Below are 72,089 nucleotides of genomic sequence, written 5' to 3'. Positions count from 1 at the left end.
CAGCCCCTCTAGACGGCCCAGAAGGATGTTATGGTTGATGGTGTCAAAGGCCACTGAGAGATCCAGCAGAACTAGGAAATTTGCTTTCTTCTTCCTCTTACTTTGTTTCCTTTGGACCTTCACGCATATGAACCAAGTGGTGAAAAGAGTTTACTGCAATGGAATCTTTGGACTGCTTCGGGAAGCACCAAGTGGTCAATTACAATATTGCAATTTGAAATTGGTTTAATAACTAGGTGCCACCTGGTGGACAAATAAAGAACGGCAGGAAATTTGAAAAAGGGAGAGAAATAGATTATAAAGTGAAAATGTCAGGAAAGAAAGGGTCAGTAGCCACACCAACAGATAGGAGAAATTCGAAACAGGAGGAACCTAAAATGGACATTGCAGAGATCTTAGCAGAAATTAGGAAGGACATAAAAGATATAAAAGATACTGAAAAATTTTTAGATAATAAATTTGATAAAATGGAGGAAAAAATTGATAGACCAGTGGCAGAATTAAAGGGTTAGTTAGGAGAGGTTAAGATAAAGACACAAGCCCTGGAAGAGACAGTGAAGAGGACACAAAGAAGTCAGAAAAAATAAAAAGAGGGAGAAAAAATAAAGTCAGAGGTTGCTGAATTAGCAAAAATGCATGAAGAAACTATGGATGCTCTTGCCTTTATGGAAATGAAGCAGAAGGAATTGAATCTCCACCTCAGATGCGTAATAGAACAGGAAGAAGAGAATATAAAGGAAATATTAACAAAGGAAATAGCAAACTGGTTGGGAATGGATGAAGATGAAGGTGGAAATATAACTGATAAGGATTAAATATAAGATGGAAAGAGGTAAAAAACTACCAGCTGATTGCCTTATCTTTTTGAATTCAAGAGAAATGAAAAATCTGATTTTAAGAACAAATAGAGAAAGGAAGCTGTGCACAAATGAAAAATTCATCATAATTTACAAGGAAACACCCAAAAGATTTTTGAAACGTTGAGAAGAATATAAAGACATTACCCTAATCCTGAGAAAAAATGAAATTTCGTAGAAGTGGGAGTTCCTTTTTTTATAAGGACAAGAAATTTAAGATTAAATCTACTCAGAAGATGGGAAAATTCATGAGAAGATATGGAAAAGAACTGGGGAAGAAGGAAGAAGACACACCACTGGAAGAAAAAGAAGAAGAGAAAGAAATTTAAAGAATAAAGACTTTGTATTTAACTGCTGACAATAATGGGTTTGAAAAGAATATCATGGAATGTGAATGGTTCAAATAATAAAATTAAACGGAATAAAATTGAACATATATTATTAAAACAGAATTCGGATATAATTTGTATACAAAAAACACATGTTGAGAAAAAAACATGAAAGAATTCTTAAAAATAAAAGATTGGGGAAAGAAGATATTGTTGGTTTGCAAGCCCCCTCTCACTGCTCTCGGAGCTTGCTTACCGGTAACCTCCTCTGGTTGACATCCAGACAGACCAGGGAGATTTTGATAGGCGACATTTTCCCAAGCGTGAGTAAATGCACACCCCCTCCTCCTGCTTCTTCCCTAGCAGGGAAAGAGACAGACAGAAACGTCTATTTTACATTCTTTTATTTCTGTCTACAGCACTAGAGAAAAACACGTCCTTTCAATTCAGTTCTTCTAGGAAGTCTGACAAACTTCCTGTACATGCGCAAATGGAAGGTTTCAAATTACACTCCTCACAGAGCCTTTTCCAGCCTGTGAACTTCCTGGGAAATTCTTTCCCACAGATAGCCGCATCTTGTGATGTCAACAAGCTGGCTGTTTGCAGATGTGATGTTCTCATATACTGACATCCTCCCCCATATGAATCATCGTTAGCTGCGGACAAAGCTTGATCCAGAGAAGAAAACAAACAGTTGTTATACATGTAACAATCCCCTGTTTTTTCAGTTCCACCCTTGGAACTACCCGCCACTGGTTTCACCAATGTAACTCTCTGGTTGTCTGTTTTCCAAGGAATGAGTGCATCTGCATTACCTTGGTTAGGAAATGTAGTGTTGCACTTAGCAACTCCCTGCTGTGTCTTTGTCTCTGACTTAGACATACCCTTAACTTGGCTTTTGTTGTCAACAATAGTAATACATGCAACAGCTGAACTAGCAAACTCTTGAGAATACCTCTTGGGTGGTACGCCCTTTGTGATTCTCTCAGACCTGAGTATGAGGTGCTGATCCTCCTTGCTGACTGGTTCAGTCTCGGGACCTTTTGGAGAACCAGTTCCAATAGTAAACAGTGGTTCATCCTTAACCTGTGAAGATCTAGCCATCGTGTGCGAACCTCTCTCAATGACTGTGTCAACAGAACTCTCTGAGCTTTCTGTGTCACTTTCAGTACCACTATAATCAGAATAATCAAATTCATCATCTGAATCATCAGCAGTGGGAAATGTGTGAAAAATTACTCTCTCCTGTCCAGGAGCACTTTCTAGAAATTTTGTGAGAATCACCTGACCAGATTCAGACAAAATTACTCTGTAGAGACCCTTTTCATAACCCACAAAAATGCCTCTGGCATTCTTCATTCCATCTGGAGTTTCCGTCGTCACATGAGATCCAAAAACCCTAAAATGCGTGACAGAAGGTTTTCTGTGGAACAGCTTCTCAAAAGGAGAACATTCCATACCTTTTGAAACCTTTCTCACCCAAGTGTAACAAAAACAAGATAAAGATTCAGCCCAAAACTCATGTGGCAAGTGTGAACTCAGCAATTGTGCCTTCATGCCATTTTGCAACTCCTTGTTCACTTTTACACAGACTGTTTTGTTTTTGTTTTTGTTTTTATAAATTTTTATTAAATTTTCTTTTACAAATTATTCAGCACATCCTAATCTCATGTTTCACATTTTTTGTACTTCCACCAGCTCCTCCACCAATCATCCATATTATCTATTCATTACACATTTTCCATTTCTCATACTGCCGATTTGTACTCACTTATCAGGTTGTTTTTTCTTTTACAGTACGTCTTTAACATTCACAAAGCTTCTTTAAAGCCCACTAACGTTGTCTGTACATCACATATATTTTTCAGATAGTCCGTAAACTTTCCCCAGTCCTCGATGAATTTGTGATCCTTTTGATATCTAATTTTCCCAGTCATTTTGTCCAGTTCTGCGTAATCCATAAGTTTCATTCTCCACTCTTCAAGTGTCGGTAGTTCTTGTTGTTTCCATTTTTGGGCCATTAATATTCTTGCCGCTGTTACTGCATATTGAAAAAGTTTATAGTCCCTTCTGTTGATCTCTCTTCCTGTTATCCCTAACAAAAAGGCTTCTGGTTTCTTTGCAAATGTGTATTTAAACATCTTTTTCAACTCATTATATATCATTTCCCAGAAACCCTTAACCTTCTTACATTCCCACCACATGTGAAAGAAAGATCCTTCTTTTTCTTTACATTTCCAGCACTTGTTACATGTTTTATACATTTTTGCTAACTTGACCGGTGTAATGTACCATCTATATACCATCTTCATAATATTTTCCTTTATCGCCGAACATGCAGTAAATTTCATATTTTCATTCCACACTTTTTCCCAATCAGCTAGTTGTATATTATAACCAAAATCTCTTGCCCAATGTATCATAACCGACTTAATCTCCTCATCCTTCGTTTGCCATTCCAATAAAATTTTATACATTTTTGACATTATCTTCACATCATTATTTATTATCTCTATTTGGAATTTTGATTCTTTTTCTATATATCCCCTCTCTTTAAGGTCCTTTTTAAACATTTCGTTTACCTGGAGATAATACAACCAGTCAAACACATAATCTTTAACTTGTTCAAATGGCTTCATTTTCCATTTCTCCCCCACTTTAGTTATCAAGTCTCCATAGGTAATCCAATTTCCTCTCATATTAATTTTCTTTACAGTCATTACCTCAAGCGGAGACAACCAGTGTGGGACTTTGGGTTCCAATATATTCTTGTACCTATCCCAAATTTCCAATATAGAACTCCTAAAAATATGATTCACAAACCCTTTATGACTTTTCTTCTTCTCCAACCATAAATATGCATGCCATCCGAATCTGTTATCATGACCTTCCAAATCTAGTAATTTAGTATTTTTTAATTTTATCCAATCCCTTAACCAACAGAGACAAGACGCTTCATAGTATAGTTTCAAATCTGGCAGGGCAAAACCTCCTCTTTCTTTCGCATCAGTTAACAACTTAAATTTTATTCTTGGCTTTTTGCCCTGCCAGGTATATCTTGAAATCATTCTTTGCCACTCCATGAAGATCTTTGTCCCCTTAATTATAGGAATCATCTGGAACAAAAATAACATCTTTGGAAGCACGCTCATTTTAATTGTTGAAATTCTACCCCAGAAGGAAAGTTTCATCCTGCTCCAAACTTCCAAATCTCGCTTGATTCCATTCCACACCGGTATATAATTATTTTGGAATAAGTCAATATTTTTTGTGGTTAACCATATTCCCAAATATTTTACCTTCTTGGCCACTTCAATTTCTGTTTCTCTTTGCATTTCTTCTACCAAAGTCTGATCCATATTCTTCACCAGTACTTTGGTTTTTTTCTTATTTAATTTAAACCCGGCTACCTTACCAAATTGATCAATCTCCTTTAAAACCTCATTTAAACTATTAATAGGATCTTCCAACGTTATTACCAGGTCATCGGCAAAGGCTTTAACTTTGTATTCATTTTGACCTACTGTTACCCCTTTTATTAATTCATTTCTTCTTAATGAACTCATAAGGAGCTCCAGAACCATTATAAATAACAATGGCGAAAGAGGACATCCCTGTCTTGTTCCTTTCCGTATCTTCAACTCTTCTGTCAATACATTGTTTACAATCAATTTTGCTCTTTGCTCTGCATAAATTGCCCTTATACCGTTATAGAAATCGTTCCCCACTTCCATCATTTCTAAATTTTTTAACATAAATTCCCATGATATATTATCAAATGCCTTCTCCGCATCTACAAATATTAATAAAGCTTGTTTCTCATTCCTGGCAGCCAGATACTCCAAAATGTTTATTATATTCCACACATTGTCTTTCATCTGCCTGCCTGGAAGGAAACCTGCCTGATCTTCATGAATAAGTTCTTGCAATATCTTTTTAAATCTTTTTGCTAATATTCCTGTGAAGATCTTATAGTCTATATTCAGCAATGAGATTGGCCTATAGTTCTTCACTTGTGTTAAATCTGAGTCTCACTTTTACACAGACTGTTTTGTTCCATGCAGCCTCCGAAACAGCAACCTTGCTTCTCAAGGAAATCCTGAAAATCCTGTGAAAGAAAAATTGACTTCTCATCTGTGAAAAGAAAATCAATTTTAGCATCATGAATACTCTTAACCTTATCACAAAACTCCTTAAACCTTTCTAAGGTTTCTCTGGGACTCTGCAAAACGTAAATCCATACATAATGAGAAAAATGATCAACAAATACAAGGTAGTACTTTGCATTGCCTCTAGATGGTGATAGAGGAGCAATTACATCAGCATACACTCGCTGAAAAACATTCAGTGTGTATCTGAAGAAGTGTGCATGCACACGAAAGCTCATACCAAGAACTAACTTAGTTGGTCTTTAAGGTGCTACTGGAAGGGGAAAAAAATTTTTGTTTTGAAAAACATTGTTAATCTTTGTTGCCTTTCCTCTCGTGTCTTCTTTCGAGATACCTGCAAGAGAAAGCATTTTAGATTCACATGTTGTACACATTTTATAATCATTTTCATCAAAAGTTAACAGATACAGTCCGTCTTTCTCTCTTGCAGAAAGATACAGCTCTCCATCTTTGTAGATTTTGCAGCTTTCCTCATCATAGGACAACACCAGTTTCTTCTTAGTGATTTGAGAAACACTCAGCAAATTGTACTTTAAATCAGGAACAAAATAAACATTGTTTATAGTCAAGTTCAGGCTTTCTAGATACACAGTTCCGATCCCGGTTGCTTCCATTTCCTGACCATTGGCCAGTTTCACAGTGAAGTGTTGCTTCTCAAACGTAGAAAACAATTCTCGGCGTGATGCCATGTGTTGCGTGCATCCTGTGTCTACGAAAAATGCGTTCTCCACGGATGATGTGGCTTTTAGTGACATCAAAGCCATATCTGGTTTTGCCTGGGACTGGGTTCGACTTTTGTTTGAAGCCTCAGGCTTTACAGAGCTCCCTCTAGCTCCTTTCTTCTGACGTGGTGTCTCCTGACGAACAGCGTTCTGAGCAACAGCTTTCTCCTCTGTAGCAATAGTAGTGGGGGTGCTTGATTTCAGAGCTTCACTCCCCCCATCGGCAACAGCCATTGCAGCAATAACAGGAGCATCAACAGCAACAGCAGCAACAGTCTTTTCACTTCCCTTTCGTGGCTCAAAGCTCCTCCCAGCTTTCGATGAGCTTTCAAGAATCTGGCTAGCTTCATCTTGGCTCTCCCCCTTTGGCGCAACCAACTCTCAGTCCTTGCTTCCCACCCCAGCTTCACAAGCTTTCCAGAGTGACTCCCAAGCGACCCTTGGTTCTTCTGCACCCTTTAGGACTGGCACAGGATAAGCATCCACATTTTCCACCAAAATTCTGATCACACGCTGCTTCAAATCACTTTGAATTGCAGCCTTCTCCCCCTGTGCTTGTACAACAACAGGCAGTGGGGGTTGGACTAAGTCCCATAATTGCTCTCCCACTAGCAGGAATCCCATTACAAAAGACCATTCTAGCCAATTTTGGCTATTCAGTTTTTGAGAGAACAGAGCCATCTTTAATCCCAAGCTGCAGCTTTCAGCTACAAGCTGGAAAATCCAAAAGTCTATATCCTGTTTACTAGCTGCTTTGCACCTGGCATTCAGCCCAGCTGCTTGGAATTTTCCTTCCGAGAATCTGTAAACAGTAAGCCTTCGCTGCAATCCAACAGCTCTTTGCAGCGTAGCTGCTTGGAAAGTCTCTATCCAACAGTTTGTTTACAACAAGCCTCGCTGAAAAACCCAGCCTTGCTTTCGCTTTTGAAGCTTCCTTTTCTCTCTTTGCTCTTCAAGCTAACCAGCTCATAAATTTAGCTCAAGAAGTACTCACGTCTTGTCGCTTAGCAACGGAACTTGGCAGAAGACAGCAGAACTTTATCAGTTTCTCTGGAATGCGAAGTATATGGCTTCTCTCCGCTCTGTTTTATCCAAAACAGGAGCTTTTTCTCAGTGAACCGAAGAAGATTTCAATTCGCGTTCAGCATCCAGCCATAAATCAGCAATCGCAGAGGTCCGTGGATCGTTGCTTATCAGCAAAAAACGTCTCCCACCTGGTGATTCAGCCGTCTTTAGCAGTGCTTCACAGTCTCAGCCATCTGCCGTGCTATCACTTGTTGTAGCAACCATCGGGCTCTGCTACCACTTGTTGGTTTGCAAGCCCCCTCTCACTGCTCTCGGAGCTTGCTTACCAGTAACCTCCTCTGGCTGACATCCAGACAGACCAGGGAGATTTTGATAGGCGACATTTCCCCAAGTGTGGGTAAATGCACACCCCCTCCTCCTGCTTCTTCCCTAGCAGGGAAAGAGACAGACAGAAACGTCTATTTTACATTCTTTTATTTCTGTCTACAGCACTAGAAAAAAACACGTCCTTTCAATTCAGTTCTTCTAGGAAGTCTGACAAACTTCCTGTACATGCGCAAATGGAAGGTTTCAAATTACACTCCTCACAGAGCCTTTTCCAGCCTGTGAACTTCCTGGGAAATTCTTTCCCACAGATAGCCACATCTTGTGATGTCAACAAGCTGGCTGTTTGCAGCTGCGATGTTCTCATATACTGACAGATATCTCAGCAGATGATAGTAAGAAAAGAGGGGTGGCTCTCTATATAAAAGAAAAATATGAATTACGTCAGATTTTCAAAGATGACAAAGGAAGGATAATAGCAGTTGAAATGGTAGCAGAAGGTGAAAAATTGATTATAGTGGGAATTTATGCACCAAATGACAAAAAAGTGGACTTTTATAAGGAATTAGAGGAGAAACTATTTGAATTTATGGACCAGAGAATAATATTAATGGGAGATTTGAATGGGGTAGTTTCCCTAGAAATGGACAGAACAGAAAGAAAAAACATAACAAATCAAGGGAAGCTACCCAAAACGTTTTTTACACTGGTGGAAAATAATGATTTGATAGACATTTGGAGACTAAAGCATCCACTAGAGAAACAATTTAGTTACTTCTCAGAGCCAAATCAAAGTGCTGGATGGATTGATTATATCTGGATTTCTAGAGAGTTGGCAACGAGAGTAACAATAACAGAAATTCTTCCTAAAACTATTTCGGATCATAATGTGTTAATAATGGAAATGAAAGGAAAAGAAGAGACCATATTTAGGTGGAGGATGAATGATGGTTTATTGGATAATCAAGTAATATTGAAAAAGGCACAAAAGACATTGAAGGATTACTTTGAGCTCAATTTGAATAAAGGAGTGGACATAAATACAGTATGGGAGGCCTCAAAGATGATTTTGGATACAACAGAACTCAATTCAAAAAAGATTAAGAGAGAGGAAAAAGGAAGAGATATTAAAACAAATAATATGTAATGACAAGAAATTGGCAAGTAATCCTACGGATACTCAAGCAAAAAAAAATATAAAAATGCTACAGACACAATTTTTGATACTGATTAATCAAAATCAAAGGAGTTTTGAGTTCGCAAACAAATCAGGAAAATTGCTAGCCTGGCAATTAAGGAAGAGACAAAAACAGAATACGATAACAAAACTTATGGTAGAAGGGAAAATAGTAGAAAACCCAAGTGAAATAAGGAAGACCTTTCAAAGATTTTATAAACAATGATACACAAAAAAAAGAGAAGGAAGACGAGGGGAAAATAGAAGAATTTCTGAAACTAAACAGGTTGCAGGAAATTCCCAATGATAAGAAAAGCGAACTCAACACCAATATAAGAGTGGATGAGGTAAAAATGCAATAAAGCAAGCAATAATTGGAAAGGCACCAGGGACAGATGGCTTGACAGCCAAATATTATAAGAAATGCTCGGAACAACTGTCAGCCCCTTTCATGGAAGTGATGAATAATATCTTAGGTGGAAATAAAATTCCGGAGTCTTGGAGAGAGGCCCATATCATGTTAATACCAAAACAAGACACAGACTTAACACAAGTTAAAAATTATAGACCAATCTCACTCCTAAATAATGACTATAAACTATTTGCTAGCATTTTAGCCAAAAGGCTCAAAGAAGTATTGGGAGAGGAGATTGGAAAGAACCAAACTGGTTTCCTACCTGGTAGACAGTTGAAGGATAATGTTAGAAATATAATTGATATAATTGAATAATTGGATTCCAGGAGGGACAAACAAGCGGTGTTAATGTCTTTGGATGCCGAAAAGGCATTCGATAATGTGTCTTGGTATTTTATGAAAAGAAATCTGGAAATTATGGATATGGGAATGAAGTTTTTAAATGGAATTAAGGCTATATATTTGGAACAACATGCTAAATTAATAATTAACAACAACCTTACAGAAAAAAATGAGATAACAAAAGGGACTAGGCAGGGGTGTCCACTATCGCCATTATTATTTATAACAATATTGGAGGTCCTGCTGAAGAAAATAGAAGCAACAAAAGAAATAAAAGGTACTGGGATTGGCTCTAAAGAGTACAAGCTTAAGGCTTTTGTGGATGATGTGGTATTGACATTAGAACAACCAACGACCAGTGCAGTGGAAGCACTGGACAAGCTAGAAGAATACGGGCATTTAGCAGGTTTTAAACTCAGATAAAATTACTAATTAAAAATATTGACTGTAAAGAAATAGGTGAACTTCAACAAAAAACAGGATTGATGATAGTTTAAAAAGTGAAATATTTGGGTGTATGGCTTACAACAAAGAATATAAACCTCTTTAAAGATAATTATGAAAAGGTGTGGAACGAGATAAAGTGAGATTTAAAGATCTGGACGAGGAGCCGCCCACTCTCGGACAGTGGACACCTTCCCGGGGTCCATCTGCACCCCATTGGGGGAGAGCTGGTATCTGAGGAATTCCACCGTCTGCTAGTGAAATTCACACTTGCTGAGCTTGGCGTATAGGTGGTGCTGCCGTAAGCGCTGCAGCACGGACCGGACACATCCCTCGTGGCGAGCCGGGTCACGAGAGTAGATCAGAATGTCATCAAGGTACACCACCACATACTTGTCTAGTAAGTCCTGGAACACGTGGTTGATGTACCGCTGGAACACGGCGGGCGTGTTATACAACCCGAATGGCATCACCAAATATTCGAACTGCCCATATTGGGTTGCGAATGCCATCTTCCACTCGTCCCCAGTGCGAATCTGGATCAGGTTATAGGCCCCCCCGAGGTCCAGCTTAGTAAACATTCTTGCCCCCTGCACCCGTTCCAGCAACTCCGTAATGAGGGGCAAGGAATACCGGTCTGGGATGATAATCTTATTCAGGGCCCTGTAATCGTGACAGAGAAGAAGCTCCCCTCACTTCTTCTTGACAAAAAATACTGGTGCAGCAGTGGGTGAAGTAGAAGGCCAAATGAACCCATGCTCCAGGTTCTTATCGAGGAAGACCTGCAAGGCTTCGCGCTCTGGTTCCGTCAAGGAGTACAGACGACTTACTGGCAAAGGTACCCTGGGCTGCAGGTCTATACCACAATCAAAAGGCTTATGGGGTGGAAGCCGGTCTACCCCTTTCTCTTCAAAAACGTCCCGGTAATCCTGGTAGATGGCAAGGAGAGCTGTGGTAGCCCCCTCCATGGGGGTGGCTGCCAGCACTTTATGCCGAACATGAGGACACAGGTCCGGGAAGCGCACTGTCCGGCTAACCCAGTCGATCTGCACGTTGTGCAGTTCCAACCAGTCCATTCCCAGCACCCAAGTTTGTTGGGTCGTATATCTTTTGACCCACTAAGTCTGCTGCAACAGCCCTGCAATAAATTTGATTTATTGCCACTCTGACAAACTTCCAATGGCGCACACACGCTTCTACTCCACGCACTGCCACTCTCCTCAGTTGCCGGATAATAGGAGAGTTCACACGCAGCGTAAAATGGCTTGTCTGTGTCGACGTGGTGTCCTCAATAACTCAGCTCGACACCACAGCTTCTAATCTAAAACTCTTTATTGAGAAACATCCAAAACAGGAAAGAAAACCTACAGAATCTAGCTGCATGTTCGCAGCTTGCTGCCTCTTAACAAAAATGAAACGACCTTGCTAACGTTTTCAGACAGACTGCTCTCCAGAGAGAGCTCAGCCCCCACAGAGCACAGATCAAAGGAATAAAGCACGGATCATGTGGGCAGTGCATCCAGTTGGTAAGAACGCTCCTGGAGTGTTAACTCCTGACAGTCCAAAACCACAACAGTGGCAATGTCCAAAGTTCGTGTCTCGCGGTGCTGCTGGATGCACAGGACCAAGGGCTGGGCCTCCTGGGTCAGAGAGAGAGAGAGAGAGATCAAAAATCACGCTGATTAGGGCATTGGGGAATCTTCTCAGAAACGCTCTACAGCTCAGCTGCTGTAACGTGAGAGAGAGAGAGAGAGAGAGAGAGAGAGAGAGAGAGAGAGAGAGAGACAGAGAGAGAGAGAGAGAGAGAGAGAGAGAGAGAGAGATCTCAAAATATCACACTGATTAGGGCATTGGGGAATCTTCCCAGCAACGCTCTGCAGCTCAGCTGCTTTAACGTGAGAAAGAAGAAAAAGAAGAGTTTAGATTTGATATCCCGCTTTATCACTACCTGAAGGAGTCTCAAAGCAGCTAACATTCTCCTTTCCCTTCCTCCCCCACAACAAACACTCTGTGAGGTGAGTGGGGCTGAGAGACTTCAAAGAAGTGTGACTAGCCCAAGGTCACCCAGCAGCTGCATGTGGAGGAGCGGAGACACGAACCCGGTTCACCAGATTACAAGTCTACCACTCTTAACCACTACACCACACTTGCTCTCTCTCTGATTAGGGCATTGGGGTAGCGTCCCGACAGCAATCTGGAGTGTAGCTGCTTTAACGTGTGTGTGTGTGAGAGAGCTCAAAATATTGTGTTGATTAGGAAATTATGTACGCATCCTGGCAGCGCTCTGCATCTCAGCTGCTTTAGCGTGAGAGAGAGAGATCAAAAGATCACGCTGCTTAGGGCATTGGGGAAGCGTCCCGACAACGCTCTGCAGCTCAGCTGCTTTAACGTGTGTGTGTGAGAGAGAGAGAGAGAGAGATTTCAAAATATTGCGCTGATAAGGGATTGAAGAAGCTTCCCGGGAACATTCTGCAGCTTAGCTGCTTTAACGTGTGTGTGTGTGTGTGAGAGAGAGAGAGAGAGAGAGAGAGAGAGAGAGAGAGAGAGGAAGGAGGGAGATCTCAAAAGATTGTGTTGAATAGGGCATTGGGGAAGCTTCCCAGCAGTGCAATGCAGCACAGCTGCTTTGACGTCTGAGAGAGAGATCTGATTAGGGAAATGGAGAAGCTTCCTGGCATCGCTCTGCAGCTCAGCCAGGCACTTGTGTCTTCCACTGCCTCCCGCAGTTTAGTCAAACTCATGCTGGTAGCTTCGAGAACACCATCCAACCATCTCGTCCTCTGTCGTCCCCTTCTCCTTGTGCCCTCCATCTTTCCCAACATCAGGGTCTTTTCCAGGGAGTCTTCTCTTCTCATGAGTTGGCCAAAGTATTGGAGCCTCAGCTTCAGGATCTGTCCTTCCAGTGAGCACTCAGGGCTGATTTCCTTAAGAATGGATAGGTTTGATCTTCTTGCAGTCCATGGGACTCTCAAGAGTCTCCTCCAGCACCATAATTAAGAAGTATCAATTCTTCGGCGATCAGCCTTCTTGATGGTCCAGCTTTCACTTCCATACATCACTACTGGGAAAACCATAGCTTTTACTATACGGACCTTTGTTGGCAAGGTGATGTCTCTACTTTTTAAGATGCTGTCTAGGTTTGTCATTGCTTTTCTCCCAAGAAGCAGGCGTCTTTTAATTTCGTGGCTGCTGTCACCATCTGCAGTGATCATGGAGCCCAAGAAAGTAAAATCTCTCACTGCCTCCATTTCTTCCCCTTCTATTTGCCAGGAAGTGATGGGCCCAGTGGCCATGATCTTCGTTTTTTTGATGTTTAGCTTCAGACCATATTTTGCGCTCTCCTCTTTCACCTTCATTAAAAGCTTCTTTGATTCCTCCTCACTTTCTGCCCTCAAGGTTGTGTCATCTGCATATCTGAGGTTGTTGATATTTCTTCCGGCAATCTTAATTCTGGCTAGGGGTTCATCCAGCCCAGCCTTTCACATGATGAATTCTGCATATAAGTTAAATAAGCAGGGAGACAATATACAGCCTTGCCGTACTCCTTTCCCAATTTTGAACCAATCAGTTGTTCCATATCCAGTTCTAACTGTAGCTTCTTGTCCCACATAGAGATTTCTCAGGAGACAGATGAGGTGATCAGGCACTCCCATTTCTTTAAGAACTTGCCATAGTTTGCTGTGGTCGACACAGTCAAAGGCTTTTGCATAGTCAATGAAGCAGAAGTAGATGTCTTTCTGGAACTCTCTAGCTTTCTCCATAATCCAGCGCATGTTTGCAATTTGGTCTCTGGTTCTTCTGCCTTGCCTAAATCCAGCTTGCACTTCTGGGACTTCTCGGTCCATATACTGCTTAAACCTGCCTTGTAGAATGTTAAGCATAACCTTGCTAGCGTGTGAAATGAGTGCAATTGTGCGATAGTTGGAGCATTCTTTGGCACTGCCCTTCTTTGGGATTGGGATGTAGACTGATCTTTTCCAATCCTTTGGCCACTGCTGAGTTTTCCAAACTTGCTGGCATATTGAGTGTAGCACCTTAACAGTATTATCTTTTAAAATTTTAAATAGTTCAGCTGGAATATCATCACTTCCACTGGCCTTGTTATTTGCAGTGCTTTCTAAGGCCCATTTGACTTCACTCTCCAGGATGTCTGGCTCAAGGTCAGCAACCACACTACTGGGGATCGTACTGGGGTGTACGATCCATCCATATCTTTCTGGTATAATTCCTCTGTGTATTCTTGCCACCTCTTCTTGATGTCTTCTGCTTCTGTTAGGTCCTTACCACTTTTGTCCTTTATTGTGGTAATCTTTTTATGAAATGCTCCTTTCATATCTCCAATTTTCTTGAACAGATCTCTGGTTCTTCCCATTCTGTTGTTTTCCTCTATTTCTTTGCATTGCTCATTTAAGAAGGCCTTCTTGTCTCTTCTTGCTATTTTTTGGAAATCTGCATTCAATTTCCTGTATCTTTCACTATCTCCCTCTCATTTTGCTTGCCTTCTCTCCCCCGCTATTTGTAAGGCCTCTTTGGACAGCCACTTTGCTTTCTTGCATTTCCTTTTCATTGGGATGGTTTTCGTTGCTGCCTCCTGTATAATGTTGCGAGCCTCCATCCATAGTTCTTCAGGCACTCTGTCCACCAAATCTAAATCCTTAAACCTGTCCCTCACTTCCACTGTATATTCATAAGGGATTTGATTTAGATTGTATCTTACCGGCCCAGTGGTTTTTCCTACTTTCTTCACTTTAAGCTTGAATTTTGCTATAAGAAGCTGATGATCTGAGCCACAGTCAGCTCCAGGTCTTGTTTCTGCTGACAGTATAGAGCTTCTCCATCTTTGGCTGCAGAGAATATAATCAATCTGATTTCGATGCTGCTCATCTGGTGAGGTCCATGTGTAGAGTCGTCTCTTGTGTTGTTGGAAAAGCATGTTTGTGATGACCAACTTGTTCTCTTGACAGAACTCTATTAGCCTTTGCCCTGCTTCATTTTGAACTCCAAGGTCAAACTTGCCCGTTGTTCCTTTTATCTCTTGATTCCCTACTTTAGCATTCCAATCCCCTATTATGAGAAGAACATCCTTCTTTGGTGTCATTTCTAGAAGGTGTTGTAAGTCTTCATAGAACTGGTCAATTTCAGTTTCTTCAGCACCAGTAGTTGGTGCATAAACTTGGATTACTGTGATGTTAAAAGGTCTGCCTTGGATTCGTATCGAGATCATTCTATCATTTTTGAGATTGCATCCCAATACAGCTTTCGCCACTCTTTTGTTGACTATGAGGGCCACTCCATTTCTTTTACGGGATTTTTGCCCACAGTAGTGTTAGAGGGGTTTTTTCCTCTGGTGGCAGATGACAGAAACTACGACACCATGAGACCGGTGTAAAACCAAATCAAATAAAGGTTTTATTACAAAAACAACAAAGCTTGTGGGTGTTTTCTCCCTGTAGGCAAAGTTCAAATTGCAACTTTTGCTCCTTTTGTAGTCATGACCAGCTGTACCCAATCAGCCCAGAGTTCACAGAAACAGTTCTTAAAGGTACAAACATCTTTACTGTTTCTTTACAGAATGACTCCCAACACCTCCTCTCATTCAAACAGAAACAGAAACAAAACAGTACTTTAAACATATACAAAACATATTTATACATCATGCACAACAATTCCTAATTTTGTCACTAGTTGTGCAGGTTTCTCAAAAGTTAGTGCTTTCGTAAATATATCAGCCACATTTTGCATGCTCTCACAGTATTTTAGCATTATCAGGTTTTGTTTAATATTTTCACTTACATTTTCATACTTAATTTCTAAATGTTTGGATTTATTTTTAAACTGCTCAGACGCAGCCAAAGTTATTACAGCTTTATTGCCTTCCCATATTTGAACTGGATAATCACATTGTATATCTAAATCACTGAGGATTTGAACGTAAAATTTTATTTCATTACACAATTCTGATAAAGCACAGTATTCAGCCTCTGTTGAAGATGTGGCCACAATTCCTTGCTTTTTGGACTTCCAACCTATCAAGGAATCCCCAAATTGAAACACCATACCAGAAATGGATTTTCTATCAGGCAGGTTGGCCCAATCGCTGTCAATGTAACACTGTAATTTTGTAGACCCTGAGGATGGTAATCATAAACAATAATCAAGTGTATGCTTTAAATACAGGAAAATACATTTTAAACCTTTCCAGGCATTTTTTGTGGGAAAGCTTACTAGTCTGCTCAGTATTCCAACTGCATAACTCAGATCTGGTCTGCTCCACAATGAAATGTATAATAAACTTCCAACTGTTGAATGGTACATTTCAGGATTTACTGGTTCTGTGCATTCTCCTTCATTCTTGAAAAAACCTATTTCCATTGGGGTTTTTACTCCCTTGCTATTTTGCATATTGTTTCTTTCAAGTAATTCCATTATTTTATCTTTTTGACTCAACAAAAAACTTCCATCGTTTGTCCTTTGAATTTCTAGACCGAGATAATTTTTCACTGGACCTAAATCCCTTACTTTAAATTCCTTTCCTAGTTGTTCTGCAAATTTTTCCACTTGCTTGTCATTTTTTGTAGAATAAAGCAAATCATCAACATAAGACAAACATAATTCTTGTTTATTACCCTTCCCTTTAGTGTACAAGCAGTTATCAGCTAAGCTTCTTTTAAAGCCAAGATTTTTTAAACCATTATCAAGACACTCGTTTCAATTTCTAGCTGATTGTTTGAGCCCATAGATTGCTTCGTGTAACCTATATACAGAATTCTGTTTTCCTGCCTCAAAACCTAGTGCTTGATTCATAAAAATTTCTTCATGCAGATTTGCCTTAACATATCAAAATGATTTACCTTAAACCCACGTTGTGCTGGAATAGCTAGCAATAAACGTACACTTTCGCTCCTTGCAGTAGGAGAAAAGGTTTCATCAAAACTTTCACCTTTTCTTTGCGTAAAGCCTCGTGCTACCAACCTAGCTTTGTACTTAACACTACCATCTGCCAAGTGTTTTATTTTATGCACCCATCTACAGTCCACTGCCTTTTTTCCTTCTGGCAATGGCTCAATAGTAAACACATTATGTTCTGCCAAAGATTTCATTTCTGCTCTCATTTCATTTTTCCACATTACTATTTCCTGGTGTGGTAACTTTAAAACCTCCTCATAATCACAAAGTTCTTTCTTCACATCAACAGTTTTAGCTTCTTGTATAGTAAACCTTTCTGGAGGTACCCCCTTATTGCTTCTTTGTGATCTTCTAACTTGAACACTTACCCCTTTCAACTATCTTCCCCTTCTAATTCATCTTGCTCAGGAGAAATTGGTTCAGCTTTAGGAGATTGTGTACTGGGACTCTCATCCCCTGATTCCTCATCACTATCACTTTCAGAACTTTCTGTAATTTGTGGCTTTGCTTCCCCAGATTTCACAAATTTATCAGTATCATCTGAAGATAAAACAACTTCTGAATTTCCATGTAAACGAGCCCAACCATCTTGCTCACAAAACTCTGCATGTCTTGATATCACAACTCGGCCACACACTAGTGCAAAACGATACCCTTTTGACCAACTTTGATAGCCAACAAACCTAAGTTTCTTTGCCTTGGGATCTCCTTTCCTTCTCTGTCCTTTTGGGATGTGAACCCAAGCCCAACAACCAAAAGTTTTAACATGGTCCAAAAAAAGTTTTTTTTCCATAAAGCAAAAAATGAGGGGTATTGTTTATGGTAGAATGAAACAATCTGTTCTGTATGTAATTAGCACAGAGAATTGCTTCCCCCCAAAACTTCCTGGATAAGCCACAATCACATAACATAGAATCTAGCATTGTTTGTAAAGACCTTATCTTGCGTTCTGCAACTGAATTTTCTTCAGGTGAAAAAGGACACGATTTACGGTGACTAATACCACGTTTTTTCAACCATATCTGGAGGGCTTCAGACATGAACTTGCCTCCACGGTCACTCTGCAACTGGGCAACTTTGTAGGGAAACTGCCTTTCTATGTAGTTGACCCAATTTTTAATCAGTTGACCAGTTTCACTTTTGTGTTTTAACAAGTATAGCCAAGTATACCGGCTATAATCATCCACAAGAACCAGGAAAAACTTTGCTCCTCCTTCAGATTCCGCAATTGGCCCACAAAGGTCTGAGTGTACTAAAGCAAATGGCTTCTTGCTAATTCTGTTACTTTCAGGATAAGATCCCCGCTTACTTTTATTGTTTTCCTTACATATTCTTTTCCAACAAATTGTAATAACACCATACATTCCCTTTGACTCTGCCGAGTCGCGACCCCCCTCCCTCCCCACAACTGGTATATTTAACCCCTTTCCATCGCGCACATCGTTCTCATATTAGTACTATTATACATTGGAGGTATTATGTCAATCCTGCTAGTGTCTTAACCTCTTTACAGTTCTTCTTTAAATATTCAATAAATTTACTCCAGTTATTTTGGTATCTTTGATCTCCCTGGTCCCAGATCCTCCCTGACAGTTTGGCAAGTTCTGCATATTCTGTCAACTTCACCTGCCACTCCTGGATAGTTGGTATATCTTGTACTTTCCATCTTTGGGCCAGAAGGGTTCTCGCGGCAGCTGTAGCATACATGAACAAATTTTGATCTCCCATTTTAATTTCTGTTCCTATTAAGCCTAATAGACACGCTTCCGGTCTTTTGGGGAAAGTATATCTAAATATTTTTTTGAGTTCATTATAAATTGATTCCCAATTTTTTTTTACCTTATCACAGGTCCACCACATATGAAAATAGTCCCCATCTGCCTTTTTACATTTCCAACATTTTCTTTCTTTTTTCCTATACATTTTGGCTAATTTTACTGGCGTCAAATGCCATCTATGCATCATTTTTAGCAAGTTTTCCTTTAAAACCATGCATCCTGTAAATCTCGAACCCTCCTTCCATAATATTTTCCACGCATCCAATTCAATGTTATGCCCAATATTGATTGCCCATTTTATCATTGATTCCTTTACTTCTTCGTCTTTTGTATACCATTCTAACAATAAACTATACATTCTTGATAAAATTTTATCTTTACAGTCTATTAACTCGATTTGGAATTTCGATTTTTTATCTTTGAACCCATTTCTCTTTTTATCTTCCTTTAATAAGTCACTAATCTGGTGGTATTGCAGCCACCCTGTTAACATCTTTTCAATTTGGTCATATAGTTTAAGTTTTATCCCTTGGTCTGTTTTCCTAGTAATATCCTCATATGTTACTCTTTCCCCTTCCATGTTTGCTTTTTTTGTTGTCAGCACCTCAATTGGTAATATCCACCACGGTGTCTTTCTTTCCAGGAGGTTTTTATTCCGATCCCATACTTCATATAAAGATTTCCTAATCACATGGTTTAAAAAACCTTTATGTACCTTTACTTTGTTACACCATAGGTACGAATGCCAAGCATATCTATTGTCGTGGCCCTCTAGATCTAATAGGTCAGTGTTTTCTAAAGTCAGCCAATCTTTTAACCATACCAAGCATGAAGCTTCATAATATAAAGTCAAGTCCGGTAAATCAAAACCTCCTCTCTCTTTCTTATCTACTAGTATCTTCATTTTTATCCTTGGCCTTTTCCCCTGCCAGACAAATTTCGCTAATTTTTTTTTGCCAGTCCTTAAATTGTCTTATCCCTTTTACCACTGGTATTGCTTGAAATAGAAATAACAATCTAGGTAGTATATTCATTTTTATCACAGAGATTCTGCCTAATAATGACAATTTTAGTCTGCTCCATATAACCATATCTTTCTTAATTTCTTTCCATACCACCTCATAGTTGTCCTTGTACAGGTTTATATTTTTTGTTGTCATCCAAATTCCTAAATATTTTATTTTTTTAGCTATCGCAATCCCTGAATCTGCTTGTAATTCTTCCATCTCTTCTTTCTTCAATTTTTTTGCTAGCATTTTTGTCTTGTTTTTGTTGAGTTTAAACCCTGATACCTTCCCAAACTCTTCCATTCTTTTTATTGCCTCTTTCACACTTTGTCTTGGTTCTTCCAACGTTAAGACTAGATCATCTGCGAAGGCTCTTAATTTAAATTCTTTTCGTCCCACCTTAATGCCTCTGACTTCTGATGATTCTCTTAGCTTCTTGTTCAAGACCTCTAGGACTGTAATAAATAACAAGGGAGACAAAGGACATCCCTGCCTAGTACCTTTAGTTATCTCAAAGTTATCTGATATGTTGTTATTAATTATTAACTTTGCTTTTTGTTCCGAATAAATCGTGTCAATACCTCTCAAAATTTTTTCACCAATTCCTAATACTTTTAAGTTTTCTTTCATGAAATACCAAGAAACATTATCAAACGCTTTTCCCGTGTCTATAAACATTAGTACTGCCTGTTTCTCATTTCTGACTTCAAGGTATTCAATTATATTTATCAGGTTTTTTACGTTGTCCCTTAGTTGCCTCCCCGGCAGAAAGCCTGTTTGGTCTTTGTGTATCACCTTATTTAACACCATTTTTAGTCTATTCGCTAGTATATCCGCAAATAGCTTATAGTCGTTATTCAATAACGAAATTGGTCTGAAATTTTTTACATCTAGTATATCCACTTCTTTCTTCGGGATTAGTGTAATATAGGCTTCTTTCCAGGTGTTTGGCATCCTTCCTTCTCTTAAGACTTTATTCATTACTTCACTTAAAACAGGTGTCAGGTATTGCGATAGTGTTTTATAATACTTTGCTGAGATACCGTCCGGTCCTGGGGCCTTCCCTATTTTCATTCTTTTTCTTGCCTTCATGACCTCTTGTTCTGTTATCTCCTGTTTAAGCATTCTTTTTTCTTCTTCTGAGATTTGATGCAATTTATGATCTTGGATATACTTTTCTATTCCCTTACTATCTTCTTTATCTTTCCTATAAAGGTCTCTATAGAATCTCTGAAATACTTTTCTAATTTCTTTCGGGTCCTCAATCATTTTATCCCCATCTTTTATTTTACAAATTGTATTCTGTTTTTGTCTTGCTTTTATTTGCCACGCCAAGAATCTCCCAACTTTGTTGGCCGACTCAAATTTTTTTTGTCTCATGGCTTTTATTTTCCATTCGATCTCCTGTCCCACCACCATGGAGAACTGAGACTGCAACATTTTTATATTTCGTTTTATTATGTCATCTTTAGGTTTTGTTATTAACTGTTTTTCGTTCTCCATGAGCTGAGACAGGATCTCTTCTTTCTTCTTCTCTCTCCCTCTTTTCTGGAAGCTGTTTTTTTTTGAATCAGGAAACCCCTCATCACCGCTTTACTCGCATCCCAGACTGTTTCAATTGATGTTTCTTTGTTTAGATTCCATTTAAAATAGTCTGTTATTGTCTCTTTTGCAGTTTCCACTACTCTCTGATCATTAAATAAACTCTCATTCATTCTCCATCTATGTGTAGAAGGGTCCTTTCCTTTTAATTCCATATATGATCCCCGCTTACTTTTAGACTCCTTGCAGGTATTGCAGTCCAGAAAAACTGAACATTTTTTCATTTTAATTCCCTTACTTAATTCTGGCATTTTTGCAATACTGCGAAAATTGACATGCCCCAAACGACGATGCCACACATGCTGGCACTCATCATGCAAGGCTCTATTACAGACTTTAACACATGCCCCAGACTCACTTATTAGCTGGTCTTTTAAAACAAATAAACCATTTTTTAGTGATGCTGTAACCACTTTTCCAGCTTTCTCTATTTTACAGCCTGAACCAGAGAAGGTTACCTTAAACCCCTGCTTAACAAGACTTGTAACTGAAAGAAAATTATTTTCTAAACTTGGTATACATAAAACATTGGTAAATTTGGTGCTTAAACAGTTAATATTCACACTACCCTTTCCATCAGCTAGTACTACATTTACAGATTTACAAGGTTGCTTTTCTACAAGGGCTTGTGCAGACTTAACAAAAATGTTTGTCGCTGCTGAGTCTAAAATCCAGTCCTGTCCAACGTAGAATCATAGAATCATAGAATCATAGAGTTGGAAGAGACCACAAGGGCCATCGAGTCCAACCCCCTGCCAAGCAGGAAACACCATCAGAGCACTCCTGACATATGGTTGTCAAGCCTCTGCTTAAAGACCTCCAAAGAAGGAGACTCCACCACACTCCTTGGCAGCAAATTCCACTGTCGAACAGCTCTTACTGTCAGGAAGTTCTTTCTAATGTTTAGGTGGAATCTTCTTTCTTGTAGTTTGGATCCATTGCTCCGTGTCCGCTTCTCTGGAGCAGCAGAAAACAACCTTTCTCCCTCCTCTATGTGACATCCTTTTATATATTTGAACATGGCTATCATATCACCCCTTAACCTCCTCTTCTCCAGGCTAAACATGCCCAGCTCCCTTAGCCGTTCCTCATAAGGCATCGTTTCCAGGCCTTTGACCATTTTGGTTGCCCTCCTCTGGACACGTTCCAGTTTGTCAGTGTCCTTCTTGAACTGTGGTGCCCAGAACTGGACACAGTCATGACTGGTGCCTCGAACTGCTGCAGAAACATACTGGACTCGACTCTTCCTGTCTCCTCGCTTCCCAGCAAATGCAGGCCGCCCTTTTCTTGTGTTTTCTACCACAGACACAGTGCACTGTCGTACTAAATGCTTTGTTGACCCACAACGATAGCATCTTCTGACTGTGAAAGCTGCTTCCTCTGTGTGGTCAACAACCTCTTTAGGTTGCCGCCCCTCATCAGTAACATATCTTTTATTGGACCACCTCCCATTTCTGGAGTTACGGTGAGGGGTTGTTGCCTTCCTCTCGTGGCGTCTTTCCTCCTCATCAAGCAAACGCCCAGTTGAGAAATGCATTGTTAATTGGCTTTCTGGAATTGCCTCCAACGTCATCACTAAATTATCCCATGACTCAAGAAGTGAAGACAGCACAATATAAACCTTTCTCTGCTCAGAAAAATGTCCCCCAAGTTCATTTAACTGTGAAAATAAATCACACATTCTTTGAAGGTGTTTTGAAACACATTCACCATCACTTAGTCTGGCTCGGTACAGAGCTCTCATTAGAGTAATTTTGCTGCCAGCAGTATCTCTAATGTGTATCACTCTCAGTGCTTTCCAAATCTCACTTGCTGTTTCAAGGTCTCGCACATGAGATAACAGACTTCTCTAAACTCAAAATTAGATTGGCATATGATTTGTCCTCCAGTCTTTGGTCTGCTTCATCTAACTCTTCATCCTCATCTTTTACAGGAGGGTTAACAATAACAGCCCAACATTGTTCTTTCTTTAAAAATGCCTGCATCTGTAAACTCCATGACATATAACTGGATTTTCCCAGTTTCTCTACTGGAAAATATGAAGCTCCCCCTTGAGCTCCAGCTCCAAGTCCAGCCATGGCTCCACCCAGCTTTCAGCTTTCCACTCAGTCTTCACTCACACGTGGCTTGAATAATTGTTCGGCTCCTGGTCTCCAACAGACACTCCCTGCTGACACCTTCACACAGCCAGCTGCTTGAGAAACACTGAGTTGCTTCCAGTCTCTGGGTTCTTTGCCATGCTCTGTCTCTGCCCACTCAAGACTGGGCCCATAACCTGTTAGAGGGGGTTATTCCTCTGGTGGCAGATGACAGAAACTACAACACCACGAGACCGGTGTAAAACCAAATCAAATAAAGGTTTTATTAAAAAAACAACAAACAATAAAGCTTGTGGGTGTTTTCTCCCTGCAGGTAAAGTTCAAACTGCAACTTTTGCTCCTTCTGTAGTCATGACCAGCTGTACCCAATCTGCCCAGAGCTCACAGAAACAGTTCTTAAAGGTACAAACATCTTTACTGTTTATTAGCTGAGTGACTCCCAACAAGTAGTAGATATGAGGGTCATCCGAACTGAATTCGCCCATTCCCGTCCATTTTAGTTCACTGATGCCCAGGGTGTCAATATTTATTCTTGCCATCTCATTTTTGACCACATCCAACTTACTAAGGTTCATGGTTCTTACATTCCAGGTTCCTGTGCAATATTTTTCTTTACGGCATTGGACTTTCCTTTCGCTTCTTGTCATATCTGCAACTGAGCGACCTTTCGGCTTTCGCCCAGCTGCTTCATCAGCTCTGAATCGACTTGTACTTGTCCTCCGCTCTTCCGCAGTAGCATGTTGGACACCTTCCGACCTGAGGGGCTCATCTGCCAATGTCATAACTTTTATATGCCTGTTGTCTTTGTCCATGGAGTTTTCTTGGCAGGGAGACTGGAGTGGCTTGCCGGTTCCTGCTCCAGGTAGATCACGTTTGGTCAAAACTCTGCACTATGACCTGTCCATCTTGGGCTTTGCAGCTCAGCTGGTTTAACGTGTGTGAGAAAGAGAAATCTCAAAAGATCGCATTGATTAGGGCATTGGGAAAGCGTCCCGTAAGCGCTCTGCAGCTCAGCTGCTTTGACGTGAGAGGGGGGGAGGGAGGGGGGAGATCTCAAAATATCACGCTGATGAGGGCATTGGGGAAGTGGTCTGCAGCTTAGCGCCTTTGAAGTTAGAAAGAGAGAGATATTTCAAAAGATCACGCTGATGAGGGCCTTGGGGAAGTGTCACGGCAGCGCTCTGCAGCTCAGCTGCTTTAAAGTGAGAGAAAGATCTCTCTGAAAAGATCGTGCTGATTAGGGCATTGGGGAAGCTTCCCAGCAGCGCTCTGCAGCTCAGTTGCTTTGACGTGTGATGCCCCATGCCCCAGTTTCCCCTGGTGCTCGGGATGGACTGGCTGGAGACTCAATGTTCAGATCGACTGGGTCAATCGGATTGTGTGCTTCCCAGACCCATGTCCCCATGCTCGGTCCGAGATGCTAGCTGCGGCCCCCACTGGGGAGGCTGCGTCAATGCTCCCTGCTGTTTACCAGGACTACCAAGACGTGTTCGAGGAACGGGGGGCAGACCAGCTGCTGCCTCACCAGTCTTTCAACTGCGGCATAGACCTCCAGCCCAGGGCGCCCCTGCCTCTGAGTCGCCTATACTCCCTTATGGAGCCAGAGCGCGAAGCTTTGCAGGACTTCCTTTGCAAGAACCTGGACCATGGTTTCATTCACCCCTCTACCTCGCCCACCGCTGCTTGAGGATGTTTCACCCCTCCCATTGCAAGAATCTGCTGACAATGTTTCAGAAAGGAGGGGGCGGATTTTGCTCATTGCTTCTTCCTCTCCAGCCTGACTTCAAAGGGAGTCTGAGTGTTATCTGTATATAGATAAGGTGACTGCTCAAGCAGCTGTAACACTCATACAGTCCAGCGTCTCTGATTAGTCTTTAGTTAATTCAGTAGCTGTAGAGAATAAAAGAAGTTATACTTCAGAGCTGTCGTTCGTGTGGTTCATGCTCTGCTGTGCTCCGCTGACTTTTGGAACTGAGTTTGGTGCTCACAGCTCTAAGTTGTGAGTTCACAGCACTTAGACCTGCTCCCTGCAGTGGAAGGTCTCTGGGAGTGCTTTTCCACCTCGCCTGGCCCATTCGGGGCTGAAGAGGTTGAGCCCAGTCGTTGGCACTGGCTCAAAGGCGAAGCTGACATCGGTTCTGGGCCCAGTGGCTTCTGACGCTGATGCCGGACGGCAGAACAGAAGCGGCATGTTGGATTTATTTGCGGTGCCTAGAAGCAGAGTTTCTGGAGCTGTTTCTGGAGCTGTTTTCCACGCTGCTGCTGCTTGATTTATGGAGGTATGATGCTGGCTGCCAAGAAAAGAAGATAGCGTCCCTGTTTGCCTGTTAATTGCGCTCTGAGTGGGAGAGAGAGTGGCTGAAGGAATCCAAGGCTTTATCTGTGTTGCACGTAGGGAAGTGTCTTGCTTTAATTAATAGCAGACATGGCCTGTGCACATTCCGGCCAGATGGCTCTGTCCTTTCCTCTCCTCACGCCCGAGACCTATCCAACGTGGCAGGTAAAAATGAAAGCGCTTCTACAATGGGAAAAGCTATTCCACACCATAGAAGATGACCCTCCCCAGGAGGATGCAGATGAATGGCCTGAGTGGCATGTTGCAGATATGAGAGCCCGGGGGACAATTGCTTTGAGTGTTTCAGACCACTTGTTGATAAACTTAGAGGGTCAAGAGACTGCACGAGCTGTTTGGCATAAGCTGAGAGATATGCATTTGAGACAAAATGCCGGTTCCAGGGTGATTTTCTTGGTGGGACCTCTAGCGCTCTCTAGAGGCAACTCACATTTTTTCATGGTGCTGATAGATTCCCATTCAAGATATGTTTGGGTCTATATGCTGCAGAAGAAATCTGAAGCTTTCCCTAAGTTTCGACAATTTTGTGCATGGCTCAGGAATGTACACAATGAGAACATTGTTTGTTTACTGACAGGGGTGGAGAATTTTGTTCAGAAGAATTTGAGAGTTTTCTTACTGAACAGGACATAGAGCACATGACTGCCACGCCCAGATCTTCATGGCAAAATGGTTTGTGTGAACGAGTGAACCAAACCTTGCAACAAGGTATAAGAACTCTGTTGCACAATTCGGGCCTACCCAATCCCTTTTGGGCTGAGGCTCTTTCCTGTTTTTCTTATGTGTACAATCGTAGATATCAGTCCGCTATTGATTGCACCCCATATGAAATGCTTTACAAAAGGAAGCCATACGTAAAACATTTCAAAATATTTGGTTAGGAGGTATGGGTGCACACTTTGCAGGACAACAAATTGAGCAAATGTGGTGAACATGGTATTTTTCTGGGATATGAAAAGGGTTCCTATCGTGTGTTAATCACTGACACAAAAGCAATTAGGTTGACCATAAGCATGGATTGTAATCCAAAATGGGACAGAGTTGGCACTTAGACCTGCTCCCTGCAGTGGAAGGTCTCTGGGAGTGCTTTTCCAGCTCGCCTGGTCCAGTCGGGGCTGAAGAAGTTGAGCCCAGTCGTTGGCACTGGCTCAAAGGCGAAGCTGACACCACTCCAGTGCTCTTTGTTAAGAAGAAGTGTGGGGAGCTTCGTCGTTGCCATGATTACCGGGCCCTGAACAAGATTACCATCCCTTGCCCCTTATCTCGGAGTTGCTGGAGTGGGTGCAAGGAGCGCAGATGTTCACCAAGCTAGACCTCTGGGGGGCCTACAATTTGATTCGGATCTGAGCCGGGGATGAGTGGAAAACAGCATTCGGGACCCGGTATGGGCAGTTTGAGTACCTGATAATGCCTTTCAGGTTGTGCAACACGCCCGCTGTGTTCCAACGGTACATCAACCATGTGTTCCAGGACTTGCTAGACAAGTACGTGGTGGTGTACCTAGATGACATTCTGATTTTCTCCCGCGACCCGGCTCGCGACACGGGTCATGTCCGGACCGTGCTGCAGAACTTGTGGGAGCACCGCCTGTATGCTAAGCTCAGCAAGTGTGAGTTCCATAAGGGGTCAGTAGACTTCCTCAGTCACCGACTCTTTCCAGATGGGGTGCAGATGGATCCTGGGAACGTGGCTGCGATTCGGGAGTGGGTGGCACCCCGGAACCGCAAGGACCTACAGCGGTTCCTGGGGTTCGCCAACTATTACCGGTCCTTCATTGCAGACTATGCTCATCGCACCACCCTGTTGACCCGACTGCTGCACCCCAAGACGCCATTTTCCTGGGACAAGGAGGCAGAGGTGGCGTTTCAGGGGTTGACATCCTGTTTCCAGAGGGTGCCAATTTTACAGCATCCTGACCCCTCTCAACCCTTCGTGGTGGAGACCAACGCCTCCAGCACAGCTCTCGGTGCCGTCTTGTCCCAGCAGCACGGACCTGTTGCACCACTGTTACCCTGCGCCTACTATTCCCGCCAGCTCCTACCAGCGGAGCGTAACTATACCGTGTGGGGGCAGGAACTATTGGCCATCAAGGTGGCCTTTGAGGTCTGGCGCCATCATCTTGAGGGGGCACAACATCCAGTGGAAGTGAGAACCGACCACCGGAACCTGGAGTACCTCCAGACCACCCGCAAGTTGAACCAAAGGCAGATCCGGTGGGCGCTGTTCTTCTCCCGGTTCCAGTTCCGGATCCGCTACATCCCTAGCTCCCAAAACCGGAAGGAGGATGCCCTGTCCCGGAAACCTGAAGACGTGGCAGACACGGTACAGCAAGCAGTACCAACAACGATCTTACCACCGGCCGCGTTCCTGGCCACTCAGGAGGCTGAGCCACTGCGGGCTCGGGTGCGGGAACAGCAACGGGTTGACACCTGGGCTCGAGAACGACTCCAGGAACTGGCTGAAGGGTCATGCCCTCAATATCCGGGGCTGGTCTTGCACCAGGGCCTACTGCTGCACCATGGTCGCCTGTACATCCCTCCAGAACCACTGCGGGCTGAGGCTCTCCGGATGTCCCATGATGCCCCAGCAGCGGGGCACTTCGGGCAGTATCGGACGACCCATCTGGTAAGCTGGGAGTTTTGGTGGCCCCGCATGAAGGCTGACGTGGCACGCTATGTTGCTGGTTACGACGTCTCCCGGCGGGCCAAGGAACCTACCGGGCGACCCCCCAGCCTACTCCAGCCATTGCCGGTCCCACCACGTCCTTGACACATGTATATTACAAATGTGTGTTTCCCCTCACAAAAAAACCCATGTTTGGATAGCTTCTCTTCTGTCTGGTCTAAATAGATCTTTACTTGCCACAAGAGACCACGTCAATAGTTGCATAGATACTGGCTAAGCCATTAATCAATTAATGCATAGGAGAGTATTGACCACACTGACTGGCAGCAGGGTTTTCAACAGGGTGTCTCCCAGCCTTACCCGGAGATGCTGGGGATTGAGCTTGAGGCCTTCTGTGGGCAGCACAGAGGCTGTTCCCATGAGCTACAGTTCTTTATGTTGCATAGGTATGCTGGCGAGAGAGGAGGGACAGCCCCAGGTTGAGCAGAGAGAGTGTACTCCATGCCTTCTCACTCAGTTTAATGACTATAATGTGCCTTGAATTCCTTGTTGCTCAAGGTTACCGGACTGCAGCTTAAATATGAGGCTGCTGTAAATGCATCAGGAAACAGGTGGCTTGTCTTTGAAAGATTGCTTAATATGGAAAGGCAAAGGCAGCCTACTAACAAAGTTTGCTGGTTTAAAAGTTCCTTATGAGTCCAACACCACGATAGATGAAGCCAAACTCAGCGACTTGTCTCTCAGAGGTATCTGCCCTGTAATGTTTCAGATCAGGAGGATAACACTACACATACCAGACCTGTTTTATTAGCCTACCACATATTGCAGAACTTGCGCAAATGCAGAACCTATTGAGTCTTCCAAACACTGGTTTGCTGTTCTGCCCAGAAGTGAGAGTGAGAAATCAAAGCTTCAGTTTCTGCATTGGGTGAAGTTTTACTTTTAAGGCTTTGGCGGATGCCTGAGCTGCAAGCAATATTGCAGGGTTGGGAAACCTGTGACTCTCCAGGTATTGTTAGACTACAACTTCTACAATTTTGATCACTGGGCAATGTTGGCTAGGGCTGATAAGAGCTGGAGTCCTCAGATGCCCTATACTATATCTGCTTCACCTGCTTTATGTGGATGTGTAGCAGATGCTGGTTCTTGGCTGTATTTTTTTTTCAAAATTACTGTCCTAATGTATTTGAGCTGGTCTGATTTCTTGTCCAGTCCACACGTAGAAGGACGTAGAAGGTTGGCAACCCCTGATAATACTTTAAAGAGAAGTTATTTTTTAAGTCACTTAAAATGCATTGTCCTTACATTCAGAAAGTGGTAGAACACTGCTATTGTTAAGATCAGGCATGTAAATAAAGTAGCAGCTGCAGTCTCATGAGAGACTTGCATACTGAGTTAAAACAATTACGTTTTACAGAACTTCTGTGCATTCTGATTCTGAAGTACACCAGTGTAGAGCTCATTCAAGAGCTGAACTCATTGCTTATATCCTTGTTTTATCAGTGGGGCACTTTACATGATAGAGCCAAGCTTCTCCATACCCCAAGTGGTCTGCTGTCCATGCCAGCTTGTCCTTGTGTTCTCATGTGTCTTCCCTTAATCTGTGTTCTTTAAAATGACCCAAAGGAAGAAAACACAGGGAGAAACCCTCCTCTCTCTTGCACACTCTTATCTGTCCACATACTAGTCCTCTTGCTCATACACATACAGGTGAAACTTGGAAAATTAGAATATCGTGGAAAAGTTCATTTATTTCAGTAATTCAACTTAAAAGGTGAAACTAATATATGAGATAGACTCATGACATGCAAAGCGAGATATGTCAAGCCTTTATTTGTTATAATTGTGATGATCATGGCGTATAGCTGATGAAAACCCCAAATTAACAATCTCAGAAAATTAGAATATTAAATGAAATCAGCAAAACAAGGACTGCAAATAGAGCAATATTGGACCTCTGAGAAGTAGAAGCATGCATATGTACTCAGTACTTGGTTTGGGCCCCTTTTGCATCAATTACTGCCTCAATGTGGCGTGGCATGGATGCTATCAGCCTGTGGCACTGCTGAAGTGTTATGGAAGACCTCTGGGACATTGCTGCTGCTGCTGCTCTCGTGAGTGCTGGGAAGACTGCTCCCTCTCCTGCCAACTCCATCGGGCCTAGGGGGCGGGGCCTGCACTCACTGCCACAGTTTAGAGGCCTGAGCAGCTCCCTGAAGCAAGTGACAAAAATGGTTTTAAATGTTTTAAGTGCTTTTAATTTGTTGCTCCTTAAATGGTGGGTTTTTTAAAAATAATTTTATTTTATTTTATTATTTTATTTCTGCTTGGGGTGGGATAAGTTGTAGTGATCAGGTGGGATTGCTATGAGGAATTATAACAAATATAGAGTAAGCCATCTGTGTCAGCAATGAAAGCATTGCGTTGACTGGGTTTAAACTATTTTGATATGATTTTTGATCAATCCACACCTCTGCATCCCTGTTCCATTTCTCTTGCTTGACAAGTCACGTACACAGCCCAGCTGCCAGTTGCTTCGCCAGGCAGGCATCCTGGGTCATCAAAGACAGTGGGCAGTTTTTTTTTTTGTTTTTTTTGCAAATAAGTTTTTATTGGAATTTTCACAAATAAACAAATAGCTGTATACAAAGTTCATTTGAATAATTTATACATATTATGTCCACCAGATTATACAAACGCAAACACCTTATTTTAGGCTCTGCCGAGCCTTGGACTTCCCTCCACCCCTTTGATAAGTGTCAAATAACTTCTGTAGTCACGTATTTTATTTTCGCTCTTAAATAATAACCTCTTACTGTTAGAGTTGTTCTACCCCCGCTAGTGCTATCTACAAATTGATTCCAATATACATCCAGTATTTATTCCAGTCATCATGAAATTTCTGTTCATCTTGGTCCCTTATCTTTGCTGTTATTCTGGCAAGCTCAGCATAGTTTACCATTTTAACCTGCCACTCACTTATATTAGGTATAATTTTCGTTTTCCAGTTTTGTGCTAGCATAATTCTTGTGGCTGTGGTGGCATATAGGAATAGAGTCTTATCTTCTTTTTTGATTTCTTTACCCATCATTCCTAACAGAAAGGCTTCAGGCTTTTTGGGAAACGTATATTTAAAAATTTTTTTAAGTTCATTGTAAATTGATTCCCAAAAGCCTTTCACCTTGCTGCATGACCACCACATATGATAGAAATCGCCTTCTACTTCTCCACATTTCCAGCATCTTTTGTTTTTTAACCTATACATCTTGGCCAATTTCACTGGCGTGAGATACCATCTATATATCATTTTCCAGAGGTTTTCTCTCAATGCCGTACATGCCGTAAACTTCATATTGTTTTTCCATAATTCAATCCACCTTTCAAAATCTATATTGTAGCCAATATCTATCGCCCATTTGGTCATGACCTCCTTTACCTCCTCATCCTTCGTGTGCCACTCCAATAAGATATCATACATCCTAGACAGAGTTTTATTCTTGCCTTCAATAATTTCCACATTAAACTTAGATTTTTTGTCTTCAAATCCTATTTTCCTTTTATCTTCTTTTAACAGATTATTTACCTGATGATATTGCAGCCAACCAGTAAATAAGTTTTTTATCTCATCATACGGTCTAAGTTTAATACCATACTCTGTTTTCCTTGTAAGCTCTTCATACGTGGCATTCTTATCTTCCATATTAATTTTTTTAATAGTTAACACCTCTACTGGTGAAATCCACCAAGGTGTCTTCCTTTCCAGAAGGTTTTTGTTTCTTTCCCATACTTGGTAAATTGGTCCTCTAAAAATATGATTTTGAAAGCCTCTATGTACTTTCACCTTTTCATACCACAGGTACGAGTGCCACCCGTACCTGTTATCGAAGCCTTCCAAATCCAACATGTCCCTGTTTTCTAGTCTTATCCAGTCTTTTAGCCACAGTAAGCATGCCGCTTCATAATATAAACTTAGATCTGGTAGGGAGAATCCCCCTCTTTCTTTTCTATCCACTAGTATTTTCATTCTTATTCGCGGTCTTTTTCCCTGCCAGATATATCTCGCCAGGGCTCTTTGCCACTCTCTACATTGCTTTACTCCTTTAAGTACCAGAATGGTTTGAAATAGGAATAGCATTCTGGGCAGGACGTTCATTTTAATTACCGCTATCCTCCCCAGAAAAGACAATTTCATTCTCTCCCAAATTTCTAAATCTTTCTTAATCTTCTTCCAGGTGGCCTCGTAGTTGTCCTTATACAAATTGAAATTCTAAGCCGTAATCCACACTCCAAGGTACTTCACCTTCTTCGCTGACATAATTCCCGACCTTTGTTCTATATCTGCAGTATCTTCTTTAGTTAAGTTTTTTACCAGCATTTTGGACTTGTTCCTATTAACCTTGAGGCCTGACACAGCACCAAACTCTTCGAATTTTTGTAAAGCTTCCTTTACACTATGTTTGGGGTCTTCTAATGTTAATACTATGTCATCCGCGAAGGCCTTGATTTTATATTCTTTCAACCCTACCTTAATTCCTTTCACTTCCGTTGCCTCCCTCAATTTCTTATTAAACACTTCCAAAACTGTTATAAATAATAAAGGAGACAGGGGGCAGCCTTGTCTAGTTCCTTTACATATGTCAAAAGTTTCTGATGTAGTATTATTTATTATAAGTTTTGCCTTTTGTTCATAATAAATAGCTTCTATACCTCTTCTGAATCTTTCTCCTATCCCCATCATTTTCATGTTTTTCATCAAGAAACGCCAAGAGACGTTATCAAATGCATCGATAAATGCCAATGCCGCCTGTTTATCTATTCTAGTATCCAAATATTCAATTATATCTATCACATTCCTTACGTTGTCCCTCAGTTGTCTCCCTGGTAGGAAGCCTGTTTGGTCTTTATGAATTCTATTATTTAATACCCTTTTTAGTCTTTCTGCCATTACGTCCGCGAACAATTTATAGTCGTTATTTAATAACGAGATCGGTCTGTAGTTCTTGACCTCCAAAGAATCTACGTCTTTTTTAGGAATTAATGTAATAAAGGCCTCTTTCCAGGTATTCGGAATCCTTCCCTCTTTTAAAATATTATTCATCACTTCGCATAAGGTTGGGCATAATTGGTCACTTAGTGTTTTATAGTATTTTGCCGGTAAGCCATCCGGCCCCGGCGCTTTTCCAGTTTTCATCTTTTTTATAGCCTTCTTTATCTCTTCTTGTGTGATCGTTTGGTCTAATAATTCCTTTTCTTCATTTGCAATCTGTTGCAGATGATGTTCTTGCAGGTAGCAGTCTATTTCATAGTCTGTTTCCTTTCCACTTTTATATAAGTCCTTATAATACTTCTGAAATATCCTTTTTATTTCTTTCGGCTCTTCCACTACCCTATCTCCCTCCCTTATCTTACAGATCGTATTTTGTTTCCTCCTTTCTCTAAATTGCCATGCTAAATATTTCCCTATTTTATTGGCTGATTCAAAATTCTTTTGCTTCATCATTTTAATTTTCCATTCGATCTCCTGATTAACTATCATGGAAAATTTAGCTTGTAATATTTTTATGTTTTGTTTTACAGTCTCTTCACCAGGTTTAATGGCTAATTTTCTTTCATTTTCCATGAGTTGTATTAAGACCTCCTCTTTCTTTTTCTCTTTTTCTTTTTTCAGGTGACAATTTTTCTGAATTAGGAAGCCCCTCATAACTGCTTTTCCTGCATCCCAAACCGTTTCTACCGCTGTTTCTTTGTTTAAGTTCCACTTAAAGTATTCTTCAATTGTTTCCTTTGCCTTGTTTACTATTGTTTGGTCATTAAATAGATATTCGTTCATTTTCCATCTACCTGCTGTAACGTCCTTGCCCTTTATTTCTATAAATACCGGGTTATGATCAGATAGAGTTTGCGGGAGAATTTCAGACTTAATTAGACTCTGTGTCAATTCCTTCGAGATCCAAATATTATCTATTCTCCCCCAACTCTGGTTTGGATTTGAGAAAAATGTGTACTGTTTTGTTGTGGGATTTTTAAATCTCCACGCATCTATTAGGCCCATATTATCTACCAAATCAAAGAAGGTACAAGGTAGCTTACCTTCCTTTGTCACTTGGTTTTTTGTTGACCTGTCCAAATTTGGTGATACCACTCCGTTAAAGTCACCCATCAATATCATTTTTTGATCCATCCATTCTAGTAGCTTATTACCTAATTCAAGGAAAAAAGCTGACTTTTTTTCATTGGGTGCATATATTCCAACAACAATTATTTTTACTCCATGAAACACTATCTGTACTACTATCAGTCTCCCTTGTTCATCTTTATACAAAAGTTTTGGATCAAATTTTTCCTTTATATAGAGTACCACACCTCTTTTCTTAACCTTATCCGAAGCCACAAAATCCAACCCCAGTCTCTTATTACTTAAAACTCTCTTATGTTTTTTCGTTACGTGAGTCTCCTGTAGGCAGATTAAATCAAGATTCTTTTTTAGCAATATATGCATAATCTGGTTCCTTTTATTTTTATTGTTTAACCCATTCACGTTCCAAGACAGTGTTTTTAAAGCCATCTGTTATGCTATGTGTAAAAGTTCTCTAGTCTTTATTAAGCCTACTGTTCTTTGTCTTCTTTTTCTTCCCTTTCCCTCTCTTCTGTTGAGTTTGTTTCTTTCTCTTCCTCTTCACTCCCTCCGCCCCCGCCCCCCTCCCCCAGCCGCTCCCCCACTTCCCCCCACCCCGCCATCCTTCCAAGTTCCTTCTCGTATCTTCTTGCAAATTTTTCCAATTCTGAGGAGCTGGACAGTTTGAATCTTTTTTCTTTAAAGTAGAATGAAATACCTTCCGGAAATTCCCATCTATATAAGATCCCGTTCTTCTTCAGCTGGTTTGTTAATTTTTTATAAATATCTCTCCTTCGAAGAAGCCTCGAAGGGATCTCTTTAAATATGATAATTGAATTTCCTTCAATGTATAACCTTTTGCTATAATTCTGTTTCAGTATTTCATTCCTTAAATCCAAGGAGTTAAACATGGCTAGTACATCTCCTGGCAATTTTTTCCCTTTGACTTTAGCCGATTTTGTTTTTATCCGGAAGATATTTACTAGACAGTGGCTTATCTCTTCTTCCTTCCTATCTAGCCAAATTGCTAACTCTTTAACCATTTTAGATCTTATATTCTCACTTGGTTCCTCCGGAATCCCTCTAAATTTCAGGTTTGATTGGTTTTGTCTCATCTGAGTCATTGCCATACTGTCCAGCAATTCTTCCTGCACCTTTCCTATCTCCTTAACTTCTATTTTAATCCTGTCCTGGTCCCTCTTACTTTCTTTTATATCCTTTTGCACCCTTTTCATTGAATCTTCAAGTACTTTGGCTCTTACCGATAAGTCTTTAACTTTCCCTGTCAGTTCTCCCACCACCCCCTCCAATCTCTTATCCAAAGTGTCCTGTACTTCCAATAGCTTTCTCTCGATATACTGTTCATTATGTTTAAATTCTTTCCTTATTTCCGCCATTAAACTGTCATAGTCCTTAATTTCTTTCCCCTCTTTCCCCTCTTCTTGTCTAGATGGCCTCCTTTCTACTGACGTTCCTGCACCCTTTTTCATTTTGTATATCCACTTATTTTAACTGTTAATTAAAGTCTCTTCCCCCCCCCCAACAGTCTCTTAAGGAAGCTGCTGGATTTCTCTGTTACTCCCGTTAATTTCTTAAATTCTTCTAGTGCAATTTCCTTTGTTTCCACACGGTGGCACCTTATTAAGCTTCCAAGTCTCTTTCTTTTCGGTTCCTCAGCTGGGAGTCTCCTTCCTCACTAACTCAAGCAGCTATTCTTCTATAATCAATAGTCACACTTTTTTTTGGGGGGGGGGGAGAGCGAATACACAAAAACTAAATACAAACGAAGAAAGAAAAAGAGAGAAAGAAACAGTAAGGAACAGAATAAAGGGAGGCGTATGTAAATCCTACATCTCCAAAGATATCAAGAAGCATACCCCTAAGGGGCAGAAAAATAGAGATTAGAGGAAAGTAGGAGAGAAAAATGCAGGAGGAAAATAGCTGCCGAAAATAGCTGCCCAAGTTATGGGTGCAAATGTATAAAGTCCCAAATTGAAGCTCTGGCCTTTTGGAGGAAGTATGAGGCGAGTCTCAGTCCGAGAGCAAGCACAGGCGAGTTAAGCAGAGTCGAACCGAGATACGTTCCCCGGAGAGAGATTTCTGTATGTCACGGAGGGTCCTGTTAAGCTGTCCCAATCGCTTTTCTCTGTAGCGATAGTTCCCTCTAGAGTTTAGCCTCCATATTCCTGCTTGAACAGTGGGTTAGTCCTCTTTTAAACAGGAAGAGACGTGGAGCGAAATGGTGCAATAAACGCCGCTGTATCTGACCAGTGCTATTTGTCCGCGACTCCCCTCCTCCTGTTTTCCGTTAAATTTTCAGACCCTTAAACTGGCTTAGATGTTTACCAGCCTCTGTCCTTGATACAGAATAACAGATAGAAAGGGTAAACTAAAACACCATTTACGTGCTATTTAAATCAGTCCCCATTCGAATGCAGCAGGCAGTAAAATTAGGTGTAGGAAATCCGCTGATATGCTCCCAAACCGGTCGCTGGCACAACGCTCTCCGACCAGGTGAAGCAGAAAATTTCCTTTTCCTCTCTAGTCCAGTAAAATATTTCAATATTACTTTTACCTCAGACACTCTTATACTTTGTATAAGAGTGTGGTCTTTCCTCCACACCCACTTAGCGGCAACTTTCTTGCTTTCTTACTTTCTCTCTCCCAGTCTTCCGCTATACTCCATTTTCTCTTACCGCCGGTAGTGGATTCCTTCTCCTTCGCCCCGTTGTTCTTTTCCGCTGAGTTCTTTAATTAAACTTTATTTGCACATTTTCACCTCCATAGCTTGCATTGTTTTTCCAATATTTTCCTTAGTCGCTATTTCCCAGCTTTTTTAACTGCTGTCGGAGGTTCGCCGCTTTCACACGGAGCCTGAGGCTTCACAACATGGAGGCTGCTGCTTCCCCTTCATGCTGCTGCTCCAACCCTGTTAAACGCCGGCAACACAGGCGAGCACAGGCAGCTTCGCTGGGTACTCTGTCCCCCAGGATAATCCTCCCGCGGTTTTGGGGTTCACGGAGCCTTCGTAACCCCTCTAAACCTCCGTGTTGTTCGAGACCCCCCCGGAGGGCAGCCTCGCGCTCCTTCTCGTGGCTGCGGCGTCCCGGAAGTCTTCAGTGGGCAGTTTTTTTTTAAGTAGCCTTTCCAATATGTTAATCTCAGGATGTTGATCTTAGGGGCTGGAAATAGTTTCACAGGAAGGTGATAAAGATGCCTACCTCCTTGCCATCCTTCCATCCTCTCCAGTTTATTCCTGTTTATGATCTCCGGAGTTTCTCTAGTCCTCTTTTATTTACTCTCAGATTATGTATGCATGCTCAGAGTAGTCTTTGTAGTTAAAAGAATTTCTTTTTATCTAACTTTGTCCCCACGTGGGGTTTGTTGAAATGCTCAGAAGAAATCTGATTGGTTCTTACGAACACTCTGTAAAAAGTTCTTTTGTGAATAAAACGACCTGGGCCGAAGGGTGGACAGGAATTATTATTATACACACTCCTCCCAGAGTCTTGCTGGTTCAAGCCCCTGTGTGTATTCTTATTAATCAGAGTTCAATCCTTCCTTTACGCCTCAATAAGTATTTAGTTACTTGCTTTGTTTTTGTTTTTATTATATTGTTAAGTTATTATATAGTTTGTATTTTGCTTTTTAAGGGGAAGGGTCAAGGCTGCCTGGGAGTGGGCCTCAGCCAATAGAATGGCTGGGGCAGGTTCCACAGGGGGGGGATGTATTGGGACACCCGATCTCAGCGATCATGGGCAGGAGGAGGAGTTATGCGAGGACCAGACAATGTCATTACCGAGGAGGCAGGCTTAGTCATTGTTTGAGGACTATCCCTGCCTCCAGGTCTGGTCCTGACCGGAAAGATACTGGAATCAGCAAGGGAAACCCACATGACCTGAAAGTGTTGCTGTGCAATGCCAGGTCAATGATGAATAAAACCACTGCCATCCACGACCTGATTGTGGATGGAGGATTTGACCTGGCATGTGTGACAGAGACCTGGTTGGATGAAGCAGATGGGCCTCTCCTTGCCGCTGCTTGCCCACCAGGTTTCTCTTACGCACAGCAACCCAGGTCATGTGGGCAGGGAGGGGGGGTTGCAGTGATTTTTAGGAAGTCATTAGTCTGCACCAGGCGTCCTATTGGGAAGACCCAGTTTTCTGAGTGCATGTTCTGGAAGTTGGGCAATAGGGGCAGTACAGGATTCCTTTTGGTGTACCGACCTCCCCGCTGCACCAAGGATTCCCTGCCCGAGCTGCTTCAGGTCGTGGCGGATATGCTCCTGGAGACACCTAGTTTGGTTGTCCTGGGGGATTTTAACATCCATGCCGACACGACCTTACAAGGGCCCGCTCGGGACTTCGTGGAAAGCATGGTCTCCATGGGGGTGTCCCTGAATACGTTTGGCCCAGCTCATAGCTGCGGACATGCCTTAGACTTGGTGTTTACCTCTATTGATGTTGGTGATCTGACATTAACTAAAAGTGAAACAACAGAAGTGCCATGGTCAGATTACTTCCTGGTGCAAGTGGACTTCTCCGCGACCCTTCCCCTCTGCAGGGAGGTGGGACCAATTCGGATGGTCTGCCCCCGCTACTTAATGGATCCAATTGGCTTCCAGAGAGTGGTAGGATATGTTTTATCCCAAGTTGATGGCCTTTTAGCTGATTCCGTGGTGGCCCGCTGGAATGCGGAGTTAACCAGGGCTATTGACTGTCTGGCTCTGAAGCGCCCTCTCCGATTGCATGGAGCCCGGACAGCCCCGTGCTTTTCCCTGGAGCTGAGGGCGATGAAACAATCACTGAGACGGCTAGAGCACCGGTGGCGGAAAACTCATTCTGAATCAGACCGGACACGGGCTAGAGCTCAACGTCGAGCCTACCAAGTGGCAATGGCGACGGCGAAGAGGGCCTTCTTTGCCACCTCTATTGCATCTGCAGAAAACAACAGCAGGAGACTTTTTCAGGTGGTTCGCAATCTATCGGAACCACCTGCACCACCGGGGCCTGGTAGGGACCCCAAGATCTCCTGCAATGCTTTTGCAAAGTTTTTTGCAGATAAAGTCGCTCAGATTCAGAAGGAGGTAGACTCCACCGTGGGAGCAGGGCCAGGGCAGGAGAGTGCTAGAGTTCTGTCTAGTCTTGTTACATGGGATCAATTCCAATCTGTTACCTCCGAGGATGCGGCTGGGGGATGGGCTCTGCGGGGTGGTGAATGCTTCCCTCTGTGAGGGAGCCTTCCCAGACCCGCTGAAAGAGGCGGTCATTAAACCGCTTCTTAAAAAACTTCTTTAGACGCGACCAATATGGCCAACTATCACCCAGTCTCAAATTTACCATTCTTAGGCAAGGTGATTGAGCGGGTGGTTGCTGAACAACTCCAAGCACGCCTGGAGGATGCGGACCATTTGGATCCCTTCCATTCGGGATTCAGGCCTCATCATGAGTGTTCAGACTCCTGGGCTCTCACTTGTGGGGTGCCTCAGGGTTCCATCCTCTCCCCCATGCTTTTTAATATCTACCATATATGAAGCTGCTGGGATAGATCATCAGGGGGTTTGGGCTGGGTGTTCATCAGTATGCAGATGACACCCAGCTCTACCTCTCCTTTAAATCAGAACCAGTGAAGGCGGTGAAGGTCCTGTGTGAGTGCCTGGAGGCAGTTGGAGGATAGATGGCGGCTAACAGATTGAGGTTGAATCCTGACAAGACAGAAGTACTGTTTGGGCGGGACAGGGGGCGGGCGGGTGTGGAGGATTCCCTGGTCCTGAATGGGGTAACCGTGCCCCTGAAGGACCAGGTGCGCAGCCTGGGAGTCATTTTGGACTCACAGCTGTCCATGGAGGCGCAGGTTAATTCTGTGTCCAGGGCGGCTGTCTACCAGCTCCACCTGGTATACAGGCTAAGACCCTACCTGCCCACAGACTGTCTCGCCAGAGTGGTGCATGCTCTAGTTTTCTCCCACTTGGACTACTGCAATGCGCGTGGGGCTACCTTTGAAGACTACCTTTATCTACGTGGGGCTACATTTGAAGGTGACCCAGAAACTGCAATTAATCCAGAATGCGGCAGCTAGACTGGTGACTGGGAGTGGCCGCCGGGACCACATAACACCGGTCCTGAGAGATCTGCATTGGCTCCCAGTACGTTTCCGAGCACAATTCATAGTGTTCGTGCTGACCTTTAAAGCCCTAAATGGCCTCGGTCCTGTATACCTGAAGGAGCGTCTCCACCCCCATCGTTCAGCCTGGACACTGAGATCCAGCGCCGAGGGCCTTCTGGCGGTTCCCTCATTGTGAGAAGTGAGGTTACAGGGAACCAGACAGAGGGCCTTCTCGGTAGTGGCGCCCACCCTGTGGAAATAAGCAGCTATCTTCTTTTTAAAAGACATCTGAAGGCAGCCCTGTTTAGGGAAGTTTTTAATATTTGATGCTGTATTGTTTTTAATATTTGATTGGGAGCTTCCCAGAGTGGCTGGGGAAACTCAGCCAGATGGGCGGGGTTTAAATAATAAATTATTATTATTATTATTATTATTATTACTACTACTACTACTACTACTACTACTACTACTACTACTATTACTATTATTATTATAAGACCAGGATGCTTCAATAGCAGCCTTCAGCTTTTCCGCATTGCTCGGTCTCATGACTCTCATCTTTCTCTTGGCAATGCCCCATAGATTCTCCATAGGGTTCATGTCAGGCGAGTTTGCTGGCCAATCAAGCACAGTAATCCCATGGGCATTGAACCAGGTTTTGGTACTTTTGGCAGTGTGGGCAGGTGCCAAAGAGTCCTGCTGGAAAATGAAGTCAGCATCCCCATAAAGCTCATCTGCAGAAGGAAGCATGAAGTGCTCCAAAATCTCCTGGTAGACGACTTCCTGGTTGGTCGCCCTTTTATGGCGGACAGGAACTCTTTCAGCTGAAAGAGCTCTGCGCACTGAGGCTGGGGGTGACTGCAAGAGCATTGCAGTATCCCGTTAAAAACCTCAGATCGAGCGTTCTGAGGACCTGGTGTTCCGGCAGGTACCCATTGCGACTCCCTCACTTCCCAGTAAGCTCTGTTAGAGCCCCGAGAGTGAGCGAGGTTGGAGACGTGGGCACTGCAGGAAAAAACACAAATCTCCTGGTAGACGGCTGCGTTGACCCTGGACTTAAATGAAGCACAGTGGACCAACACCAGCTGATGGCATGGCTCCCCAAATCAACATAGACTGTGGAAACTTCACACTGGACTTCAAGCATCTGGTGTTGTGTGCCTCCCCATTCTTCCTCCAGACTCTGGGTCCTTGGTTTCCAAATGAGATGCAAAGGTTGCTCTCATCAGAAAAGAGGACTTGGGACCACTGAGCAACAAACCAATTCTTTTTTTTTCTTTAGCCCAGGGAAGACGCTTCTGACGTTGTTTCTTGTTCAGGAGTGGCTTGACAAGAGGAATATGACATTTAAAGCCCATCTCCAGGATCCGTCTGTGTGTGGTGGCTCTTGATGCACTAACTCCAGCCTTAGTCCACTCCTTGTGAAAGTCCCCAACACGTTTGAATGGTCTTTTCCTGACAATCCTCTCCAGACTGTGGTCATCCCTGCTGCTTGTGCACCTTTTTCTTCCACACTTTTCCCTTCCGCATAACTTTCCATTAATGTGCTTTGATACAGCACTTTGGGAACATCCAACTTCTTCTGCAATTACCTTTTGAGGCTTCCCCTCCTTATGGAGGATCTCAATGATGGCTTTCTGCACAACTGTCAGGTTAGTAGCCTTCCCCATGATTGTGCTTCCTACTGAACCAGACTGAGAGACCATTTAAAGGCTCAGGAACCCATTGCAGGTGTTATGGACTGAATAGCTACTGCACCTTTTCACAATATTCTAATTTTCTGAGATTGTTAATTTGGGGTTTTCATTGGTCCTGTATACCTGAAGGAGCGTCTCTACCCCCATCGTTCAGCCCGGACACTGAGGTCCAGCTCTGAGGGCTTTCTGGCAGTTCCCTCATTGCGAGAAGTGAGGTTACAGGGAACCAGACAGAGGGCCTTCTCGGTAGTGGTGCCTGCCCTGTGGAACGCCCTCCTTTCAGATGTGAAGGAAATAAGCAGCTATCTTATATTTAAAAGACATCTGAAGGCAGCCCTGTTTAGGGAAGTTTTAAATATTTAATGCTGTATTTTTAACACTCGATTGGAAACCGCCCAGAGTGGCTGGGGAAACTCAGCCAGATGGGCGGGGTATAAATAATAAATTATTATTATTATTATTATTATCAGCTGTACCCCATAATAATCACAATTATAACAAATAAAGGCTTGACATATCTCGCTTTGTATGTCTATCTCATATATTAGTTTCACCTTTTAAGTTGAATTACTGAAATAAATGAACTTTTCCACGATATTCTAATTTTCCGAGTTTCCCTGGGAATAAAAAATGGTTTTCAGGTCGGTCTTCCTGTGCTGATCTATGTACGTGCTTGGTTGGTACATTTATGAACATTTATTATATATCTAAGACTTTAAAATTCTTATCACAATACCACCTCAAGTGTCCTGGCTTTTCTCAAAAGAACTCCTGGAATTGTAGTTTATGAGGGTGCTAAGTACTCTGTCTTAGAGATCTCGAACACTTAAGGAAGTACAACTCCCAGGTTTCCTTAGTTGCATTGAATGCCTATTAAACCACTTTAATTCTATGGTATAAAGATGTACATAGTCTGCAAAATGGTCTTGCAAGTTCCAATTCAAAACAGGGCTGCAACACTTATTCCCCTGCATGTTTACTTGGTATTAAGTCTCACTGAGTTTAACGGGGCTTGTTCCTCTAGGTGTTAAGGCTACAATTTTTTTTATATATATATAAATTTTTATTGATTTTCCAACACATATTAAAAAACAATACAAGACAATACATAAACAAACAAACATATAAACACGTATAATTTCTTAGCCTCTTTTTCTTAAACCTTGTTTCAACGACTTCCCCATGCCTCCCTTTTCTGCATCCCTGTTTTAAATTTTCCCAGCAACCCCTAATTTCAATACTTGTAATACAATTTCTGATCTTTTTCCTCTTATCCAATTACTTATCACTTTACTTACTTATAATTCACTTTCTTTAATCCTTTTTCTCTTACCCAATTATTTAATCCTTTTTCTCTTACCCAGTTATTTATCACTGCAATTCTGTTTTACATTACCCATGACATTTTAGCACTCATTAATTTTACAACAGTTCTTAAGATAAACTTTAAATTTCTTCCAATCTTCTTCCACCGTCTCTTTCCCTTGGTCACGGATTCTGCCAGTCATCTCAGCCAGTCCCATATAGTCTATCACCTTTGTCTGCCATTCTTCCAGCGTGGGTAGCTCTTGTGTCTTCCAATACTTTGCTAAAAGAACTCTTGCTGCTGTTGTCGCATACATAAAAAACGTCCTATCTTTCCTTGACACCAATTGGCCTACCATGCCCAGGAGAAAGGCCTCTGGTTTCTTCACGAAAGTGCATTTAAGCACCTTTTTCATTTCATTATAAATCATTTCCCAGAAGACCTTGATCCTTGGGCACGTCCACCAAAGGTGGTAGAAAGTGCCTTCCGTTTCCTTACATTTCCAACATTTATTATTGGGCGTATGATAGATTTTTGCAAGCTTGACTGGGGTCATGTACCACCTATAGATCATTTTCATAATATTCTCTCTTAAGGCATTACATGCCGTAAACTTTATACCGGTAGTCCATAACTGTTCCCAGTCAGCAAACATAATGTTATGACCAATGTCTTGTGCCCATTTAATCATAGCTGATTTAACCGTCTCATCCTGTGTATTCCATTTCAACAGCAAGTTATACATTCTTGACAGATTCTTAGTATTGGGTTCCAAAAGCTCTGTTTCTAGTTTTGACCTCTCCACCTGGAAGCCAATTTTCCTGTCCTGTTTGAAGACGTCATTTATCTGGTAGTAATGAAGCCAGTCTCTTACTTTAGACTTCAATTTCTCATAACTCTGCAATTTCACTTTTCCCTCCTCATGCTCTATAATTTCCCAGTATTTTGGCCATTTGGATTCCATATTAAGTTTTTTCACTTCCTTAGCTTCCATTGGTGACAACCACCTAGGGGTTTTATTTTCCAGCAAGTCTTTATACCGAATCCAAACATTATATAGTGCTTTCCTAACAATATGGTTTTTGAAACCTTGATGGATTTTAACCTTGTCATACCATATATATGCATGCCAGCCAAATCTGTTATTGAACCCTTCCAAATCCAAAATGTCTGTGTTTTCAAGAAGCAGCCAGTTTTTCAGCCAGCAAAAAGCCGCTGATTCATAATACAATTTTAAGTCCGGCAGGGCAAACCCCCCTCTTTCTTTTGCATCAGTTAGTATCTTAAATTTTATTCTGGGCTTTTTGCCCTGCCAGACAAATCTAGATATGTCTTTTTGCCACCTCTTGAAACAATCCATTTTATCCACAATCTGCAATGTTTGAAACAAAAATAACATTCTCGGCAAAACATTCATCTTAATAACAGCGATTCGGCCTAACAAGGAAAGTCTCAAATTTGACCATATTTCTAGATCTTTCTTCACTTCTGTCCAACATTTCTCATAATTATCTTTAAATAGGTTCACATTCTTAGATGTCAAATTAATCCCCAGGTATTTCACCTTCTTTGCTACCATTAAACCAGTTTCACTCTGGAACTTCTCTCTTTCAGCAACTGTTAGATTTTTATCCAGTACTTTCGTTTTTTGTTTGTTCAACTTAAAACCTGCTACTTGACCAAATACTTGTATTAACTCTAAAACTCTTCTCGTACTAGTGTCTGGCTCTTGTAAAGTTAATACTAGGTCAAACGCTCTCAATTTATATTGTTTAGCTCCGACCTGAATCCCTTTAACCAGCTGGTCCCCTCTGATCATGTTTAATAAAACCTCCAGGACAGATATAAAAAGTAATGGGGATATTGGGCACCCCTGTCGTGTCCCTTTTTCAATAGCAAATTCTTCAGTAACCACATTATTTACAATCAATTTTGCTTTTTGTTCAGAATAAATTGCACCTATACCATTCTCAAAACCTTGGCCTACCCCCATCCCTTGGAGATTCTTTTTCATAAAGCTCCAAGAAATATTGTCAAAGGCTTTCTCCGCATCCACAAATATTAATACTGCCTTGGTATTAATATTAACTTCTAATAACTCCATAATATCTATTATGTTTCTCACATTGTCTGACAGATGTCTTCCTGGAAGAAAGCCCGCTTGGTCTTTGTGAATCTCCCCCACCAAAACTCTTTTCAGTCTTTTTGCCAAAATGTCTGCAAAAATTTTGTAATCCACATTGAGTAGTGATATAGGGCGGTAGTTCTTAATCTGGTTCTTCTCAGTCTCTGATTATGGTATAAGTGTAATATACGCTTCTTTCCACGATTCAGGTGCCTTCTTCCCCTCTAAGATTTCGTTACAGACCTCCTTCAACGGTTGTATAAGCCATTCTTTCAAAACTTTGTAGTATCTGGAGGTTAGTCCATCAGGTCCTGGAGATTTTCCCAATTGCATACTTTGAATGGCTCCCTCGATTTCTTGATCAGTTATCTTCTGGTTCAAAATCACTTTGTTCAGAAATTTTTTGTAATCCATATTTTTTAAGAAATTCTTCTATTTCTTTTTCATTCACCGGCCCTTGTGCATAAAGTCTCCTGAAATAACTCTGAAAACAGTTTCTAATCTCATTTGGTTTATAAATGTTCTTTCCCTCAACTTCTAGATTTGTAACCGTATTTTGTTTTTGTCTCTTCTTCAGTTGCCATGCCAGAAGTTTCCCACATTTATCTGCCGACTCAAATGTCTTTTGTCTCATTTGTTTTATTTTCCATTCTATCTCTTGATTCATCAATTCCATATATTGGCTCTGGTAGAACTTAATTTCTCTCAAAATTTCATGTGACTTTGGTTTAGATCTCAATTTTTTTTCTCCTTCTTTTATCTTTTCCAAAATCTTATCTTTCTTCTCATTCTGTCTCTTCCTTTTTATAGCATTCTGTTGTATTAAAAATCCTCACATAACGGCTTTGCTTGCGTCCCAAATTACTCTTTTTTCCACTTCTGTTCTCAGATTTATCTCAAAGTAGTCCTTTACCACTTTCTGGGCCTTTTTATACACCTCTTCATCTCTAAACAGGGAGTCATTCATCCTCCATCTAAAGGAGCCAGCTGTTGTTGGGTTCATCTCCATCTTTACAGCGTTATGGTCGGAGCAAGTCTTTGGGCAGATTTCCACTTTCTTAATCTTTGATGCCATCCCACTAGTTACCCATATTTGGTCAATTCTAGTCCAAGTCATTTTTGCCTCAGAGAAGAAAGTTCCCTCCCTCTCAAGAGGGTTCCTTGTTCTCCAAATGTCAATCAGGTTCATATTGTCAGTCATTTCAAAAAAAGTCTTTGGTAGTCTCCCATCCTTGGAGACCACCTGTCTTTGTGCTTTGTCCATGTTTGTAGAGACCACTCCATTCATGTCTCCCATCAAAATTACATTATAGTCCAAATAGTCCATTAATGTCTCATGCAATTTCTTGAAAAATTCTGACTTCCCTTCATTCGGTGCATAAATTCCTATTATCAGTAATTTTTCTCCTTGAACTTGAATTTCGATTGCCAAATACCTTCCTTGTTCATCTTTAAAAATTAATTTGGGGGCCAACTTTTCCTTTGCATAGATCACCACTCCTCTTTTCTTCACTTTGTCCGATGAAATGAATTCCTGTCCTAATCTTTTATTAATAAGTAATTTTCGGTGTACTCTAGTCACGTGGGTTTCTTGTAAACAAATCAAGTCCAAATGTTCTTTTTTTAAAATGTGAAAAACCTCACGTCTTTTCCTAGGAAGATTAAGTCCATTACAATTCCAGCTTAGAAATTGCAGAGACATCTTGTTGTTTACTTAATTGTTCCTCCAACTGCTCCAAGCAAGTCTTCTTCTGTTGGTGTTTTAAGCCCAAAAGATAAGTTTGAAATGTCTGGTAATTCTGTTAGGTCTGTAGGTTCCACCGTTTCCTTCAAAAGGTCCTCCTCGTTCCTTTCCAAGAATTGTTCTTTATCTTGCACTGTTTTTATTTTAATTTTCTTTCCTTTGTAATTGAAAGACAGGCCTTGTGGGAACTCCCATCTGAATGGTATGTTGTTCTTTCTCAATAGAGTGACCAAATCCTTGTAATGGGTCCTCACTTCCAAAATATATTTAGGAATATCTTTGAATATCTGCACACGGGAATCTTCAATCTCAAGAGCTCTTTGAAAATGTAAATTTAATATCTTATCTCTCTCCTCCTGAGATCTCAAAGTTATCAAACAGTCTCTTGGGCTCTTTCTGTTTTGTCTCCTGCCCAGTCTAAAAGCGGTTATTATCTTGAATTCTTCTTCTTTCAAATTGTCCTGCCAAAATTCCAGAAACTCTTTTGTAAGAAAGTCTATCAAATTGTCCTTTTCACTTTCTGGGATCAGCCTCAATCTCAAATTCCTATTTTTCCTCTGTAGTTCCAGCAAAGACAGGGCCGCATCATGCTCTTCCAGCTTTTTGCAGACTGGTACTAACTTTTCCTGTGTAGTTTCTGCAGAAGTTTTTGCCTCTTCTGCAGAAGTTTTTGCCTCTTCAGCGATCTTTCTAGTTGTCTCATTTTCTTGAACCAATTTGTTTATTGACTCTGTATTTAAATCCAATTTTGTTGACAATTCTTTCAACTGTTTAGAGTTTTCCGTACTCTGCTTTGTAAGCGTTTCCAGAGCTTCATTTATTTTGACTAATGCCTGTGCCACTGGATCCATAGATAAAGTTGTAGCCACGCCTGCTGCAGCTGAAGTTGAGATAGAACCCCTTTTTTTCTGAGCAGCTTTACTCTTAGCTCTTGTTGTTATCTCTTCTGCTGGGCCACTCATGTCCCAAGGTCGTTCCCACGGGAATTACTTTCAGATGGAAAACTCCACAAGCCTGTTCCTTACAGTGGAGATAATAACTATTTCCCTGCAACCCTCTAGAGGGAGCAGTCCGAGGTTCCAAATACAAAGAAACAAGGGTTCCCTTCAAAGGTAACAAAAGTAACAACCAATTGTCCGATATTTCCCAAATGTTGTCAAATTGTAACTTTCCAGAGTGCCAGACTTGTAGCAAATAAGGTCTTTACTTGTTGTAGAAAGGCAAAGCACCAACTTTGTAACAAGTCTCTAATGACAGTTCTCAGTCCCGGTGGCTCACTTTCCAGGCAGTCCTCCCCAAGGGTTCAAAACGGCAGAAAATTCCCCTTCTATACTTCTTTCATGCAGGTGATGCAAATCAAAAGTCTTCCCCCCCCCCTGCCCCTGCCTGCTAAGGGGGGGATTTAAGTCCAATGTCTGAGTCCGTCAATTTTAAAGCTGCTTCCTGTCAAATTGCAGCTTCCTATTTCGTTGCTTTAGTTAACATGCAGTCCGGGGAAGGCAGACTTCCTTACTTTTTACCTTCTCCGTTTTCAGCCAATTTCCAGGTATTTTCTTTTAAAGTTGTTGTTCAGTCTTACTCACGGATAATCCAATTAAGTTCCAAATGTCAGGAAGGAATCGGCGCTCTCCGTCAATGGTGACGTGGCTTCACTCCACGGGCTGGGTAGCGGCTCTCAGCACCGCGCTCCCCGATGCCGCTCCGGAGCCTTTAAAAAGGCTCCTTTGCAGTGAGGGGGGGCGCATAAGGTGCCCACCGAGCCTCCGTGCTCTCAGGCTTCCGCGCCTGAGATTTTAGGGGTCCCCGCTTCGCCGTAGCGGTCAGACCCGAACTCGTAGAGCAGTCTCCCTGAGCGGAGCTCAGCGGGAGACCGCCATTGAGCGCTGGCGCCGACCGGAAGTCTAAGGCTACAATTTCCATTCCACCCTGTCTTCATCACAATCAATGCAGTTTCCATTCTGCTGCAGTTTAGTTTCCACAAAATACTGCACTATTTGACTCACGGTCTGCTATTTCACGTAACTTACATAATCAATGACAAAATTATTTCCACACCAATCAATTCAATATAAAAGAAATGTAAAAACAAGGTAAAAAGATACTATGTATTGATTGAAACAAGAACATTGCAGGAGAATAAAGATTGTACTTGCTGGATTGATTTCTGTTCTGGACCTTGGATAGAAATAGTGGCAATTTCCACTTCCACTAAAATTCTCTGACATTCCAATCTGCTCCCAAGTAAGCATGCATAGGATTTGCAGCCACCGTTTATTTAAAATATATTGACAAAAAAGTGTGACTGGTGATTTGGAAAGCAAATTAAAATAAAATAAACTGCATCTAAACTGCTCACCAGAGATGAGGGGGTTGCACTGGAACAACCCAAGATCTACCTACTGCAAACACACTCAGCCTACGAGACGTAGGATTTCAATTGTGCTATTAGGATGGTGGCAGCTCAGATTCATAAGAAATAACTTGCCAAACAGCTAAATATGGCCCACATCATGAATAGGGCAGGAAATACAGTATCTATGCTGCTACTCTAGCTTCCTCACTCCTATTGTTTTAAAACAGGGGTCAGTAAACTTTTTCAGCAGGGGGGCGGTCCACTGTCCCTCAGACCTTGTGAGGGGCCGGACTAAATTTTGGCGGGGGTGTGTGTGATGCAAGAGCACCACGAGCCCCAGTAGCTGCTTACCTGTGTCTTGCGAGCGGCAGGGGCTGGCGCTGGTGGGATGATGAGCAGCGCGCGAAAGGGCTCCGGAGAGGGGCTGCTTAAAATGGCAGCTGCTTGAGCGCTGCTGCTGCTGCTGGCACCAACAAAACCCAGCCCTCTTCCTCCTCTAGGCAGGGTGGGGAGAAGCCAGGAGGAGGGAGGGAGGGAGGGAGGAGGAGGCGCCACCGTGTGAAGGAGAGGGAAAGAATGTGCGCGCTGGCGATCCACATGGCAATTCCTGGACCATCCGCGGGCCGGATCCAGAAGGCAAATGGGTCTGATCAGCCTGCGGACCTTAGTTTGCCTACCCATGTTTTAAAAGCTACAGTTTTTAAAGCTACAGAGCCAAGAAGTGCACCTCTCCTGTTTATGAAGAATGGACTGGCATAGAAACTGAAACAGACTACTTTAAAGCAAAGTCTGCAAAAACAATTGCCAACTTCTTAGTTGCAAATTCAGCTAAATCTAAATATTAAATCTAAAGGCTTACAACAGCAATACGATTGCACACTGTGCCATCAGTAGTCCGACATATTTCAAAGGAAAAATATGGAGAAAAAACCCCCGAAGGAAACAAAACACATACATCGCCTAAAAACATTTAAAAACATTATTCCATATTTACCTAGTTATAGATAACCTGTTTGGGGAAGCTAAAACAGACCCAAAAAATGCTGTTGGCCACATTTGATTTAGACATTAATTAAAACAGCAGCATATGATCTTTTTAGGACCAGGTGAAAGGAAAAATAAATAGATACCTTGTGAGTTTCATGGAATTCTCCATCAAGCAGGGTGTAAAATAAAAAAGGGGGAGGGAGATTAATGAAACTGGAGATTATAACTTGTGTATCTACTAAAAGCAAAGTCAATAGAGACCAAAGTGGAAAGCAATATGTACAACCACACTGTATTACTTTCCACTCTGGCTTCTATTTGAGACATTTTGTTTCACACATAGAAAAAGTGACAGCATTAGGTGGTAAAAGGTAGACTTCCTCCTTTTCTATAATTGCTTGACAATAAATTTGGTATTCCTCAAAGAATACAAAGGTGCCCTGATCAGCAATAGAATCAGTTTCAAATATCTGTTGTTATTTAACATTTTCAATGGGAAGCAACCCCCCCCCCCCAACTGTGAACACCAATGTTGGAATTCTAGTGTAATGTAGCATTTAAGCCTAGTATAGTTGTAGGTTTTAACCCAAGTCCCCCACTGCAATTCGGATCTGAATTGGAGGTGTGTGGGGGGGTCTGCAACTTCACTTTATGTGGGTGGTGGGGTGGACCTGCACTCAACGGCAAATTGCAATTACAGTCATGTATAATTTGGCTCTCATCATGCCTTCTATCAGCAACATTTTCCTCTTTTTTAAAAAAAATATATACACATCTTGCCTGATGAAGAGCTGTGAAACCTGATGGATAGCTCACTTTCTGTGACTTTCAAGTGGTCTAAATAAACGTATTATGCTACTGCTTCTATCTGAACCTGCTACTGCTACTAATGACCTGCTTCACTGACCTCTGCCACTGTACGATGAAGATGACTATTGTAAAGGCTAATAGCTAAGTCAACAGCAGTCACGAAATTAAAAGACGCCTGCTCCTTGGGAGAAAGGCGATGGCAAACCTAGACAGCATCTTAAAAAGCAGAGACATCACCTTGCCAACAAAGGTCCGTATAGTTAAAGCCATGGTTTTCCCAGTAGTGATGTATGGAAGTGAGAGCTGGACCATAAAGAAGGCTGATCACCACAGAATTGATGCTTTTGAATTATGGTGCTGGAGGAGACTCTTGAGAGTCCCATGGACTGCAAGAAGATCAAACTTATCCATTCTGAAGGAAATCAGCCCTGAGTGCTCGCTGGAAGGACAGATCCTGAAGCTGAGGCTCCAATACTTTGGCCACCTCATGAGAAGAGAAGACTCCCTGGAAAAGACCCTGATGTTGGGAAAGATTGAGGGCACAAGGAGAAGGGGACGACAGAGGATGAGATGGTTGGACAGTGTTCTCGAAGCTACAAACATGAGTCTGACCAAACTGCGGGAGGCAGTGGAAGATAGAAGTGCCTGGCGTGCTCTGGTCCATGGGGTCACGAAGAGTCGGACACGACTAAACGACTAAACAACAACAACAACAAAGTCAACTTTGTCTTCCAAAACGTTCATGTAGCAGGGAGACACCTTGACCTATAAAATCTAAAAACACTGCAGCATGCTTTGGAAGTATAAGCAGCTGCAAAAAGGGGGAAAGAATGGAGTCAGCACACCAGCTTTCATACTTTTGGCCAAGATAAGCTAATTTTAATCTTTAATATTCACCAGTCACAAAGTGCTTACCTATCAACAGTGGCGGCAATCTGCATAAAGAACAGAGCATGATTTCCAGTTTGAGGTAATTTCAATTAAATTTTGGATATAACTGTTATTAATTTTTCCCATTACACTGAAACTTGAGATTCAGAAATGACCTAATTTCCTACAGTCCCCTTGTACCTAGGAGTGGCTTGCTTCTTGTTATGTACTGAGTGAATAGGATCCAAAATGCAGCAGTCTGATTGGTCCTAGAACAATAGGATTCAGAATGCAGCAGTCTGATTGGTCCTAGAACAATGCAGCAGTATGATTGGTCCGCAGGAGCCACCCAATCCAGCTCCAGGTGGAAGTGAATCCACAACCTGATTGGCCTACAGGAGAATCCTGGAATTAGCCAATCACGTGCGGCCCATTGTGTAAATAATGTATATAAAGCAGATATTTCGGGGGAACATTCATTCCTCCTCACCACTATGAGCTGAATAAAGAGCATGAAATCCACTCTCGACTGTGAGTATATTTCAATGCAGAATTTTGATTTTCAAAATAATAGGTGTTAATGACTTCCATGATCTCTTTTGCCATGTGTGCAATCGATGCTGAGGGCTGACTTTGGGTTCTGACATTCTCTGTAAGATTATGAAAAGTTCTGTCATGTCTGGTGCTCCTAAAAACATGCCTGGCCAAAGTTGCCATGGGAGTTACTCCCATGTGCAGTTGGAGATGGATCCAATTCCATGCAACAGAGGACATCAGCTGCTTGGAAGTAGAAGCAGTATCTATCTTATGCGTCTAACTTCTTGATAAGGCTTCTCATCTGCACAGATAAGATGAGGCCCCATCAGAAAAAGGAACTGCACGGTTAAAATATGTTTCAGCTTCCCAACTTTGCTAATCTAAAAACAGTATAGCTGCTTTGTATTCCTGTTTGTTTTCCCCATTGAAGGAACCTTTGTGTTTCACCTCAGGATGGAGATCTGGGTGTAACAGCTTGATTTTATATTTTTGCGAGGATGATGAACCATTGTATGTCTGTCCTGGGAAACAGTCCCACTGAAACCTACAAAATAGCAAAATATACCAAGTGTAGGGAAAATTTGGAGCTCTGGATGTTGCTAAACAATAAATCCCATCATGCCTGGTCATTAGCCATGCTTGCTGAGGTTGATGGGAGTTGTAGTTGTAGTTAACATTGGAAGGGCCAGAGGTTTTCCACATTTGAAATAGGTCCTCATTGGAATGTGTGGTACCTTCTCCTCCCACATTAAGACTGTGACTAAATTCAGATTTCATCCAGCATCAGCCAATTTTTGAACTACACCACCTGCCTTTTGAGTTTGACTTTTGAGCTACACCACCTGCCACTCTCATCTGCAATTGCAATCCATATGGGATTACAATTAGATAATGCATCTGTACTATTTTGAACACTGGAAAGCACTGGTTGAATGCTAAGTATTATAATGTTTGATATATTTGTAGGGGGGGTATAGTTTTGCTGCTTTTGTTTTAACTATTTATTTGTGTTTTAACCTTGTATTTTTATCTTGTGAACCGCCCTGAGATCTTATGATGAAGGGTGATATATAAGCCTAACAAACAAACAAACAAGCAAGCAAACAAACAGTTCCAATACAGAAGGGGGGGGACCAGTTGCCAATTAATTTATTGTCTATAAATTCCTGGGTCTGCTATCTACCATGGCTCTAATCTTGTCCATAATCACAAATGTTCCATATTTATTTACTTACTCTTCCTTTATACAAAAAGTAAGAGAAAACATTGCATGTAAGAAAAGAAGCCATTGCAATATTTTTTTTAATCCCTGTGTGAATGGCTTCAGAAAGTAAGTACATCACTGTCTGGTCTTTGCACACAAATGGCTTGTGATGGCCACTAATGCCATGTTCCTTGGAAGAGTACAAATGCAGTGCAATCAGGAGCTGCACTTCAGCAGTAGTGCACATGCTCCGCATGAAGAAGGTCCCAGATTTGATCTCTGGCACCTCAGTGTGGATAATACTGAGTTTAATGGACCATTAGTCTGACGGTGTAAGGCAGTGTGATAAAAATTTTAAGGTCTTAGATATATAATAAATGTTCATAAATGTACCAACCAAGCACGTACATAAATCAGCACAGGAAGGCCGACCTGAGTCATGAGTCTATCTCATATATTAGTTTCACCTTTTAAGTTGAATTACTGAAATAAATGAACTTTTCCACGATATTCTAATTTTCTGAGTTTCACCTGTAGATCAGCACAGGAAGACTGACCTGAAAACCATTTTTGATTCCCAAACTGGCCAAATGTTTTCTCTGCAAGGAGGGAGGGGTATGGGAGCATTCCTATTGTCTCAATAATTGAATAATCACCATTTCAAAGGGTGACAGACTGTCAGGAAAGGCAACCAGATAAGGCATTATCAGAAAACCTGCCAGACAGGAAAAACAACAACACTCAAATTTCTGTTGTAGACCACCTTTTCTGTGATGTAGGTATGATGTATCTGGGGGGGGGGGGTAGTCTTGGGCTACACCCCTTCTGTGATGTATGTATGATGTATGGAGGGGTGGTCTTGAGCTCCAGGGCAGGGAATTTAAAATGTCTCTATAAGGGCAGGCACACCTTTGTTTGGGGTTCCTCCTCCTTTCCTGCATGTGAGGGGAGCACCCTGTTGCAACAGATCAATAAAGATCAGGCTTACTAGCTGCTTTGCTTCTCATTATTCACTGGTTGGCCTCTGTTATTTTCTCTTACCAATAGGGAACCTACGTAAGGACTCTATACGGGCTCTTGGATATCCCGTAAGGGGAAAAGGGCAGATTTTGTTTACAACAGCAGCTTCCTACATTTCTGCGTACTCACATGTATATCTGCAAGGTACAGAATTAAGAAGATATGGTGTACAGGATTTGGATACCAGCAGCCAGAGGTGCGTGGACTGGGAAATACACCTGAGAGCAGAAAACTGGAATGTCTGTGTAGCCCACAATTTAGTTGCACAACACTCATCAATGCTGCTATTGCTCTGATTGCTATTGGTGTTCTCAGGCCCAAGATCATCACTCTGAAAATTTCCACTTGATTCCTGAATGAGGCTACAAATCAACCTGCCTTCATTGCTTTCATTTTCCCCTCCCCACTTCTTAGTTTGCTTTCCTCTCTCTCTCCCTTTCTCTTTTTCAAAAGCACTGTTGATTCTTGGCTAGCGCAAAGGATTAAAGACTCACTGGTTGACTCTTGTCCTTGCTTTTCCACATATGGTGCTGCAATGGGCTCCTCTCAAAAGCAGCAGGTTCCTTGAGACGCCTCTGGACTCTGGAACAGCCAGCACATAGGTGGATGGTTTTAAAATCTTTGAACGGCTGGTGAAATGAATGGCAGCAGAAGGAGACTCAATCAAAGAGCTGTGTTGAACTGCAGGGGAGACTGTCATCTCGAGCTAACCCCACCCTTTCAGTTCCCCTTTTCTTAGTTTCTGACCAAACTGTCTTTATTTCCTTTCAACCATGATGCCACCCTCAGGCTGCCTCCAGACACAAAGGGGTTAATTTGTGAACAGGTCATTGGCAACAGGTGCCCCCCCTTTCCTATTATCTGCTTTCCCCTGAAAAGAGTTAATCTTGATTAAATGGGAGGGGGAGTTAAAACGGGCTGGCATTTTGATGTGAATGATGTTGTGTGGCTGCTGCAAATGACTTATTTATATGGGGAATACTGATCCCACAGTAAATGCCTATCTGGGGGCATACTCTGGGGGCCTCCAGCCCAGGCTGTTACTAATTTGTGGGTGGGTTTCAAGCACACACAATAAGTTTATACTTGCACAGTGAAAATGGATTAAAGCGCTCTGTCACCCTAGCTCAACAAATCTGCTTTTTAAGAAAAACAATGCCACAAGTGTTTGGTTTTTTTGCTGCTAGGAAAGTGACTGGGAAATGTATTGAAAAGTGTGAGATGAACAAATTGTTAATGGGAAGATGTGTAAACACCCTGCAGGAAAATGTGGGTGAATGCTTGTTGTTGTATAGCTACCCTATAAACAAATAAGAACAAGTGCTCAATAAGCAACAGACATAGTCTAACCACTGTGAAAGCTCTGTGCAAGCAAATGAGCTCAACAAACCCCTGGAGGAGCTTTCAGTCTTGCTGCAAGATAAGGAAGTCCTAGCTCAGTAGGGGGGCAGGCCTTGCCTGTTAAGAGGCAATAGGTCTGTCTGCAGAGAGGCAAGGAGAGGGAAGGAGAAACAGAATTGGCTCCAGCACTAACTGCAAGCAGATGGTTCCATACACACCAGACCTTGAAGTACATTTGAAGTATATTATTCTGGAAATAATAAATAATAAATAATAAATAATAAATAATAAATAATAAATAATAAATAATAAATAATAAATAATAAATAATAAATAATAAATAATAAATAATAAATAATAAATAATAAATAATAAATTTATTATTTGTACCCAGCCCATCTGGCTGGACTTCCTCAGCCACTCTGGACGGCTTCCAACAAAGACCAAAAATACACTAAAATGTCACACATTAAAAACTTCTCTGAATGTCTTCTGAATGTCAGGTAGATGTTTATCTCTTTGCCATCTTGTGGGAGGGTGTTCCACAGGGCAGGAGCCACTACTGAGAAGGTCCTCTGCCTGGTTCCCTGTAGCTTTGCTTCTCGCAATGAGGGAACCACCAGAAGGTTTGTTAAGGGTTGATGGGAATTATAACTTAGTGAGGCGTAAACTACTATGCTCAGAATTATTTGAGGGAAAGAATGTGCTGCCAATGTGCTGTAAAATTATAGTGGGTACACAGCCATAGAAGCAGAGGGGAAGACAATGAAAGGAAGATACAGAATCAGTTAACTATCTTTTATTGGGCTAATGTCAGACTTTTTTTCTGTTTTCCAGAATTCTTCATCAAGTAGGGTTAGCCTGTTGAAACATCCTGCGAAACTCAAAAGCTTTCACGCCAATCCAGTTGGCCCAATTCTGGAGCATGAGGGAGGGGGTTGGAATAATTATTGCACAGCAAACTGCAAAAGAGGCAAAGGAAGATGTTGCCTGTACTGTATAAGAAAGAACAAGCTGAAGAGGGGTCATATCCAAGATGGATCCTGCCATTACAAGCAAATAAGGCTTGAGCGGAGTGCAATTTGAACTGGGGCTTAACTTTAGAGCTGGTTTTGAGGGCTTCATAAAATATGAAGAGTGATGCCAGGCACAGGAAGACTGTGGTCACAATTTCACCATGCTGTACACTTAAAGCACTCTTCTATCTCGTTCACAGTCATGGCTTCCCCCAAAGAATCCTGGGAACTGTAGCTTGCCATGAATGCTGGGAACTGTAGCTCTCTGTGGAGGTAAACTACAAGTCCTGGGATTATTTGGAAGAAGTGGCAGCTGGTAAAGTAGTAGAACCAGTGCTTTTTTTCTTTAAAAATGTTTAGGGGTGCTCTCATTTTCCTACTCACATTGAAATACTGCCCCTCAATGAGGCCAAACTTAGATTCAAAAAATGTTTAGGGGTATGTGTACCCCTGCGTCCCCCCAGGAAAAAAGCACCGAGTGTAACATTGTTTAAAATCTATGGTGGTGATGTGACATGTACAGCGATGCCCATTCTTTGTCCATGGCCCACATCAGCCATTTCCCTCTTCCGCCTCTCTTTCTGTTTTGCTTACCAATTTGTCTGCCTAAGAGTTTTGGGAACTCAAAAGCCTGAACATCGCCGCTGCCTTTCATAACATTTGGGTTACCCTAATGTGCACCAAGGCCTCTCTTTTAACCCCAGCCTGCAACTCAGAGCTGAGGTTAACTCCAGGTCATGAGACTTTTCACCCCCAGTATTTGCAAAAACTGCCATTTGGCCAAGTCAGAGAGGAGTGTGTGTTAAAGTTTGTTGGCCCACTAAGTCTGCTGCAACGGCCCTGCAATAAATCTGATTTATTGCCACTCCGACAAACTTCCAATGGCGCCCACACGCTTCCACTTCGCGCGCTGCCACTCTCCTCAGTTGCCGGATAATAGCAGAGTTCACACGCAGCATAAAATGGCTTGTCTGTGTTGATGTGGTGTCCTCAATAACTCAGCTCGACACCAGTGCTTCTAATCTAAAACTCTTTATTTAGAAGCATTCAAAACAGGAAAGAAAACCTACAGAATCTAGCTGCATGTTCGCAGCTCTCCGCCTCTTAACAAAAACGAAACGACCTTGCTCACATTCTCAGACAGACTGCTCTCCAGAGAGAGCTCAGCCCCCACAGAGCACAGATCAAAGGAAAAAAGCACGGATCCAGCAGGCAGTGCACCCAGTTGATAAGAACGCTCTTGGAGTGTTAACTCCTGACAGTCCAGAACCACAACAGTGTGTTTGTCAGTGGAAAGTTAAATAAAGTATTGGGTGTCATAAGAGAAGCCATGTTCAGAGAGGGGAGTTAATAAATGACCCTCTCAGTGTTAGGTATTTCTATGCTAACTGTCAGGGAACTACCATCGGAACAGGGGCGGGAAACAGAGGGGCAGTTGTGTTACAGGGAGCCTCCGAAAATCTTGTGAAGCAGTTCCTCTTCCAGTGATGAGGAAAGCCCCACCTCCAGTGGGGAAGAGGTAAAAGCACCAGAAGATTCTGGTGGGAGCCTCAGCACCACTTCTGGCAAAGCCGGCCAGGAGGGAAGCACGCCCCCTCCGTCGCCCACCCTGCGCAGAAGTCTAAAGCGCAGAGAGGGAAGGAAAAGGCTGGGAGTAACGAGACTTTTATGTTGGGGGAGGTCCAGGAAACAACCACTCCCGGATTCTGCTAGCGATTGAGGCAGACATGAACTTTGGGGTTCTGCACTGTAAATCGTTTTGCACCAAAATAAAACCTGTAAAAGACAGGTGGGAGTCCTGCCTGGTTACTCATGAGCAACCACCCTTGCCATCTGACACCAACAAAAAGAATGTATCTTTTTACTTCTGTTTCTTTACCTTGTATTGCTGTATCGCTGTAATACCGCTAAAGAATGTAGCTGAAGAATGTAACTGTTGACTCTATCAAATGTATCTGATTGTATCGCCTTTTATGTACTGTATCTCTTTAAGAAGTGTTTTTCTTACACTAGAAAATCTAACTAGAATACAAAATGTAACTAAAAGAATGTAACCAAAGATTTTATATTCCTAGTTGTGTGACTTTCCATTGCTGTATACTCGATCTGTCAATATTCTGCCGGTCTACAAATGACATCGTGAATACACACAAAATGCAACATAAAATCAGTTTAATCAATAAAAGTAAACCCAGTAGCTGGTGCTGTAGTGCTTGAAGGTATTTTGACAGTTTGTGAATGGCAGAATATTGATACAAATACATTTGATAGAGTCAACAGTTACATTCCTCAGCTACATTCTTTTGTGGTATTACAGTGGTACCTCGGGTTAAGAACTTAATTCGTTCTGGAGGTCTGTTCTTAACCTGAAGCACCACTTTAGCTAATGGGGCCTCCTGCTGCTGCCGCGCCGCCGGAGCACGATTGCTGTTCTCATCCTGAAGCAAAGTTCTTAACCCAAGGTAATATTTCTGGGTTAGCGGAGTCTGTAACATGAAGCGTATGTAACCTGAAGCGTATGTAACCTGAGGTACCACTGTACAGTGATACAGCGATACAAGGTAAAGAAACAGAAGTAAAAAGATACATTTAATTTTTTTTGTTAGCATTGTTATGGAAAAAAATCCAGGTGCGAGGCTGCTCAGCCACCCAGCTCGTCGGGCAGAGTCCGTGGGTCCCTGCGGAACAAAGGAGTCCAGCCACCAACCGGAGCAAATAGTTGAAGATCAAAGTTTATTGTGCAACAGGTTCAAAAGGGAATTGAACCCTGAAAACGGGGTGACAAGGACTTTTAAAAGTTCCTATCTTATCCCAGCATACAGTTCGCTAAACATCATCACTACATCAGAAAAGGGGTGGGTTATACATGATTAACATAAGAGGAATGTGTGGGGGGAACATGCAAATACAGGATATGTATTGGGAGTACATTCTAAGCACCTACAGCAGGAAAACAATAGGACCTTGGTTTGCATAGTCTGCCACCTGGGCAAGTCCGGAGGAGTGCTTTTGCCCAGCGATTGACACCTATGAGGACTGTGCGTAAGTGACCTCCCGCTTGAGGGATTATGGTGGGGACCAAGGGTTTCTCAAGTCCTTGGCCAACAAAGCAGATTAGTGGTAGAATGAAGAGAATCGGTGAAACCAGAGATTTTCTACGAATTTCCAAGGGTTTTAGGCTTTTTAATACAGATGGTTCTTTTCGGAAGCAACCTTATCTGACGTTGCTACATTGTATCTAGCTTTGATTGGATTAACAAGGTAACGAGGTTTCTATTGACTCAATCCATTGTTCTAGAAGCAGGAGCTGTCATCATTTGTCAGCGCTCAGTGGAGCATGCAAGGTAGCTCAGCTGAGCTGCTTCTGCAGAGCCATGGCATTACAGTGATTGGCTGAAAGGCTGTATTCAACACAATCTGGTGTTTTTTTAATTTTTAAAATATAACTTTATTGAATAATACAATCAAATTTCCAGCTATATCTGCAAAAAAACACAATTGTTTACATATATGTCAAACATAGACTATGAAAGAAAATAGAAAATAAGAGAAAGCAAAAAAGAAAAGAAAGAAAAAAGAAAAAGAAATACTGTTTTCCATAAACAGTAATTCCAGAATTACACTTACATACATTGAAAAATAGAAATCTTAATTAAAATACAGTATCTTTAAAGACTTCCACCATCTAAACCACACTTCTTATGTTATTTAATTCTCCCTTGCCTCTGTTCTTCACTTCCATCTCTTTAGATCCCTTAAGATGTTCCATAATCCATTAAATTCTCTATATTCTTTATAGTCCACACAAGGTTAGTCTAGGCACAACCAAATTTTCGTATTTGAGCCCTGTTTATATAAATACTCATTTAAACAATCCCACTGTTTCTTTACCATATTTTTGCCTTATTAGGTCCGTCAGTTTGGCTAACTCCAGATACTCGCATAGTTTACTTAACCATTCTCTTTTTGTTGGCATATTATTTCCTTTCCATATTCTCGCTGCTGTCATTGCATATAAGAATATGTTAATTTTGTCTTTGGGGATATCTTTACTCACAATTCCTAATAAATATGCTTCTGCCCTTTTGCTGTATGAAATTTTTATCATTTTTAAAATCGCTTCATGGATCATATCTCAGAACTTTCTAATCTCTGAACATGTCCGAACCCTGCTTAGGTGCCAAGCCAATTTTGGGCTCGCCCGCAGAGGCTGATGGACCCTGATAGATTCCGCCAAGCCTTGTGGGACCTTGCTCCCCCTGGCGACTCATTGACTGAGCTTGTTGAGGGCTGGAATGCTCCTGGCAGCCATCAATGAGATCACACCTAAGCGCCCTCTGTGACCCCGCAGAAACCGGGCTCCCTGGTTTACCGAGGAGCTCCAGAAAATGAAGCGGGACCTCAGACGGCTAGAGCGAGTATGGCGGGGTGCTTGTGACAGAGCCTCAAGAACATCTTATAGGGTTTTTATGAAAACCTATGAGATGGCACTGAAGGCCGCTAAGAAGTCTTACTTCTCGGCCTCCATTGCATCCGCTAGCTCTCGCCCGGCGCAATTATTTCGTATAATTAGGTCTTTAACGTCCCTTGAAGGACAGCCAAATTTAAATAACAATGTGACACACAGCTGTGAGGCATTTGCGAGCTTTTTGGGGAGAAGTGTTGGAATCTCAGCCATATCAGTCAGAGGAATTTGGCCACTCTCCAGGTGCCCGGCTTGGATTCCTTGTTGATCTCCCCCGTCAGCGACTCCCGGCAAGACAAGGCGAGATCTCTATCGGCCGATCCTTCCCAACGTGAGAAGAACACAACCATCCCTCCTCCCTCTGTCCCAGGGAGGGGAGAGAGACAGACAGAAATGTCTTTACATGCCTTTATTTCTGTCTTTCCAGCAGTACAGAGAAACCATGTCTGCACTCTTTCTACAGCAATAGCAGAGAGGGAATAACTCCACCCATGTACTTCTGGTAAAGGGTCATGTGACACTCTGAGCTAACATCCGGTGCTCAGTGCACATAATAGACTGTCCCTCGTTCCCACGGTACAGTCCCATAACATCAACATCCTGTTTGGCTTTCCAGCCATCTGGAGCACTCAGCAGCATTGCTCCTTTTTCGTAACAACCTCCCCCAAAAGAATCAATGCGTGTTGCGGCAAGCAAAGCGTGATCCAGAGAAGAAAACAAACAGTTGTTATACACATAACACTCCCCTGTTGTTTCAGTTCCACCCTTGGAACTACCCGCCACTGGTTTCCCCAGTGTACCTCTCTGGTTGTCTGGCTTCCAAGGAATGAGTGCATCTGCATTACCTTGGCTAGCAACTCTCTGTCGTGTCTTTGTCTCTGACTTAGACACAGCTCCAACCTGTCCTCGGTTGTGTACAACAGCAACACATGCAACAGCTAAGTTAGCAAACTCTTCTGAGTACCTTTTGGGTGGTTCACCCTTTGTGACTCTCTCAGACCTGCGCAAGAGGTGCTGATCCTCTCTGCTCACTGGTTCTGTCTCAGGACTCTTAGGAGAACCAGTTCCAATAGTAAACAGTGGTTCATCCTTCACCTGTGAAGGTCTATCCATTGTGTGAGATTTCCTCTCAATGACTGTGACAACTGAGCTCTCTGAGCTATCACTGTCACTCTCAGAACCACTGTAATCTGTGAAATCATCATCATCATCTGAATCGTCCTCTGTGGGAAATGTGTGTACTATCACTCTCTCCTGTTCAGGAGCACTCTCTAGAAATTTTGTGAGAATCACCTGACCAGATTCAGACAAAACTACTCTGTAGAGACCCTTTTCATATCCCACAAAAATGCCTCTGGCATTCTTTACTCCACCTGGAGCTTTTGTCCTCACATGAGACCCAAAAACCTTGAAATGGGCAACAGAAGGTTTTCTGTGGAACAGTTTCTCAAAAGGAGAACTTCCCAACTCTTTTGAAACCTTTCTCACCCACGCGTAACAAAACGACATGAGTGACTCCGCCCAGAACTCATGTGGCAGATGTGAACTAAGCAATTGCGCATTCATCCCCTTTTGCAATTCTTTGTTCACCCGTACACAGACACCCCTGTTCCACGCTTCCGCTGAAACAGCAACCTTATGTCTTATCCCTTTCTTCTGCAGGAACCTCTGGAAATCCTGTAAAAGAAAAATCTGCTTCTCATCTGTCATAAGACAATCAATGTTAGCATCATGCATATCTTTAACCTTGTCACAAAACTCCTGAAACCTTTCCAAGGCTTCCTGTGGCCTTTTTAACACATAAACCCAGACAAAGTTAGAGAAATGATCCACACACACAAGATAAAATCTTGCATTGCCTCTAGATGGTTCTAGAGGACCAATCACATCAGCATACACCCGCTGAAATGCTCTGTCGACCCTGGCCACCTTCTTGGCGCTCGTTTTGGTCACACCTGCAAGAGAAATCAAGTTAGACTCAGAATTACATTCCATGTAATCACTTTGGTCAAAAGTCAACAAATACAGTCCATCTTTCTCTCTGGCAGAAAGATACAACTCTCCATCTTTGAAGATCTTGCAGCTCTCAGCATCATAGGACAGTTTCAGTCCTTTCTTTGCAATCTGCGAAACACTCAGCAGATTGAACTTCAATTCAGGAACCAAGTAAACATTGTGTATAGTCAGGTTCCGACTCTTCAGATACACAGTTCCAATCCCGGTCGCCTCCAGCTCCAGACCGTTGGCTTGTTTCACAGCGAAGCTTTGCTTCTTAAACGTTGAAAAGAGTTCTCTGTGCGGGGACATATGAACAGAACAGCCCGCATTGATTATAAACGAGTTTCCAACATCTGGCGTGGTTCCTTTCGCCATCAGGGCCTTTGCAGGTTTCACCGAAGACTTGGTATGACCTTTGCCTGCTGCCTCAGGCTTTGCTGAGCGGCCCTTAGCACCTTTCGGCTGGCATGGCTTCTTGCAGTTCCGCTGAAGATGCCCAGCCTGTCCACAATTGTAACATCGGACAACGTTCAAAGCTACAGCATTCTCTCCAGTAGCAACATCAGTGGGGGAATTAGAACTCCGTTCTTCCCTCCCCCTGTCCTTCACCTCCAGTGCAGCAAGCCTGTCGTGTTCATTCAAAACAACGGCAGACACCCTCTCCGCGGTCAAATCCTGCGCCGGAAGGGAACCAAGCTGACTGGCAACCGTTTTATAAGTCCGATTTAAGCTGTTTATCATCATGAAGCAGAACACTTCCTCCTGCAGACGGAAATTGCATTCCACCATCTGTTGGCGCAGATATTTCATTTCCGTCAGGTGCGCTTGAACATCTCCATCAGGCGCAAGCCTCAGATTGGTCAGCTTCTCAAAATACAACAACGCAGAAGAACCAGCGTCCCACTGATGTGTTCTACGCAGCGTTTCCCAAATCTCACGTGCGTATTCCAAATCCTGAATATGCACAAGTTGATCATCCGAGACACACAGAATTATAGCCGTCCTGGCCTTCACATTCTGTGATTCCCAACCTCGCGTTGGTGCTGCAGGGATGGGATTCTCAATCACCCCAAAAATCCTCTGATTCTGCAGCAGGGCCTTCATCTTTACAGACCAAGATGAATAATTGTCATTAGTCAGGGGAGGTGGGTATGGCAAGCCTCCCCCCTTCTTGGCATCCATTTTGAAGCCAAGTCTCAGCTCTCACACTCGAGCTAGTAAAATCCAAAAGTCTCCTTTCTGGATTGTTTACTGCCTTCTGGCAGGCAATCTGCAAGCTGTCTCACTGTCCTTGCAAAGAAGCGAATTCAAAACAACTTCTTTCGCTTTCCCAGGCTCTGACTGAGCCAGCCCCACGTGTCAGTAACTTTCCACTGTACGGACTGTCGTTGCTTAGCAACTGTGCATACCTCTTCGTCTTTATCTAACCACAAGAATGCCTTGTATGCAAGCCTAGCTCTCAGAGCTGTTTTTCCAAATGCAGCTTTCGTGAACCAGAGAATAAATCAATCTGCATTCACACTTTTAGCCCGATATTCAGCATACCTTTTTGGGGCTCTGTTGCTTGGAAAACACCCTCTCTTGGTGTCCAGCCGTCTGTTCAGCTTCTGGCTGCAATGCAGACGTTATCTTCTTTCCTTGGTGCAGAGGATGGCACACGATCCATCAACCTCTCACCTCTCATGCTGATTCCCATGGATCAGATAACCAGCAGCTAATGCTACCATATGTTGGAATCTCAGCCATATCAGTCAGAGGAATTTGGCCACTCTCCAGGTGCCCGGCTTGGATTCCTTGTTGATCTCCCCCGTCAGCGACTCCCGGCAAGACAAGGCGAGATCTCTATCGGCCGATCCTTCCCAACGTGAGAAGAACACAACCATCCCTCCTCCCTCTGTCCCAGGGAGGGGAGAGAGACAGACAGAAATGTCTTTACATGCCTTTATTTCTGTCTTTCCAGCAGTACAGAGAAACCATGTCTGCACTCTTTCTACAGCAATAGCAGAGAGGGAATAACTCCACCCATGTACTTCTGGTACAGGGTCATGTGACACTCTGAGCTAACATCCGGTGCTCAGTGCACATAATAGACTGTCCCTCGTTCCCACGGTACAGTCCCATAACATCAACATCCTGTTTGGCTTTCCAGCCATCTGGAGCACTCAGCAGCATTGCTCCTTTTTCGTAACAACAAGGTCCTGTTGCTCCGCCATGACCTCCCTGCCAATTTGGATACAATAAAGGAACTGGAGGCCCCTCAACTGTCCTCAGGTCCAGTATTGGACCACTTTGACCGGATATCCCCAGCTGATGTGGACAGACTCCTCCAAGCTGGAAAGCCCACCACCTGTCCTCTCGACCTGTGCCCATCTTGGCTGATTAGAGCGTGTCCAGACGAGGTGCGGGCCCCCTTGGGGGATATCATCAATTTGCCCCTTGGCACCGGGATATTCCCAGAGGAACTGAAGGGGGCAGTGGTGCGCCCGCTCTTAAAGAAAACATCATTAGATCCCTTAGATCTATCCAATTACCGCCCGGTTTCGAATCTTCTGTTCCTGGGTAAGGTGATTGAGAGAGAGGTTGCTGAACAGCTTGGTGGGTTTCTGGATAAAACATCGGCTCTGGATCCATTCCAGTCCGGCTTCCGCGCTGGTCATGGGACCGAGACGCCTCTGGTCGCTGGATCAAGGCGGGTCGGTGCTGCTGATTCTTCTAGACCTGTCAGCAGCCTTTGACATGGTCAATCACGAACTCCTGGACCACCGCCTTGCCGACGTGGGGATCCAGGGCACAGTCCTTCAATGGCTGCGCTCGTTTCTCTCTGGTCGGGGACAGAGGGTGGCGCTTGGGGGGGAATTGTCATCACGCCACTCCTTGGTGTGTGGAGTGCCACCGGTTGTTACAATATGAAAGCAACGCAGCTGCAAACTGGCAGCTCGGTGACAACATCACATGATGTGGCTGACTGTGGGGAAAAATGTTACAGCCAGTTCACAGGGCGATTCACCGGAATTTGCTCTGTGTGTAATATGAGACCTTCCTCTTGCGTATGTGATGGGAAGTTTTGCTTCTGCACATGACTAGAATGTTCAGTTCACATTGAGTTCACATTGAGTTCATGAAAACATCGTACCCTGACCTGTTCTTAATGCATGGTTGACCACATCTACGGAATGCGATAGTTCTGTTCTTTTAAGTCTTGCTATATCAATCACTAGTAATAGTTTAATAAGGAGGTTTTCATGCCTGTCCAGTTCTGTGTTCCCTTTCCCAACCTTTAATCTACTGGTGATTAATGCCTATATGCAACCCTTGCATTGTATTTGTGTTAACCAATCAGCAACAAGCACATATGTGGCAATGCTGTAATATTCAATAAAAGGGACTCTCCGAGACATGCTCGAGAGATGCCTCCCATATGACACTCATCATTCGTCTGTCGTTTATTTCAACCCAACATCTGGCGACCCCGACGTGCCAGATCCCTTTACGCAGCCACCCCTGTACTTCACTTGACTGGAAAAGTCTCAGCGGGCTACTTCGTGAGTATGGGGGGGGGGACTGACAAAATTCCAACAGGAGCATGCCAGGGAGCTGCTTCATCTCGTTAGACAGCGGGTGGCGGGTGCTCATATTTCTTTGAAAGAAATTGAACAATTGTTATGTGAGATTGCTTGCCAGTGCCCCTGGTACCCAGAATCCGGCTCTCTGGGATCAGAAGCTTGGCAAAAGATCGGAAAAACCCTCTTCACAGAACTGAGGGCAAAGATTCATTGTCTGCTCACTTGGCAGAAATGTACAGATGCCGTTGCTAGATTAGGACCACAGGCATCTCCGTCGGCCCCTGCTCTTTTAGCCGCAGCAGACAATCCCCCACCTTACCCAAAGCTTCTGCCTCCATCGCAACCTTGCCAACCCCTCCCTACGCCTCAGCCCACATCCACCCCCCATCCCTCCTTTGCCTGCCTCAGCCCCTGCGTGTTCTCCCACAGGAGCTGTGCGCGCCGCGCTCTCTCAAGCTAGGCAGCAAGGGCTCCTCTTCTTAGAGGAAGAGGCTGGATGGGCTGGGGAAATGCCATCTGCTTTCCCTATCTCCTATGCGAACCCAGGCACTGCACAACAGCAGGTGGTGTATGAGGCGCTTCCTTATTCTGTTCTGAGAGAATTAAGGAAAGCCATTACTGATTCTGGCCTCAAATCTTCTTATGTGCTGGGGATGCTGGAGGGGATCGCAAATGGTTACACAATGCTACCTCAAGATTGGAAGGATTTGATGTGCATGCTTTTATCTCCTGCTCAGTATGTGGTTTTTGAAAGTGAATTTAAGCATAGCGCAGCAGCCCTGGCTGATCCACAGCATTCAGCCACCCAACTCTTCGGCGCTGGTCTGTATGATAATATACCAGCCCAGGCGCAATTGACACCTTTACATTTCAGTCGCACCGCGACCTGTGTACATCGCGCCTTTCGGAAAGTCCCTGTCTCAGGGCAACCACTGAGTTCCTTCGTTAATATTAAGCAACAACATTCGGAGCCTTACCATCAATTTATAGATAGGTTGAAAGAATCAATCACCAGGCAGATTGATGACCCTACAGCTCAAAATGAATTGATGAAAAATTTGGCCTTTGAAAATGCAAACACAGATTGCAAGAAGGCTTTGCAGTCAATCATACATCACCCCAAATATGACCTGGCCGATATGATTCAAACCTGTGCAGATGTTGGAAGCCAGAGCCACGCGATGTCTTTGCTTGCCAGTGCCATCCAGGCTGGCAATAAGCCCACGGGCAATTGCTTCAATTGCAAACGCCCAGGTCATTTTGCTAAACAATGCAGAGCCCCTGGCGGGGGAGCAAACAGGAATGGTGATGCCAATAAGGCTAAGCCTTCCAAAAAATGCCCAAAATGCGGAAAAGGCTATCATTGTGCAAATCAGTGCAGGAGTTCAGGAAACTCCATGGGGGCCCAGCTCTCGGGCCAGGACAAATAGAGAGCCCTCCGCTGTTAGTTTCCACTTTTGAAAATTTTTCTAAGGATACGCCCTCTGATTTCACCATTGATTTAATCAATCAGGAAACCAAAGACGCTGTTTTACCTGGTGAAATTGTGCTCATGCCCACCCAATTGGCGGGCCCACTACCACCTAAGGTCGCAGGCTTAATTTTACCCAAATTCTCTGCGGCCAAAGAAGGAATCCTGGTTATTCCTGGAGTCCTAGATCCTGACTATTTGGGCACAATCATGGTTCCACTTTGGAGCCATATGTCCATGCATTTAAAAAAGGGTGAGTCTTGGGCGCATTTGGTAGTGCTCCCTTCTCATCCTACTGTTTCTACTATGGATAGTAATTTGCACCAGCTCTCTCCCCTCTCTCCACAGCTATTAGCTGTAATCCAGAGGATTGGTGAACAGAAACTTCTTCGTAAGTATAAAATCAATGGCAAAGTTCTGTAAGGCTTGATTGACACGGGCGCAGACATTTCTGTCATATCCAGTAATTGCTGGGACCCCATGTGGCCCCTTGAGTCTGTGGAGTTTGGAACTGACAGGGTTAAAACTCCGTGGTGTCCTGTATCTGGGAGGAGCTTGAAGCAGAGAAGTGAGTCACAGTGTGTGTCTGCATTCAGACTTGCTTTCGATTCTGACTGAGACGCAGCTCAGCTCAAAGGCTGCGTGTGTGCTTTTGGAGCACAGAGAATGCCTCCAAGTTCTGATGGATTTATGGCTTGTAAATAAACGCTTCTAGAGATAAGAACCGAACTGTCTCTGGACTTGATTTATCCCTCATCTCACACGGACACAGGACCGCTGCTACTCTGCTCTCCTGCCAGGTCAGCTCCCAAGCAGAGCCACGCAGGGAAGCGTGACTGGACGCAGGATTTTTTTCGCAAAGGTTATGGAAGTTACGCGTTTCCTGACAAGTGTGAGAAGGGAGAAGGCTGCCAGCGTTGAGTTGCTGTGATCTCCTGCCAGAAAGAGGCAGTGGGAGATGCTGGAGAGGGGAGCCAAAGGCCAAGACGGACGGCTGCTTCAGAGGTCCAGCTTGCTGGCAAACTTGTGAGTACGCTGAAGCCCCGGGGGGGAGGAAGATGGCTGCTGCTCAGGAACAGCAAGGCCATGAGAGCTACCCCGGTGAGAGACTGAATGGGGCCAACTGGGAGGCCTGGTCAAGAAGAGCAAGGGGGTGGTTTGTGGCCACAGGGCTCTGGAGTCCAGTCCAGAAGGAGCCGGCCCCACCCATGCATGCTGCTGCTCTGCTGAGTGAGAGAGAGAGCAGAGAGAGCTCTGCATCTTGAAAGCAAGTGTGGACGCTTTGCTGTTGCCCCACCTGGAGGGCGTTAAATCAGCCCAGGCCGCTTGGCAGGTGCTGAGGAGTCTGTGCGAAAGCTCAGCAGGAGCCAAGGGCCGGGAGGAAGCCAAGGGCCAAGGGAGCAAGCCTCAGGCTGAAGTGAGAGCCAGACCAGAGGGGGCTGTTCCGGGAAGCTGTTTCTCTGCTTTGACACGTCTGTGTGATGGTCCGGGAGAGAGGCTGAGAGCTGTGAAAGAGGGCACAGGCTGCACCCCAAGAAAGAATGGGGGGGCAGGCCAGGCAGGCCGTTCCAAGAGCTCTGAGAAAGCCAAAGTCTTCGAAAGTTGTTTGTGCTTTGAGACGACGTCCAACAGCGCTGGGAAGCATCCGCTAGAGGCCCAGGCTGCCAAGGACACCGGCTGGTGTGGAATGTCAACAAAGCAGGTTCCCAAGGCCAGTTCCCAGCAAAGACGTGGGAAAGCAGCAGGCCAGGAGGAAAAGAAAAACAAGGCGTCTTATCACCTCACAGCTGCAATGGTGTCTCTGAGAAAAGGCAAAAGCCTCAGTCGGGGGGAGGCTGTGGCCATGGCAACCGATGGGAACGTGAGCGTCGCCATGGCATCTTTGGAAGACAGCCAGAGACACTCTTTATCTCTTGTTGTCGACTCGGGAGCTTCTCACTGCCTCGTGAAATCCCGAGAGCTCCTGCGGAACTGCAAGACAATTAAAACTGGACACTATGTCACCTTAGCAGATGGGTCTCAAAGACCACTGACTGAATCTGGGTTTCTATATTGTTCTTTTATAGATCATTGGGTGCAAGCTTATGTGGTCCCCGAGCTTGCCCACTCTCTTTTAAGTGTGCCAGCTCTGATGGCTGCTGGGTTCGATGTTCTGTTCTCTAACAATTTGTGTTCCTTCTACAGGGATGGGAAGAAGATCTACAGTGTCGAGAGAAAAGACAGGCTCTTTCTGGTGGAGATGCCCATTGAAAATGGGACTGGTGGGAAAATGGGGCTGGTGGGAAAATGGGGCTGGTGGGAAAATGGGGCTGGTGGAAAATGGGGCTAGTGGAGAGTCCATTGAAGACGCCCAAGGGCAGTGTGCTAATGTCCCACCACACCATGATTGTATACACTTATGGCACAGGAGGTTTGGGCACGTTGGGTGGTTATATGTGAGGAAGGCCACAGGCAACACCATTGGGTGTAGGTTCAAGGCATGTGACAGATACCTAGATTGTCAAGCCTGTAAGCAATCGAAGGTCACAACATGCACATACCCCAGGTCAGAGAGGAGAACCAGCAAACCCTTCGAACTTGTGCATGCAGATTTGTCAGGCCCCATGCCGACACCTTCTTTAGCTGGGTCTAAGTGGGTTTTAGTCTTGATCGACGATTTTACGAAACATTCTTGGTTTTTTTCGCTTCGACAAAAGTCAGAGGCAGCTGCACTGATCAGGGATTGGATCACAGCGGTAGAGCTACGGTTCTCTACCAGGGTGATTTCCTTTCAATCTGATCGCGGGGGGGAGTTCACAGGTTCTGCGCTGCAATCGTTTTTCAGGCAGAAGGGTATCAGTCATCGACTGACTGCCCCCTACAGTCCGCAACAGAATGGGGTTGCAGAGAGAAAATTTCGCACACTACAGGAGTCAGCGAATGCTATGTTGGCAGACTCGGGTTTGCCACAGCGCTTTTGGGCCGAGAGTTATAAGACGGCATGCTTTGTTCAGAACAGGGTGTTCAATTCAAGTGTGGGAGACACACCGTACTTTCTGCTGCATGGGAAGCAACCGAAAGTGGACTTCCTGCGAGTGTTTGGCTGTGAGGCTTGGGTTCTCATTCCAAAGGCCATGCGCAGAAAGGGTGAGCCTGTTGATATCAAGCCATATCTTCAGAGGAATTTGGCCACTCTCCAGGTGCCCGG

This window comes from Podarcis filfolensis (assembly GCF_964270895.1).
Source record: "Podarcis filfolensis genome assembly, chromosome: W".
Taxonomy (NCBI): Eukaryota; Metazoa; Chordata; class Lepidosauria; order Squamata; family Lacertidae; genus Podarcis; species Podarcis filfolensis.
This window is presented reverse-complemented; position numbering follows the sequence as displayed.